Source organism: Sycon ciliatum, chromosome 1 (assembly GCF_964019385.1).
Source record: "Sycon ciliatum chromosome 1, ocSycCili1.1, whole genome shotgun sequence".
NCBI classification, from domain to species: domain Eukaryota; kingdom Metazoa; phylum Porifera; class Calcarea; order Leucosolenida; family Sycettidae; genus Sycon; species Sycon ciliatum.
Window position 1 is genome coordinate 96,929,110 of NC_088643.1, and position 72,089 is coordinate 97,001,198.

The following is a 72,089-nucleotide window of genomic DNA, read 5'->3' on the forward strand; positions in this document are numbered from 1 at the left end:
CCCTCTTCCCAAAGCAGTCGTCACCCTTCATCCATAATTCTTCCTAAAGCTGGCACCTTCTTTCGTAAATCAACCCTTTTTTCTTTGAGTGTTGCCTGGAATAAACTTCCTGAAGATATTCGTTCACTCTCTACAACAGCGAAATTTAGTATTGCTGTTCGTCGGTATCATTCGCAGTCTATGTTTTCTTTGAAAGGTATTCCTGACTTTTGTGTCTAGGCTAACCACATCTATGATAGTTTCAATAGTTTGTGTATATGTCAGTTATAGTAGTCCGCAATGCTGCTTTTCTAATTCTCATTATGATTAGCATGCAATGTACTACCCGAAGTACTGAATTTACTTCTTCTGTACTCTATATTCTAATGTATCTTCTACCTCTTCTCCCTTACGAACATACTTTCTCATTTTCCATACTTACTTAGGAGACTCCCTTCGATAGGCATCTATTTGCCTCTGGAGGATCCGTGAAATAAAAATCAATCAAAAATCAAAATGAGCAACCCCTTAGCAAAACTAAAACAGGAAACATTTGAGTATACTGAAAAGATAGCACGAGAGTATGAAGATGGAAAATATATTGTTGATGATGAGATGGAAAATGGGTATGAGTTACCGCTTGATGGTGGTGAATCCTCATCCAAAGCTGGACCACCCGAAGTTGGCTCAGAAACCGGCCCCACATCAGTCCTCGAAGTGAGCCAAGATGGGGTAAGTGAAAAAGCTCAAGTTGGCTCACTTCCGATTTTCTCGGAGACAGCAAGTTGACTCACTTTTCTGGGGCTGGGTTGAGCCAACATGGAATCAGTGGTTGGAGTGGTAAAATTAGTACTTGGAGGTGTAAAATTAGTACTTGGGGTGTTTATCCTTTAGTACAGTAGTATAGGATGAGGGGGAGACTTTGGAGAGCGGCCCTTTGGGCCGATCGAGAAAGTCGATTTTGGCTCACCTGGAAGGTGAGCCAGAACCCCCTCGTCCTATACTACTTGCGCAGCACATCATCTTGTCCAGCATGTCACCCAGCCAACCCGCGGCAACAATACTCTCGACCTTATCATCTCCGATTTCCCACACCCCGTATGCACCACAGCCTATGCACCACTTGGACGATCTGATCATGCCGTTATCATTGCCGAGTTTCTCCAACAGCATCCACGACGCGAAGATCCTGCTGTTCGACAGGTTTGGAAATACGCCCTTGCTGACTGGCACCGCCTGAGAGCCTACCTCCGCAACATAGACTGGCCCGCCAAGATCCATGGGTGTGCGGAGCAGTCCTGTCAGCGCGTAACTGATGTCATCATGCATGGAATGAAACAGTTCATGCCATCCAAAGAGCTTGTGGTACACCAATCCAACCCTGTATGGTGGACACCGGACTGTTCTAACGACAATCATGCCAAGGAGCGGGCATGGAAGCTGTGGCGACGCGATCCCCGCAACGATAACCACAAGGTCCAGTACATCACAACTGTTAACCACGAAGTGAAAGCGTGTCATGCAGCGCGATTAGCACATCAACGTAGAATTCGCAACAAGCTTACTGCAGGTTCCTTCCGGGACAAAGAGTGGTGGTCAACCATCAAGAGCGCAGCAGGCAAGGGACGTTGCTCTGACACTCCCCTGCTGACCAACCCTGCAGGACAAGAGTTCCACTCTTCTCGTGAGAAAGCCGAGTGCTTTGCAGCGCAATTTGCGAACAAGTGTAGCCTTGGCAATAACGACCTCTGTGCTGCTGGCCTGCCTGACCTGCAACGACCTGCCTATGCCACACTAAAGCACATTCACTTCTGCGCAACAACGGTCAAACGGCACTTGGGGAACTTGGCTGTATCAAAAGCAACTGGACCGGATGGCATCTCTGCTCGTGTGCTCAATATGTGCTCATCTGAACTTGCAGACCCACTGGCAAAGCTCTTCGCCCTCTGCTTCTTAGCCGGTGTGCAACCTGGGGCATGGAAACTTGCCCATGTAGTCCCTGTTCACAAGCGGTCCTCCAGATCTTCGGCATCTAACTACCGACCAATATCACTGCTAACGATCATGTCGAAAGTCATGGAGGGCATTGTAAACACGCAACTGGTCAACTACCTAGAGAAGCATGAGGTGTTGCCAAACAGCCAGTTTGGATTCCGACGTGGTAGAGGAACCACAGATATCTTAACGGCTCTCCAACATGAATGGGTCCACACCATAAGTACTGGCGGTTGTGTCCAGGTCCTCGCAGTGGATATTGCCGGTGCGTTTGACCGGGTGTCGCACACAGGTGTGCTGTACAAAGCAAAGCAGGCCGGCGTCGACGGACGCCTGCTTGTATGGCTACAGGACTACCTCACCAACCGAAACATCCGCGTTGTGGTTGGAGGCCAGACGTCAGATACTCAACCCATCCAGGCTGGTGTCCCCCAAGGCAGCATCCTAGGACCCAGCCTCTTCCTTCTATACACCTGTGACATTGAACAATGTTTAAAACTCCAGGAACGCAGTTGAGCAGCTTTGCAGACGACACCACACTCTACAGCTTAGTACAGCCAACTGACGATCTCCAACAGTCCACTGCCTCCCTCCAAGGGTCCCTCAACAGTCTTGAGGAGTGGGGCCGCAAGTGGCGTATCTGTTTCGAGCCAGCCAAGACACAGCGCATGACTCTACATCGCAAGCACGTTCCCCCTGCACTTCACCAGTCACCTTTGGGGGGGGGGGGGGGGAAGCACTCCAGGAGACAGATACCCTGAAGCTGCTTGGAGTCATGCTCGACCCTACTCTCTCCTACAGAGCGCACACTCGCAGTGTTGCAATGCGCACCTCCCAAAGGCTGGGTTTCCTACGAAAGGCAGCACCCATCCTGGACGACCATGGTCGAGTGACGGTCTACAAGCGATTCGTGCGACCCCTACTTGAATATGCCCCACTGGCCTGGTCGAGCGCAGCCGCAACTAACATGGCCCAGCTGGACAAGGTTCAGCAACGTGCCCTGCATTTCCTGGGACCTGGAACCATCCTCCAAAGTCTTCAGCTTCGTCGGATGGTGGCAGCCCTGTCATACTTGTTCAAGCTGTACTACATTCCAGGGCCTCCCCAGGTAAAGGCCATGCTGCCACCAACCAAGCCCCCTGCCGTAGCTAACATGTGCACACGGCAAAAACGTCAGACGCACCATGCCTTCCAGCTGAAGTGGACACCCCCTCGCACAGCCCCTGACTACCTCCTGCGATCCTTCCCATTCTTCGCCATCACACCCTGGAACAACCTGCCTGCGGACCTCCTGCTTCACGAACCTCATTCAAGACGCCTCCAAACCTTCAAGGTCAACGTATGTAAGGATCTAATCCGAGAGAGATGGCTGTGGTCCACAGAGTACCTGTGACTATGATATTGAGACCCATTTAGTATTTACCTTTCTACTAGTACTTGCTTGTTATGATTATTGTTCTCTTTCTTCTTTTTTCCCTTCTGGTTTAGTCATTACACGTATTTATATTATTATGTGCAATACTAGCGCCCCTTTCTCGCACCAAATTATTATTTTTGCTACTTGACCATGCAACCCCCCCTTTTTTTCGATGCCAGGTTGCAACGCTAACGCCGAGACCCCTGGTCGGTCGAGTTGCTCCCTGTACATCGGCACGTCGTCCCTACATCCCCTGTGTCTTGTCTTGTGTTTGTCTCCACATGTCACTTTGTAGGGCTGTGTTTCAAATAAAAAATAAATAAAAAATGCTAAAATCAGGTGTCTGCTAAATTTTTCTTTTACCGTATTTTCTCTAATAAGAGCCCGGGGTTCTTATTTTTTCAGTGACAGCTCTACCCGCGCTACTATTAGAGACCGGGCTATTTTTGGAGACTGGGCTCTTATTTTTCAATTGTCAACTATCAAGCCAACTCCAGTCTATACAGGCAAAAACTGACCATATCAAGACTGATTTTTCAACCCTAAACTCAGGAATATTGTCAAAACAGATGTTTCACGATAGCATTGGCGCCAGGAAGGAAGCAATAGACCGAAAACCTCCTTACAAATATGTTCTTGGTATGTTGTACTGCTGTTTTATATGCAGTCAATATACTTGTTGCATACTCCACGTGATTCCGCCAGACATGTTGTATGCATACTCTATTTTATTTTATACTTTGGAATGAGTTTGGATGAAGTTTTCCATTAGTCCTATTGGTGTTGTTACTAACTGCTTTTGTTGACGTCACTTCTGTCATTTCATTGTATCGTATTACTCTTCAGACATCGGTCCTGAATGGCATAAGCGAAAGTGGCACCTCCGCCACCTACGCGGACATGCTTTTAATAATAATAATGATACTCCAATTGTGACCCGCGCTACTATTAGAGACTGTGCTCTTATTATTTCAAACCAACCTCGCCCCGGGTCCTTATTGGAGACTGGGCTATTATTGGAGACCTGGGCTTTTATTAGAGAAAATACGGTAAGTGTGTTTGACCTCTACCAGGTAGTCGTCAAAGTACTGTGCCATTATTTGACGACTCCCTAATCTCAACAACAAGACTCCCTGGCAACAGCATTGTATTGTGTTGTGTTGTATTGATTTATTTGAATTCGCAGCATGAATCAATGGTTTGCTGGTCTTGACTCCACCATGCATAGTATTCACAATTACAAACAAGTACAAAAGAGCATGCATGTATCAAAACACCACATGCAAAACGGAGAAATTGCAAAATGAACAACCTGCAGTCTTGCACCATCCTGTAGCTAAAGTGAGCATGGATGGTTGAGGCGTAGACCTACTGCCTACGTCGCAGATGCAATGTATTTTTAAACAACATTATGTGATACAAGCAGCAATGGATTAAAATGCAGTGCAACATACACTGGAGAAGAAATCAGGAATTATTCTAATTGCCGAGGTTCTGCTATACGTGAAACGTAGAGAAATCACGTAGAGAGCAGGTGTCTGGGTTAGAGTCTACGGCTTCGCGTGTTTTGGCTCCAGATTTCTACGCGGAGATGGGGTTCTCAACGTAACGTCGTTGTGGCACACGCAGAGAAAATGCGTACGGATTTGCTGGGTATCGATCAACTGCATGCAGAAAACTGCCAAATATGAAAGGGAAAATTCCCAGTACACATTCCACGTGACTTCTCTAGATGAAACGTATAGCAGAACAGCATTTCTTTACGTTACGGGAACGCGAAGAGAGTTCGCGTGATTCTTTGCGTCGCGTTCCCAAAACGTAGAGCAGAACCTCCCTATTATTAAACTCAATCTCGTAGCATGTGCATGCATTGCTAATGTGGGGAGCAACCCCAGAGATGAGAGCGATAACTGGGTATCGATCAACTGCATGCAGAAAACTGCCAAATATGAAAGGGAAAATTCCCAGTACACATTCCACGTGACTTCTCTAGATGAAACGTATAGCAGAACAGCATTTCTTTACGTTACGGGAACGCGAAGAGAGTTCGCGTGATTCTTTGCGTCGCGTTCCCAAAACGTAGAGCAGAACCTCCCTATTATTAAACTCAATCTCGTAGCATGTGCATGCATTGCTAATGTGGGGAGCAACCCCAGAGATGAGAGCGATAACCAGCCATGGTAGGAAAATGCAATGTAAAATAAAGATTTTCAAACCGAAGCCGGAATACACTTTACATCAAAACTTTATAAAATAAAATAAAATTATCCTATGAACGTATCAATGTATCAATAGGCACAATGTTCTGCATATCAATTTGAAGAGACGTGGACTACCATTGATGAAGTACATGCGATATTTTAGCAACTTATCTTATCACTTTATACCATAATATGACAATCGCAATGAGACCAACTGAAACAACAAAAGATTTACGGAGTACTCTTACATTTGTGACTATTATGAAGTACTGTGCAAAAGGGGATATAAAGAAAAAGAGAACAAAAGTGCAGGAATTGCGACAGGAAAAAAGACCTAGCTTCTTGCCTGGTATGTTATGTATATCAGTGTGATGGCTGCAAAGATCTCCGTCATTAACAGTGCTGTTACGAGAGTGGAATAAATGATCGCCTTCTTCACCCGGGATGTAGTTATTGTAGAATCAGTACCATTCTCACAGCGGGCCGATGGCGTAGAGTTGATGGATGTACTTGTGTCTGTGATGCCACTACTACGATCTATGGCAAGATTCAAACAAATTTAAACAACGAGTGTTGTAAAACGGCCATAATTGTTCAAACTGTCACCAAACACATCAGTATCCTATGGCATGCATCAGTTTTATGTAGTAAGCGCTATTGGCACATCCATCGCACAACAACTGAATTCAATATAAAAATCATAAAAGTAAAAATGGCCGATGGCAACTCCTTCATGCAAGAGAGCATTGTTATTTTTCATGATGCATTGTCATTACAGAAGTAGAACAACACCTCCAAATTTCAAGTTGAGTCACCATCAGGTGACCTGCATGATGATTGATTACTGTGAAACTCGGAGTTGGAATAATAATAATATAATAATATTAATTTTGAAGAAGGGCTGAGGCTTCCTGTAGCTTCATCTGTGAAAAGAATTCGGTGGGAATGGGTGTGTCCACCCGAATTCTTTTCACATAATAATATTAATAAAGAGAAATGGAGTGAGAAGAAACAACACCTATGAAAATGATAATCCTAGCACTAAGGTAATAACAGGAAAAACTGCGAAAGCACTTAACGAACTTGTAAAATAAAATAGTGTCCTTTTTTGGTGTGGTAGTAGGTGGAAGCAAATTTTGTTGCTCCGCCAATCGGCTCCTTACTTTTGTTTTGTTTGTCGAGCACTGACCAAGGAAGCACAGCTATGGCGGACTCAACCCTAGACCTAGCCCTGATCGAGTTCAATGTGTTGCAGCAGGTAGCCAAGGACGCCCGAATTCCAGGATGGGACGACCTATCCAGGGCGGACCTCGTGTTCGCTCTCCGTAAGCAGGGCCAGGGAGCCAGCGCACCAGCCAGAGGAGCGCCATCTGAAACCGGTATGGTACCAATTGTATCAGAACTGTTAGACGTAGTCCGAGCACTTTCAAATGAGATTTCGCAACTACGAAATGTGATTGAAACAAGTAAGTCTTCGCAAGAAAACTTCGAAGCCCAATTGTCACGATTGCGGGAAGAGATGGGGAAGCTCAAAAGTCAGCAAGTGCGAGCCCCGGGAGTGCCACTAACCACTCGGTACCAACCGAATACGTACGCTGCCACCCTTTCACGTGCATCTACTACAGAGCCCAATGTACAAGTAGGTCCAAATATGTACACTTCTACCATTCCTGGCGCATCCTCTACAGAGCCCATTGTTCAAGTAGGTTCCCAGTACGCACCTCCCGCACCCAAACATGGCACGCGAATGACCAGCTCTGGCACTCCTGGTGACACTGACCGTAATGGTTGGCAGTATCCTCCACACCGACACATGGCTCGTGCTCCCGCACTGCAGCGTTCTATCACATCACAGTACAAAAAGCCGATGTCCAGTAAGCGAGGCAGCCTCTAGGGGGCAGAAAGGATCAAGCGGAAGTGCTTCTACCTCGGAAATGTCGATCCTGGGTGTGAGGCTGACTCTATCAGGGAGTGGTGAAAAAAGAAAGCAGTTGACATCCTCAGTTGCTCAATTTCGGAGTCCAAGTACTTTGGTACTGCTTATGCTCACCTTGTTGTTCCGGCTGAGCATACTGACCAGGTTCTCGAAGAAGATTTCTGGCCAAGCAAAGTTTCCATCAGGGAATGGAGATTTGCATCTGACAGCACAACCTTGGATCAGTCTGCTAGTAACTAAACCATGCAATTGGACCCACACCCACCTTCCTCACTGAACCCACACGCACACCCATTCTTTCCTACCAGACACTCCCTTCCCACTCACCAGCATTCTACACCACCCCAGCTCACACTCCTAACAACAAACTGTCGTTCTGTAGTAAATAAGTGTACAGAGCTTACTATTGTTGCTGAAGAGTGGCAGCCTGACATAATCTGCCTAACTGAAACCTGGCTCGACCCGAATATTGCACTTAATATTACGCGTTATGACACCTTCCGGAGGGACAGGCCCCCTGCAGAGAATAAGTCCGGGACAAGTGCAAGAGGTTATGGTGGTGTCTCTATCCTTGTTCGACAGAATAAGTTTAAGTCTGTTGCCATGCGTCCCGATCTAGCCCGCGATGGGTGCGAAGCCGTTTGGGTTCAACTCCAGCCGTACCCAGCTGCAGCTGAGCCGATCCTCCTCTGCTGCAGTTATCGTCCACCTTCTGCTAAGCCAACAGATATAGCAAGGTACTGCCAGACTCTCGAAGACGTACTCATTACTCTTCCTCTTTCATCTTCTCACGTTATCTTGACAGGTGATTTTAACAGCAAGCACACGTCATGGTGTTCAACAGATTCCACCAATACTGCCGGTGCTGAATTGTATCGCACGCTCAGTCCATTCGGTCTTCACCAACTCGTCAACACATGTACATACACGTCACCCTCTGGTGTCCAAGCCTGCTTGGATTTGGTATTTAGTAACCGTGCCAATCTCTCGTCTTGCGTCGAAACTGACTGCCCTTTGGGCGCCTCAGACCATGCCATTGTGTACTGCCAGTTCGACATCCCCTGCCTTAGTCTCCCCGCGAAATAACGTCTCAAGCTCAGGAGCCTAACCCTATGTCTTTCGATCTCCGACACGTCACACCTGCTGTGTGGGAGGCGGTCAATGCAGACTTAGACTCAGTACCTTGGAACTCATTAATATCCTCAGACGTGGACAGTGCACTTAGTAACCTGCACAGTGTCCTGCAGACTGTGCTGTCCAAGTATGTTCCCCTTCATAGCTCCCGCAAACCAAATCGAACTCCCTCAACCCCAGGGTGTACACGCAAATATCATCCATGGGTTTCCACTGAACTACGCAAGGCTATCAAGTTGAAGCGTGACCTATTCAGCCTCTCCAAGAAATTCCCTACGGACTACAACCTATCAGCATATAAGGCACAGCGGAACCAGGTGAGACATCTCTCCCGCTGGTGCCACCGCCAGTACATTCGTTCAATCAAAACAACACTTACCTCAGGCAGCACTACGCTTCACCAGTTTGTCCGCAGTCAGCGATCGCACAAAGTAAAACCTGGCATCCCTGACATTGCAAGCCCTGATGGGCTGCTGGTGTCTGACAGCTTCCAAAAAGCAACCATCCTCAACAAGCAGTTTACCTCTGTCGCGGTGCCTGATGACCCACGTTTAGTAATACCCCCTCTCCAATATGGCACTCGTCTTACTCGCCAATTCACCCGCGTTCATATCACTACAGCAGATGTTCGTAAAGCCATCTCAAACCTGAAATCTGGGAAAGCGCCAGGGCTAGACGGTATCACGAACAATATGATAAAGAAGCTAGCTCCTGCGATTTCTTTTCCACTTAGCCGCCTATTTAACCTCTCCTTTACCACAGGCAAGTTCCCTACTGACTGGAAACTGGCTAAAATTGTGCCTATTTACAAGTGCAAAGGCAGCAAATCTCAAGCTAGTAACTATCGCCCAATTTCCCTCCTGTCCTGTATTTCCAAACTTTGCGAACGGCTCTTCTTCAATCAATTGTATAATCATATTTCTCCTGCTCTGGATCCCGCGCAATCTGGGTTTCGTCGTGGTGACTCGACCGCTCTACAGCTCACCAAGCTGATCCAAAACATTGCCGACCATCGTCATATGGGGCGGAAAGTTGCCATGTGCTTTTTCGACCTCGAGAAAGCTTTCGACACCGTGTGGCACCGTGCATTACTTGCTAAACTTTCCAAAGTTTTCGGTGTGTGTGACTCAGCGCTGGAGTGGATTACAGACTACCTATCCGACAGAACGCAAGTTGTCTTTGTAGGTGGAACTCTCTCAGATGCTTCACCTGTTCTGTCCAGAGTGCCCCAGGGATCCATCCTAGGGCCCCTCCTTTTCCTAGTGTATATAAATGATCTTCCCAGTCATGTTGAAGGTGTGTCCTTATTTGCTGACGATACTGCACTGCTCCGGTTCAATGAGTGTCTAGACAGGCTGCGAGACAGTCTCCAGCGCGGTATCAACGAAGTCCATCAGTGGATGACTACCTGGAGACTAAGACCTAATATCGCCAAGACTGAGATATTATTCCTGCCGAACTCAGAGCCAACCAATGCATTCACTCTTCCCGGATCCCTCACAGACCTCACAGTGGTAAAACAACACAAACATCTTGGTTTGGTCATTGACTCAGACTTATCGTTTAGTAGACATGTCGACTATATCTGTAGCAAAGTCAGTAAAGCTGTTGGCTACCTCGTGTCTCACTGCTCCCACCTACCGCTTGAATGCATTCGCCTTTTTTATCATTGCTATATTCTCCCCATTTTTCTCTATTGCTCAACCCCTGGTCATCCCTACTTAGTAAATCGTTAATGAGTACCCTGGAAGTCCACAATAAGAGGATACTCAAAGTCCTTTTCCGCAAACCATCATACTTTCCTTCTGCCGAGCTGTATGATATGTTTAACACCTTCCCTATCTCTAGTCAAGCTGATCGAAAACTGTGTATTGTTGTTCATTCTATTCGTCTTGACAAAGCCCCGCCACACTTGCGTAAATATAACTGGTTTCTTCCCACTCGTCCTACGCGCAATCCCTGCACTTTACCTAAAGGCCGAACCTCAGCTTATACCAGATCTCCGTTTTTTGCTGCCTATTCTCTCTGGCTGGCCCTGCCTCTATCAGTAAAATCGTCTTGTACGCTAAAGGATTACAAGGCCAACATGAAGCTCGTGTTCTAATAACTGCTAGTTCTTCATCCACATTTGTTTCTCTTTGCCTCCAGTAATGTGTAATATTTATTTATTTTTGCTTTGTTTTTGTTTACTGCCATGGCTGGCTACCGCCCCCCTCCCTCCATATTGGCCTATATTCTCTGGCCACGGGAAGGTGAAATAAATAAAAAAAAGAAAAAAAGACATGTATACTGTGACACAAGATATGACACCATGGCCAACCAGGGCCAAACAGACAGAACAAGCTGCTACTAAAACAATTTCAAACGAGCTGTTTGTCAACGTATTCATAAGCCTAATCTGTGTGTCCAGAAGGACAGCATTATTCGTTTGAAATTGTTCTAGTAGCAGCTTGTTCTGTCTGTTTGGCCCTGGTTGGCCATGGTGTCATATCTTGTGTCACAGTATACTAGTAGTCTTTACAAGTTCGTTTTAAAGTGCTTTCGCAGTTTTTCCTGTTATTACCTTAGTGCTAGGATTATCATTTTCATATAATAATATTAATATGGCAATAAGTAGGACGAGCTGAAGTGACATTTGGATTACTTTATTAACAATGTAAGCGATGGAAACGATGCAAAAAACAATGTAAAGGGTAAGGAAGATACATGTATGAAGAAAAAAGCGATGGAAAGAAAGATGATTTGAACAAGTTTTCGTACAACACTCTTCAGGAATCACCGTTGTACTAAAGAACAAAATGAGAACAAAGGAAATAATATAGCAATCAAGGTAGGGTAGCAAAATACAATGACAGCACTGGAATATCGAGGTGTGATTTCTCACAAAAGCGTGCAGAAAACAAGGGTATACAAGTAGGAACTAAGCGTGACAAGTGTGTATCAGCAACAAACAGAACAAAAAGTGAGAACGAATGATAATAATAAAAATATAACAAACAAGAAGGTGACAAACCACATTTAGGCACAAGTGGCAACAACGTTGCCACACTACACAAACGAACATTATTTGAACAATTTTAGGGTAATACCACTTTCTTTCTGGACACACAAATTCGGCTTATGAATGCGCTGACAAACAGCTTCCAAAATTTGTAACTGCAACAGATAACCATGCCGAGCACGGCACAAAACAGAAAAACAGGAATCAGAATAAGTACGGCAACAGTCAGTACTAGAGACCAAATGATTGTATACTGAAGACTTGTTATTACGAGACGCACGCACACAATCTCGACTCACGCGCACAATTTCACACTCACTCTCACCCCCACTCAGCTCACCTTCTCCCTCACTGCTCAAACCAGAACCTGCTCCATCATCCACACTGGTTTGAATCTCCTCCTCACTTGCATCGTCCTGCGTCTCACCTTCACCATTAACGCCAGCCGCAAATGCCGTTGCCTTCATGTTAGTCGTCGTCCTCTCCGATTGTTTCCTTTGTACGTTTACCGTGAATTCATAGGTCCGGTGGTAATCTGCTGTAGATCTGCGTGGTCTGTCATTTGCTGCTTTGTTTTGTGGATCAGTTGCTGTTGTTGTTAGATGTGAAGCTGGTGTTGTTGTTGGATGTGAAGCTGGTGTTGTTGTTGCAGCCATGGTTGTTGATCTTTCTGTTGAATCCAGCTCTGGTTCCAGTGGGACAAATCGACCGCCACGAGTGCTCCCCACCACCACAGACCTCGAAGGAGGAGGGTCAGGGGGAGGCAGAGGTGCTGTCACCACTCGAGGCACAGCTCCAGGCACAGCACCCAGCGGCACAGACTTAGGCACACCTGAGGGCTGCACCAATGGCGGTTCCGCATGCACCTCTAAAGAGCTGCCAAGCTCAAGCCCGTCCAACACCGATGTCAGAGGCGGAACGGCAGAACGGCCTAAGTCTGTGCCGCTGGGTACTGTGCCTGGGGCTGTGCTTCGAGTGGTGACAGCACCTCTGCCTCCCCCTGACCCTCCTCCTTCGAGGTCTGTGGTGGTGGGGAGCACTCCTGGTGGTCGATTTGTCCCACTGGAACCAGAGCTGGATTCAACAGAAAGATCAACAACCATGGCTGCAACAACAACACCAGCTTCACATCCAACAACAACACCAGCTTCACATCTAACAACAACAGCAACTGATCCACAAAACAAAGCAGCAAATGACAGACCACGCAGATCTACAGCAGATTACAACCGGACCTATGAATTCACGGTAAACGTACAAAGGAAACAATCGGAGAGGACGACGACTAACATGAAGGCAACGGCATTTGCGGCTGGCGTTAATGGTGAAGGTGAGACGCAGGACGATGCAAGTGAGGAGGAGATTCAAACCGGTGTGGATGATGGAGCAGGTTCTGGTTTGAGCAGTGAGGGAGAAGGTGAGCTGAGTGGGGGTGAGAGTGAGTGTGAAATTGTGCGCGTGAGTCGAGATTGTGTGCGTGCGTCTCGTAATAACAAGTCTTCAGTATACAATCATTTGGTCTCTAGTACTGACTGTTGCCGTACTTATTCTGATTCCTGTTTTGTGCCGTGCTCGGCATGGTTATCTGTTGCAGTTACAAATTTTGGAAGCTGTTTGTCAGCGCATTCATAAGCCGAATTTGTGTGTCCAGAAAGAAAGTGGTATTACCCTAAAATTGTTCAAATAATGTTCGTTTGTGTAGTGTGGCAACGTTGTTGCCACTTGTGCCTAAATGTGGTTTGTCACCTTCTTGTTTGTTATATTTTTATTATTATCATTCATTCTCACTTTTTGTTCTGTTTGTTGCTGATACACACTTGTCACGCTTAGTTCCTACTTGTATACCCTTGTTTTCTGCACGCTTTTGTGAGAAATCACACCTCGATATTCCAGTGCTGTCATTGTATCTTGCTACCCTACCTTGATTGCTATATTATTTCCTTTGTTCTCATTTTGTTCTTTAGTACAACGGTGATTCCTGAAGAGTGTTGTACGAAAACTTGTTCAAATCATCTTTCTTTCCATCGCTTTTTTCTTCATACATGTATCTTCCTTACCCTTTACATTGTTTTTTGCATCGTTTCCATCGCTTACATTGTTAATAAAGTAATCCAAATGTCACTTCAGCTCGTCCTACTTATTGCCATATTAAAATTATTGTCTCCTCGTCGAATATTTAAATATAATAATAGTTACAGTTCGCATGTCACTCATGGAAGGATCCATGGGCTTAACGCATCTGTCAACGAAATCCAGGCAGAAGAGCCGAAAAAAGGCATCTCATTATTGTTAGAACTTATCGCAGTAAGAACAACTACGCATCCGCAGCACATTTTTCCACACGCATCAACCATTTTTTTCTTGTCTAGAGCCAGTTCAAAACAGTCAGAAATATCAATATTGGCGTGCTTTAGATCATTTTTAATATTGTCAATCCACTTGAGATGGGGTCGGCCACGCGGGCGCTTGATGTCCCGGTTATTAATTGCCATCTCCGGTGCTTGGTAGGACGTCGGAATGGATGACTTCAACTTCTGTGCTGGAGAAGTCTGCTTCTGTGAACTATTATTATTCACTATTATTCCCGTAGCTATGCAGAAGACGTTACTTTAGTAACGTCTGGCGCTAGCCAGGGTCCACACAACTTTAATTTGCTAATTAGAATAAGTTCTATCTCTCACGCTATGGCACTGGTGTAACTTTGTCACCTGCCGGCCACCACCAGGTACAGGGCTTGCCTGCCGTCACTGTAACTTGACTGTCAACTCTCCTTCTTTCCCTAATTCTCACCTCCTTGTAAAACTGACACCATCTGCACCATGTCTCACTAACTTCAAATGTCACACTAATATCGCGCTTTTCTACCTTCGCGCTTTGCTTTGCTACCTGCCTGCGTATGAAATTGGACCCAGATGATGTGCAGGTTATCATTTGTGTCTATTTCAAAAAGGACGATTACTCTCAAAGACATTATGGAAAACGGGAACTGGTAGATGGGACGACATTTCTTAGAGACAGAGACCAAGACGAACGAAACGACTACATTAGGGAAGAGAGAGAGAAGTGAGGGCGGCAAGATAAAGGGCCTGGGTAGCTATGGCAAATATGGGCGCGCAAGTAGCTACCCAGGCCAACGGAACAAAAGGTGACAAAAGGAGACAAAAGGTGAGTACGAGGGCGCATGCAGGCCAGCTTTGAAAAGGTTGTACAACGTACGGGAGGAGGTACCTAACAGTTGTCTGAGGATTGCCTTAGCTTTGCTATATGCAGGATGAACCCAGCGTTACAGCAATCAACTAGCCAGTTGTCTCTGTTTTCTTCTGCATTTGTGATAATGCTCCATCTTTGTGGTGTTGAGCACTCAAGGTAATCTGGGAACTCTCGCTACTTTGTACTCCATGTGTCATATATGTACTCTGTGCGTTGTATCTGTACTCCGAGGAGCATGTCCCTGTTATAGTAATATTTTTATTTTACCTCGCGTCCTCCGCCAATACTATGTTTGTTGTGTGCATATTGCATCCTCTCTGTTTTTATTCACGTCTATGGTCGGCATGTAGACCTCTCTCACATCCACTGGTAATGGCATGTGTGGAGATTCAGACAGAAAGACATGTTCGCTACACTTGAACACACAGATAACTTACCACTGTTACCTGGCATGCTGGGCATCAGAGTTACAATGGTAGTCTGTCTTGGGTGAACTCTGTATAGAACAGGTACTGTAGAGTTGTGTGGAGACAGGGCAAACTCGTATAGGCCATCCTTGAACAGGAGTGTCTCCACAAACAAACTGTAACTACAGGTGTCTGACTGGCTTGTACCAGGAATGTCAACGCATTCGACTTTGTACGGCCGAAACCAAACTCTTAAGTTGACCAGGTAGCTGCGCAGATGGGCTGTGGGCACCAGGATAACGTTATTATTCGAGCTGGCATTCACGGTGAGGAATTGGGAGGGATTCTTGGCCAGCTCTGCTGCAACAGTGTCAGCTATAGTACGAGAGAAAGAAGAGAGAGAGAGATACAGAGACAAAGAGAGAGAGAGAGAGACAGAGAGACAGAGAGAGACAGAGAGAGAGAGAGAGAGAGAGAGAGAGAGAGGCGAAGAGATAGACAGAGAGAGAGGCTGCTTTCATGAGGGGTTAGTTATTTAACATGGCTGGAGAGAAACCTTTAGCTCTCTGAATTGATTATTGGTTGCATCGAGAATCTTTGGGAATCGCACACACGCGTCAACATGAAGAAATACACACGCGCGTTATCTCACCTTCCTGAATAGATTCGGAAAACGTGTAGATGATCCGCTCAGCAGATCTGATAGCAAATCTCCCTTCAGGTAAGGAGAGATTAGCCAGCAGGTAAAGTGTATTCTGTGCGTACACACTGTGCACCCTCCACTCTGAATCAATCAAGCTGAAAACAGTGACGTTTGAACTCCCAAGCCCTTCGCCAGTAACGTTTATATTTAGTTTGTCGACAATGGATTCACCTGTACAAAGGGCAGTCCAGCACATTACAATCCGTCATGTGATTAGGTAGGTATTACCTGTACACAGTTGTGGTATTGAAAAGAATGATCAAATAATTTGATGGATTTGATTATTCGTGGAGTGAACGGATATTCGATTAATGGCAGGAACTGGCAGAAATCGAGAAATGATCACGGGGTATACATTTGCAGATTGTGCACTCAAAGTGCAGGCATGCTCCACATGCATATTCGCATGCAAACAGTTGCAGGGGGCATGGAATGAACAGCTACTGTCTGTACAAGATCTCCTTAGCATCTGATGAGTCTCTGCAGCATAGCGTAGTGCTGTTGATGCACTGCGCTATGCATATAGCAGTACTACACTCTTGACTCCCCCTCCCCCTGTCGCAAACGCGATCATACTTTCCGTTATTATCACTTAGACATAAATTTGTGGTGCTAGAGCCTACTTTTTCTGACCTTATTTATTTATTTTATTTATTTCACCTTCCCGTGGCCAGGGAATATAGGCCAATATGGAGGGAGGGGGGGGGGCGATAGCCAGCCATGGCAGTAAGCAAAACAATGCAAACAAATTACAAACTGCAGGAGGCAATAACCTACATGGGGCGAGGCAAAGATAAACAAATCTGAATGAAGAATTAGCAGTACGAAGTAAGAATTAGCAGTTATAAGAATTCAAGCTTCATGTTGACCTTGAAATCATTTAGCGTACAAGACGATTTTGCTGATAGAGGCAGGGACAGCCAGAGAGAATAGGCAGTGAAAAATTGAGATCTGGTATGAGCTGATGTTCGGGCTTTAGGCAAAGTGCAGGAAGTGCGTGTAGGATGAGTGGGAGTGTTAATTTGCCCGTAAAAGAGGCTTGAAAATGAGAAAAACATAAATAAATAAATGAGTGGGAAGAAACCAGTTATATTTACGCAAGTGTGGCGGGGCTTTGTCAAGACGAATAGAATGAACAACAATGCACAGTTTTCGATCCGCTTGACTAGAGATGGGGAAGGTGTTAACATATCATACAGCTCGACAGAAGGAAAGTATGATGGTTTGCGGAAAAGGACTTTCAGCATCCTCTTACTGCGGACTTCCAGGGTACTCATTAGCGATTTACTTAGTAGGGATGACCAGGCGGTTGAGCAATAGAGAAAAATGGGGGAGAATATAGCAATGATAAAAAGGCGAATTCAAGCGGTAGGTGGGAGCAGTGCGACATGAGGTAGCCAACAGCTTTACTGACTTTGTTACAGATATAGTCGACATGTCTACTAAACGATAAGTCTGAGTCAATGACCAAACCAAGATGCTTGTGTTGCTTTACCACTGGGAGGTCTGTGATGGATCCGGGAAGAGTGAATGCAGGGGTTGGCTCTGGTACGTGTTTTTGGCAGTGATGCCAAGACCTCAGGTCAGCAGAGCCATCAATGCCCCAGCATCACTGCTGCGTCTTGGTGCAGCCCCTACACCGTTGTTGTCACGTTTGTCATAGTACTATAGTCTCAGTTTTATGAAGAATTTGGTAGCTATCATATTGGAGAAGAATCATGATTTGCAGTATTCAGTAGTCATGGGCCAGTTAAGGTAGCAACCTGGTCGTAAATTTCATAATTATGGCATTCAATTGACCGTAACTTTGGTGTTTCTCAATGGATTTGAGTGAATTTTTCACCACACACTCCTGCCACTATGCTGGCCCTCTGGACATGATTTAAAAATTCTTGCGCCTCACTGACAGGCTTTCCAGGCCGGAAAAACTCAAAATTGCGGCATAGTGCCACGGTGTGCGAGCCACCTAGGAGCCAAAAAAAGCATTTACATTTTTTTCACATGCTCTTGCCCATTCTGTCCGTACGCGGGATCCCAACCTAACAAAAGTCCAGAAGCAGCCATGGGTGGTGGGATAGGGCCCCTCAACTTGGCCCTGGAGTGTAAAGTAACGATTTTCATCAGTACTTTCGTATCTCATAACTAACTAACATAACTTGCATCGTCCAAGTCATGAAATACTGACTCAAAGGCATGCATTACGCATGCATACCAGTGAACTAGCGGTACAACAAAAGATTTTTGAAAAATAGAATGCCAATACTAAAAAAACCCGATAAAGTACAAAATTTCGAATATACTCAATATATGTATTTTTTTATTTACTTAGTAAGACTATGCCTGTAGCTGCAGAAAAAGTGCTCAACATCCAATTTCTTGGGGGGAGCAATGACACATGTCAACAAACAATGGATCACTCGTAAAATTTCGCTACTCCGAGTTTCATGCACTGTGTGCAATCATCAGGCGAACAATATTCAACCGAATATTGTTCGCCTGATGATTGCACACAGTGCATGAAACTCGGAGTAGCGAAATATTACGAGTGATCCATTGTTTGTTGACATGTATTTTTTTTATTTATATCATTATCTCATGGCACATCATGATGACAGCCAGTAAAACTGAGACAAGGGTGAAAGCCAACCACAGCAGTAAAACAGATAAAATAATACAAATAAGAGGCAAAGAAGGCAAAGGAGGAGACAAACCAGCAGGATATACATGAAACCTATAATTGAGCAGAGATTTTAGCAACAAAATTATCCATCGACGTGCTGGTCTTGGCCTGCGTTGGCAATGTTGCCCAAAACACATAGCCAGCAAAGATCGGGGATCTAGTGAATAGGGTGGAGGCAGCGCGTGGCAGACTGAATGGGTTCCGGGTATTCCGTGTTTCGGAGAACCAATTATAAGCCTGCATATGCAAGGGTATTTTATTTTGTAATATGTTATGCATGAGAACACAGAGGTGGTACTTATGTCGAGTGGAAAGGGGACTGATCTTGGCAATTTCGTAAAGACTAGCGGAGGGAAAGCGACGATCTTTGCTAAATAAGATTTTAAGGAGCATGCGGTTATGGGTTTCTAGCTTGTTCAATACAGTAGTAGTTATGCCAGACCAAGCAGTATCACAGTAGTCAAGTAAGGGCAATATGTAGCAACGATAAAACAAGCGTTTGCAAGAAAGAGGAAGATGTCTACAGTGGGCTTGAAGAGCCCAAAGAATGGAGCTTGTGCGCTTGCAGACATACTGCACATGGGATGACCACGGCAATTTAGAGTCAATAATAACGCCAAGATGCTTATGCTCTTCAACAATACGAATAGCAACACTTGAAGAAGGAAAACAAAGTGGCAGGGAAGGGGGAGAAGGGGAAATATACATAGCTGCCGTTTTATCAACGTTTGGCTGCAACTTCCAATCATGCATCCAGGTTATAACCTTGCCAATGCTATCTTGCATGGCTTCGTGCAGTCGTATAGGGCAAGCATTGGAGCAAAGCAGAGCTGTGTCGTCAGCGAAAAGGCTGACACCAGGGGCAATATCGGGGAGGTCATTAATATACAGGAGAAATAGCGGTGGCCCGAGGATTGAACCCTGGGGGACTCCAGAAGTAACGGGTAAAGGCTCCGATAACACAGTTGAGAGGCGTACAAGCTGATGTCGGTTAGAGAGATACGATGAGACCCAGCCGATAGCCTTGCCATCAATGCAATATACTGTTCGCAGCTTAGCTAAGAGACCCCTGTGCCAAACAGTGTCGAAGGCCTTTGCGAGATCGAAGAAAACTAAACCAACATGGTTATGGGCGTTCCGGGTGGTGTGGATGTCTTGCACGAGGCGGGTAACCTGGTACCTGGTGGAGTCACCCCGACAAAAGCCCGACTGTGCTGGCGAAAGTGAAATGCGAACATGATCATAAATGATGTCATATACAACACGTCCGCACACTTTTGATAAAGTAGAGAGCAATGAGATAGGGCGATAGTTGCTGGGGGTGGTGCGTGGTCCTCTATTTTTGTAGGTGGCCACGACTACCGCAGTTTTCCACATGGCTGGGAATTTCCCTTCGCGAAATGACAGATTCAAGATAATTGACACAGGATAGGCAACAGACGGAGCAAGAGCTCTCCAAACTTCGTTGGTAATTCCGTCTTGACCAGGGGACTTGCCAGTTTTCAGATTACGGAGATATTTCCTCACTTGGGCTGTACCAGTCGACAATGATAGGAGGGACGCAGGTATTGAGGGTGAAGGGGTGAGTGGTGGTATAGGCCACGTAGGGTCGTCAGGAAGTCCAAACGACGTAAACTGCGTGTTCAATATGTCTGCTATGTCTGCGGGATCTGTTGCTACCGGGCCGTCTGAAGCTGTCATTGATCGGATCGGCTCCCGACCACAGTTCTTACGGAGATGGCGGAGAAATTGATGGAGACTAGGGCGATCATGGGAAGACAGGGTGGCATGAACCGACTGTACATCCTGACGATGGAGGGTACGTGACAAACAGTTCACTTTGTTTCGCTTGCGCTTAAAGGCAATGAAGTTTTCACTGGTTGGATACTTCCTATAAATGCTATACAAATCTCGCTTCAGTTTCACAGCCCACTTGAGGTCCGGAGTGATCCAGGGTCGGGATGCATCCCGCATAGTAGGACGAGGCCTAATGTAGTCTCCTGTCCGCGAAATAACTTTGTAAGGCAACAGATGACGATGGAATGCTGACTGTAGTAAAGCATCAAACAGGACAATGGCATCATCAACATCAGAATGCCGATGAAGTAATGACCAGTCCAACCTGGATAAGTCTTCATTCACAACCTGCCAGACACGGGTAGGCACTTGTTTATACCTGTACTGAGCCTGGGGATGGAGGGACGATTTAGCAGTCGCTTGTGGTGTCGAGCACGATGCATAGTTGAGCGTACAAACAACCTGCAGATGATCAGATGTGCCAAGAGGAGCTGCGTGGTCGACTGAGAGGACATGTCGGGGTTTGTTGGTTACCAACAAGTCAAGACACGAGTTGGCACCTGCTGATGAAGTGTATGTTGGGAAACTCACTAGTTGTTGGAGCCCAAGCATTGAAAAAACTGTCTGTAGGTTGGTACCGGCTGTAGAGGTGGAGTCAGAAGAGCACCAATCATTATATTTGGCATTAAAATCCCCCGTCAGGAAGAAGTCACACTCGTCATAGGAAGAGGACTGTATAGCATCGACCAGCATATCCGAGAAGAAGGACAATTGTTCCGCCGATTGGGAAGGGGGTCGATACATACAACATACAAGAATAGGGTTAGGGGTGCATTGAGACTTAACTTCCACCCAGGCAGATTCACAGCCCTGACGCTGCAGGTCGGGTCTGTGCAGAATATGTTGAAAAGCATCAGTCCGGACAAGCACGGCGACACCACCATATCCTCTAGTGAAAGAGTGTGCATTTCTGTTCTCGTGTGCTGGTCTGTCTCGTCTGAAACAGGAATAGCCCAGTACATGCACGGAAATAGATGGGCACAGCCAGGTCTCTGTGAGGCAACCAATACTTGGCTTAGTGCTCTCCAGAACAATCGAAAGTTCAGCTAATTTATTGACGAAAGACCGACAATTCATGGTTATCAGCTTTAGGTCGGATTCTGATCTGGGGTAGAATGGGGTAGCATGCAAGTTGAGGGAAGACATAGACAACATGATTATGATGGGGAACTATCACCACCACGTTCAGTCACGTTGGTACCGTCGACAAAGCGCCACTTACGGACGGTGTGGCTAATTGTTGCTGGCCAAAATCCTGTACTGAGTATTTTGCATTCATCCGTCGCTAGGACAGTCAGTCGTGCATATGCTGTGCCAAAGGTCCGGGATTCGCTAATACTGCAATTGAGCACCTCAGCCTCACGGTCCTTGCACCAGTCAGTGGTTGCGTTAGCGCTACACTCCATGTGGACATTGCCCACGTAGAACACAGATTTCGCGACTTTTTCTACGCCTGTGAGGATGTTGGGGTTAGCTGGGGCCACAGGCTTCACGTACCGGAACGTGACCCGACGCCGTACAACTTCGGCCCAGCCATCCGAACTGCTTCCCGTATATTCACCTGTACTAGTTGTAGCCAATGTTGATCTGGTTGGTGCAGCCGGTGGTGTTTCAGTGCGTGATGAGGTCTGGTGTACATGTGTCGATGTTTGGGAAGTGTGGGTACAGTTGGTAGAGTGTGCGTTGGGGGGAGTCCGAGTGACGGGGGTTTCCCTCACCCCAGCCCCTCTAGTACTAGTACCTGAACTACTCGCTCGTTCGAAATTTTCGTACGAATTACTCGAGCTAATCGTTTCACCCCTACAATCATAAGCAACAAACATCGCATTCCGCATTGTACGCTTTGCAAAACCTGTGTCCAGTATTTGTAAATTCTGTTAAATCTCCCACACTGTTAAGTGTTAGGAAACTAGAGGCCATATTCCCCGTACTGCTCCTTTTCTCTCCGAAACTCAACACTCGCAAGCCAGATATAAAAGAAAAAGAAAATCATCAGTCACACCACCGTGACTCGAACCAGGGACCTTGCTATTCGCGAGCAATGCTCTAACCAACTGAGCTACAGTATGACTCTTATCCACAGTGATGGTCAATCTATCCTTCTTCGATCAATCCATATCTGGCTTGCAACATACTGGCAACTCACACCAATCAAGAGGGCCCTCGGCCATTCGCTTGATATCATGGGGAGCGGATCAAGCTATGTCCACTGCGAGCAAATACAAAGTTGGTTAGCGCATTGCTCGCGAAGAGCAAGGTCCCTGGTTCGAGTGCCGGTGGTGTGACTGATGATTTTTCTTTCTTTCATATCTGGCTTGAGAGTGTTGAGTTTCGGAGAGAAAAAGAGCAATACGGGGCATGTGGCCTCTAATTTCCTAACAAAGTGAAATTCTCCGTGAAGTCCAAATTTGAAATCTTCCAAACTGTTCCGCCAGTGTTAACATCATGGCCACCTCGCGGTGACTACTCCCCAGGGCGCCTATTTTTCACGTCAGTCAGCACACACCCGGATCAAGCAATCAAGGTTTAGCATTCCGCGCACGCAGACGGCATGCAGGCAGGCATACATCATTAGCATTCCGCGCACACCGGCGGCATGCAGACAGGCATACACCACACGAATAAGGCTAGGTTGTGTTGGGTAAGTACTGGTGACGAGGAACTGGTTGGTCTTTGCCGCAAGGTAGGCACGAGCCCGTGAGGCTGCGAGTGCCGCAGAAAGGCAGAAGCCCGGAGGCTGTGATTGCCGCAGGAAGGCAGAAGCCCGGAGGCTGTGATTGCCGCAATGGAAAGGCAGGACCATAAGGCCATAATGCCGCAATAGAAAGGCAGACCAGTTATGAGTGACTCGCCACCAGGTTTATTGTACTTGAAGTAGGAATGATGCAATGTAGTATTAATGGTTAGTGGTGGGATGGTGGGTCAGCAAAAGACAAAGGCAGCAGGATGCAAGTCGGGCATGAGCCAAAGCAGAGAAGACTCAAAACTGAGAATGGCAAGGAGATGTGCCACGTTGCGGACTCGGACCCGATCAAAACTGAATTAATTATTGTGATGGCGTACGCATAAATTAATGTGATGCACAGCAGGCGGTCTTGCCGGTCGCGGCAAGGCGCGCTAAACAAGTGCCGCGGCCAGAACCGTAGAGGGCGCTGTAGCGCAGCAGATACGTAGTTGCGAGATGTGCGCCTACGCTAAACTGAATTCATTACATGAATACATCATTAGCATTCCGCGCACGCAGACGGCATGCAGGCAGGCATACATCATTAGCATTCCGCGCACACCGGCGGCATGCAGACAGGCATACACCACACGAATAAGGCTAGGTTGTGTTGGGTAAGTACTGGTGACGAGGAACTGGTTGGTCTTTGCCGCAAGGTAGGCACGAGCCCGTGAGGCTGCGAGTGCCGCAGAAAGGCAGAAGCCCGGAGGCTGTGATTGCCGCAGGAAGGCAGAAGCCCGGAGGCTGTGATTGCCGCAATGGAAAGGCAGGACCATAAGGCCATAATGCCGCAATAGAAAGGCAGACCAGTTATGAGTGACTCGCCATACCGCCAGTACATACCCATACACAACAGTATTGCAGTGCAGCATAGCATAGTTCATAATGAGGGAATTGTGTGAATTGAGAAATATCGGTGTCAGGGAGATGATCTTACTGAGGATAGTTTGCTGGCCAGCGTTCGGGCCGATGACGGTGGGGTCCGGATGTAGCGTAGGCATGCATCACTGCGCCACCGTCCCGCGGAGCGGATCTGGTGGTCGGGGACGCCAGCAAGGGCAGCAGTGGTAGCGGCCCCGATACGGAAGCTGTGGCCTGCATAGTCCTGCCAGTTTGCCACGCCGCTGGTGCTAAGCAGCGTGCGTACGTGGGCTGTAAAAGTGCTGCGGTTGAGGCGTTGCCCGTTGGCCAGGATGAACACAGCACTGCCTGGACGAGCAGAGGCGGTTGCAGTGAGGTAGGTGAGCATGGCTCTCACAGCGTAGTATGGCGGCACCGCTGGCCCGATCAGCACCGTCGTACCTTCCCCGGACGGGTCTGTCTTCGAGCGTGGTAGGTGCACATGGAGCATCCCTGACTCGAATGTCAAACAGCCGCGCGTGGTAGGTGCTTCTAGCAGTTCACCGCATCTGAAGAAACCAAAGAACACGGCAAGCATAGCGGCATGCAGGCAGCGCTTGTCGTGAGGGCACATGGTTGGAGCAGCTAGGCAGGTGTCAACCAGACTGCAGAGAATAGGAAACGTGATTGGCAGCCTGGGGCGGACAGCGGCTACTCCATGGCAACGGCAAATACCGCGTACCACTCGCTTGAGGAAGTGCGCACCCTCGGTCGGGTCGACATAACCGAGCTCCAGGTGCAGGTTCTTGATAGCACTGAGGTAAACCTTAATAGTCACTGGTCTGACCGACTGGGTTAGGGAGGCAGCAAAACTACTCAGCATTAGGTCTGAAGCGGGAAACGGGGACCATCTTTGAAGTTGGCAGAACTTGAGATACTTAGATTCGCCGGCGGAATACGTTCGTCTGGTGTTGTCGGATAGAGCGTGAGCAGCATATCGTGCTGCTAATTCGTCCGCGGCAGTTAGAATGACTGGAACAGGTCGGCTGTCGCCCGAGCTCCCGGAACCGCCTCGCGAAACGCCTGAATGTTAAAACGAGACAGAGCATCAGCGGCTTTGTTAGTGCATCCTGGAATATGCTTTGCTGACAGAATGAAGCCAAAGTTAGCGCACATGAAGAACAGCCGTCGTATCAGGTCCATGACTGGGGGGGAGCGGCTACAACCATTGGACAGGCATGCCACTACGGCTTCGTTATCGCAGTACACGAGTATGCGGAGCTTGCGCCATTCAAGGCCCCAGGAGGAGCAAGCTGCGGCAATGGCGAACATCTCCTTCCACTCGATGGTGTAGTCGGCTTGTTCCGGCAACCACTGTCCCTGGATCCAGCGATGGCCATAACATGCGCCCCAGCCGATCGAACCGCTGGCATCAGTAAACAATTGGATGTCGGGAGACGGGGTCCAATTTGGCATATGAAAGAAGGACTTTCCGTTCCATTGCGAGAGGAGGCGTTGCCACCACTTCAGGTCTTCCAGGGCCTCGACTGAGAGTTTGATCTTATAGTGTGGCTGACTGTAGCGGTGACAAATATCCCAGAGTCGGCGCATGAATGTCCGACCAGGTATAATTACCCGAGCTGCGAAGGAGAGTTTTCCCAGTAGTGAGTCGAGTTCGCGTTGGGTCATGTCGCCACGGTTGACATACTGGTCGAGCAAGGTGCGGAGATCTTGCAACTTGGTGTCTGGTAGCCGGGCCTCCAGTCTGCCACAGTCCAGCTCGATGCCCAGGAACGACAGCACTTGAGCTGGACCTTCCACTTTGTCAGGTGCCAAGGGGACTTGGACATAGTTAAAACAGCGAAGCAGGATTGAAGCACGTTGGTTCGCCACCAGCTCCGATGGAGAAATGCAAAGGAAATCATCTAGATAATGGAGCAGGTCAGTAATAGAAAACTCATAGCGAGCAATCCATTCAAGGCAGTCGGCAATAGAGTTAAAAATGGCAGGGCTGGAGCGTAAGCCAAAGGGGAGCACAGTGTCGAAATAATATTGGTTTTGCCAGTGAATACCTAGCAGAGGCCAGTCTTCCTGCCGCACAGGTACAATGCGGAAAGCACTCCGAATGTCAAGTTTGAAAAGATAAGCAGAACGACCGTACTGCATAATGGCATCGATCGCGTGATCAATAGTGATGTAATGCAAGCTGAAATCTTCACGTGAAATTCCATCGTTAACACTTTGACCCTCTGGGCTAGAGAGATGGTGGATTAAACGGAAGCGGCCGTTCTTTTTCGGAACGCAGCCAACACCGGAGCAATGAAAAAAAGGAAAAAGCGAGGAGGAAAAAGGACCTAGCAGTTCAAAGCGGGAGCAACATTCTTGCAGGTATTTGGTAATAAAATCGGGATGCATCCTCGCAGAAGGTAAGTTAGGGGAGAACATGCTGCTTTGGCGTGGGCCATTGAAGCCGATGTCAAAACCATACGTAAGGCCATGAAGTACATATTTAACAAAAGCTTGATTGGGGTGTGCACGCAGTAAGGAACGGAGGCGATTAACGTGAATAGGTGTGCGGCAAGTGTGAAAGAATGTAGGGTGTGTCCGGAGAATGCTACTATCGAGATGCAGTTCATTAAGCTTTGTTCTGCCGCTGGTTGCCAGTGGAGAAGCGACGCGGGCAGGAGGGGCGGGCATGTGCGCCCTCACATTGGGAGCAGACGTGGGCAAATTTACAGTCGGTGTTGGAGCATCGACCTTGCTGGAAATTCCGGCAGATCTCTTTGCCAGACTTGGTGTAGGCAGACCGTGGTGCAAACTGCTGGTTTGGTACTCGGGAGGCACGAAAAGGGCACTGGCTACCCGATGGAGGGTGAGTGATCCGGCATGTACTACACTGCGGGCGTGAGCGGCCTGTCATTTTCAGTTGCCAGAGGTTGCCGTCAATGGCGTCCCAACGCTTACTGGGGTCAAGAGAGATTGCCAGACGGAACTCCCGGTCATATTCGAGCCAGGCCTCCGGATAGTATGAGGAGTTGGCCGATACAATGGTGGCCTGATATGCCATCAGTTCGGAGAAACGGCTGGGTGCGTGCGAGCATAGTACGAACATATATCTGGACCAGGCTTCTAGCCATGTAACCAGGTCGTGAACATGCCTACGAACTTTCTCGACATGCCCGCCAGAGCTGGGATCCAGCAGCTCAACAGTCCTGGACCCACTGAAATTCAACTGAATCGTGTCACGCTTTGGTGCCCCAAGAGCTTCCGGTAACAGTGTATTCAAATCAACACACTCACCTCGCAAAATCCTCTCTCTCACGTGAGACGGCACGTTCAGTGGATGAGATAGAGAGCCAGCACCCGGACCAGTTGGCGCAGCATTTCCGGTGGGTACGGCCATGGCGGGGGAAGGCTGCGAGGATCCGATGGTGGCAAGCAGTGGGGAGACCGTTTCTGCCAGGGCGGCGGTGACGGCTTTCTGGACTTCGTCAGATATAAATTGCTTGAATTGTCCGCCGTCGAGTGGTGAGGCAGCGTTACTCGGCAGCAAAAGACAAAGGCAGCAGGATGCAAGTCGGGCATGAGCCAAAGCAGAGAAGACTCAAAACTGAGAATGGCAAGGAGATGTGCCACGTTGCGGACTCGGACCCGATCAAAACTGAATTAATTATTGTGATGGCGTACGCATAAATTAATGTGATGCACAGCAGGCGGTCTTGCCGGTCGCGGCAAGGCGCGCTAAACAAGTGCCGCGGCCAGAACCGTAGAGGGCGCTGTAGCGCAGCAGATACGTAGTTGCGAGATGTGCGCCTACGCTAAACTGAATTCATTACATGAATACATCAATACCAGTCAGGCACAAGTTTTCATATCCTTCGAAATTTTGAAAAATGGTTCAGTGAAATGAAATGAGTTGTGAATTTGCAGTGCCCAGGGAATGAGCATGTGTGCTCACCAATTCTCTTCGAAATTTGTCAGTCAAACAGAATGAGAATGTGTTAGGATGGGACCATATCACACGGGACCATATCACTTACATCTGTGTGCGGATGTCCTGATATAACCAGGTCTACACATACACCGGTCTTCATTACGTGCTGCTACCAAGTTGTTGCTGTCGTTGCAGTAGACTGTGATAATAAACACAGAAGCACATTAAACTGCAACAATGAACAGAGAAGCATATTACACTGCAGGAAAAACAAATATACTGCTGTCTGGGTTGACAACACTGGTAATGCCAATTGAGCAGTGCCCGTATTGACAGAATTTTAAAAACTTGCTCTACATATTACTATTGTGATTACACACGAAAATCCGGTGGAACAAAAAGTGATAAAATGTCTCTACTCACGAGTTTCATGCTGAAAAGCAATTATCAGGAGACTGGGGCTATAGTCGGGGTTGTATGGTCTTATTCACTATAGGTGTTGTCCCATGGCAGGTATGCAATGCTAGTGTTTCAGCGCGAAGGCAGTATAAGCGATCAGTATGGTGTTATACGGGTGGCATGGGAGTATTATGAAGGCAGTGTAAGTGATCAGTGCAGTACTATGCGGGTGGCGTGGGGATATTATGACACCGGCCATGGCGCTACCGGGCCGCGGGGCAAAGGAGAATACAGGCAAGATGCTTGTTGGGAAGGCCGTCGTGGCCATGTGTTTTTTATGAAGTATTTACTATTCAATATTTCTCTCAGGATGTGAAATATGAAATGTCTCAGAAATTCAGTTTATTTTGGAACGCAATTTCGCGTACATGTAGTGATTTAGCCTACAGTTAGTTCACGAGTTATTTCGTAGGTGTGTTTGTTTCTTGCGTTGCACAGTGCAAGACAAGAATTTGCACAACTGCACAAGAGTATTGACGTTGACTCTCAAAATGATTCTTGGTCGCATTTTGTTTGTTTCTTCTAAGTTTTGACAAAGCTAAAGGGACATTCTATTTTCGTTTTGTCTTTTCTCGCAGTGTTTCCTTTCATTTCTAAGCCGCGACGCCGTCGCGTACTGCGGTACGACGGGTCACGCGCTGCCAACCTACTGCATTCTTTATTCACCAGTTTTCACGGCTACACTGCATGCATTGTATAATGACTCATAATTATGTTTTGCGCTGCGCTGGCTTTTTCAGAGTTTGGTTTTTCGATGAGGCTCGGCAAGCAATGAGTTCGGTTCTTCGAAAGGAAGAGAAAGAGTTGTCTTTTTGTTGTTTGCGAAATATCTATTTTACTACCACGAAGTGTTCCCGTTGCGTGTGAGAACCTGCATGACAAATTGGTAGCAGAGGATGGTTGTCAAGTAGTGGTTCCTTCACCAAGCGCAGTGTGGTAGTGAGTAGCATTTCGGGTTTTCGCTGGACAACATGGATCTTGAGGAGTGCAAGAAAGCGAAGGCCAAGGCCAAGTTCCATGTCACACGAAATCGAAACTTGTTGCTCAGCAGGATCTACGAAGAGGATGCGACCTCGAAAGAGATCAAGAGGTTGTTGGATGACGTGACTGAGAGTGTTCACAACGCTGTGGATGTGTGTCTAAAACTGGTAACTCGGTACGCAGAATTAGGACTACCCACAGAAAAAGTGCACGAGGAGATAGAGGTCATCAACGTCGACTACAGCGATGCTGTCAGCAAGACCAGCGACGTGCTGGCAGAAATAAGCAAGAGGCCAAGTCGAGCCAGAACGGGTGAAAGTTCGCCAGCTTCCATCACCAGAGCCAAGAACATAAGATTAGTAAAGGCAATGTTGACGCAGAGCTTGGAGAATCCCAGAGCAAGTGGGAGGATGTTGACACCGCCACACTCTCCTAGCAAGGCCCTTGAGGAAAAACAGAACATGTGTGCTGAGAAGAGTCTCAGTCGTTTTGGGAATGTGTCTGCATCCAGTGTCAGCCAGAGTGCGACTGTTGAGAGGACTACCCAGCCGCCTGCCGTTTCCTCGGGAGCACCTCTGAGAGCAAATGCATCGGCACTCCCCCTGGGAACTCCAAGTGGTGACCATCGTGATAGACAGGACGAACCGCCTGGGGCTGACATGGCAAGCGTCAGTGACAGCCAGCCAATTATGTCGTCATCAAGTGCAACCATGGCAACCAATGTGAGTACAGACAAGTCACGCACAATCAAGGTGTCCTTTCCGGTCTCTTTGTCGTCTGTACCTACGTTACCGTTTACGGCGGAGCTCTTGTCAAAAGTTCACCCGGTTGCCATGGCAACCGCCGAAACCATGGCAACACCGCGGAACATTGGTCATCAGTCTGCAGGGAGTAACCAGGCAAGTGGCATTGCTCAGTCTGGCGTGCAGCAGGCACCGGTATCTACGTCGGCAGCTTCGGCAAGAAACGTAATCACTGCCCCTAACCGTAGTTCAAGTGGGGTCAGTGTACCACCCAGAGCATTGTCGGCCACGACCATACTCGTGCAGTCAGCCCAGACGCAACCAACTCCTGCAGTGCAGCCTCCTCGTGGGATGCAACCAACTCCAGCTGTGCAGCCTCGTGCAGTTGCAAGTCATACTCTCTCGGCTTCTACACCTGCATTTGTGCCGGGATCAGGAAATTTGTACGTTCCACCGCCGACCCATTCTGGACATCCATTCTCATTTGGAACACCACCGGGTTTCTTGTCGGCACCCGACTTCCCGACGCACGTCTTGCCGAATCAGTCTGGAGTAATGTCTACACCACCAGCGACCCAACCGGTCATGCAACAAATACCAGTTGGTCAGCCGGGTCACGCATCACACAGTGAAGATTATGGTCTTGTGCAGCCGAGCAGTCTTCCAGTTGCCATGACTTCGCCGAGTGGTCTGCCAGTGCAAGCGAGTGGTTCTGGTAGAATCGAATTGTACCGACATTTAGAGAAAGTGTCAATTCCAACGTTCAAGGGCGACAAGCGGCAATATGAGACGTGGAAGGCGGCGTTTGAGATGTGCATTGGCTGCGCTAACATTCCGGATGGGCTGAAGTTATTGCAGCTCCGAAAATACCTCGCGGGCAATGCACTACGGTCTATCGACACTCTTGGCTACTCGGCCGAGGCGTATGAGGCAGCACGACGTAGGCTGGAACGCAAGTTCGGTGGTCAGCGACGTCTAGTTGCAGTGCATCTAGAAGCCCTTGAGAAGTTCCCAGCGATGAGATCTGCAAACGCCCAGGAGTTGGAGCGTTTTGCGGAGCTACTCGATGTCGCTGTGGTGAATTTGAAGGCGAGTGGTCAGACACAGGAGTTGGCTAACGGGACATTTTATGTCCGGCTAACACAGAAGCTGGGGGTGTCTCTTCTGCTGAGCTACCAGAAGTGGATACACCAGACAAGCACCTCTGAATCTGTCGAAGCGCTTCTGCAATGGGTGGAGCTGGAAAGCGAGTTCCAAGTACGAGCCCAGGAGACGATCCAAGGTATCTCCACGGCAACTCCAGTAGGGTCCACTCAAACAGCAAAGAGTCACCCGCTGAAGGGTCAGGCCAGTCATGGTGGAGTGAAGCATCAGGCATTCTTCGCTGACAAGCCCAAGAAGGCCCAGAGCAGCAGCAGTTGCCCGATCTGCACGAAGATCCATCCCGTTTGGAAATGCCTAGAGTATCGGAAGCTGTCAATTGCAGAGCGTTGGCAGAAGGCCCGGACGCTCAAGCTTTGCTACCGTTGCCTTAACTCTGGTCATTTGGGAAATAACTGTCCCAGGTCGCAGCCCTGTGGTGCCGACGGTTGTACAGAGACCCACAACGCGTTGCTGCACGGAAAGTCTAGTGCTACTACAGACTCGAATGGAGCCTCACAGAAGCCAGTGCTCCAGTCTAGCGCCTCCACGGAGGGGGGTGACACCAGTTCCATGGCCACTCATATGAGTAGTGTCGGCGTTAGAGCTGTCGCACTGCGAACCGTTCCCGTCATACTTCGCCACGGCGACAAGAATGTCACGGTCAACGCGCTGCTGGACGACGGCAGCACGCAGTCTTACCTTAATTGCGACGTTGCGGCACAGCTAGAGCTTAGCGCTCCCACACAAGAAGTGTCAGTGAGCACGCTGAACGGCCGCATCGAGACCCTAGAGACCATGCCAGTCGACTGCCACATCGAGAGTCTGGATGGCAGATTTATCACACAGTTCTCTGCTCTGACTGCCAAGAATGTCACCGGTGACCTTACACCTCATGATTGGTCGGTAGATCAGACACGGTATCCGCACCTCAACGGCATCGAGTTTCCGCAATGCCAGAAGAAGCGAGTAGAGGCGCTGATCGGCCTTGACCACGCTAGTCTCCACAGGTGTATGGAGGAAGTCTATGGTGAGGCTCATGAGCCATTCGCACGCAGAACGCCACTCGGGTGGACATGCGTTGGCAGGAGCACCAGACCGCAACAGACGACAAATTTTACCCGCACGTACTTCGGAAAGGACGTCGACCTGAATGCACTGGTGAGAAGGATGTGGGAGGTGGAAGAACTTTCCCAGTCGTACAAATTCTGTGCAGATGATCAAGCCGTTTTTGATCAGACGGTCCAGTCGATGACCTACAAGAACGGAAGATACCAGGTTTCGGAGCCGTGGATCAAGAGACCACCTCCGGACAACTACAGTCGAGAAACTGCAATGAAGCGGCTCATCGCAGCAGAGAGACGCCTGGCGAAGGAGCCAGACGTCGCTGAGGAATACCGAACCGTGATTCGCCGTCACTTAGAACAAGGGTATATCAGCAAGATCAGCAACGCAAGTGATGGCGACGGCTGGTATCTGCCGCACTTTGCTGTTGTACGACCTGGGGCTACATCCACAAAGGTGCGTGTGGTCTTTGATGCAGCAGCAAAGACAAAAGGCAAGTGTCTGAATGACTACATCAGCACTGGGCCCAAACTACAACGGGACCTCACCGACGTTCTCCTGCGGTTTCGGCGACACCCAAACGCACTGGTAGCCGACGTTGCAGAGATGTATCTACAAATCGAGTTGGAAGAGGATGACCGACAGTTCCATCGATTTCTTTGGCGAGAAGATACGGAGGACCAACCGGCCGTTTACCAGTACAATAGAGTGGTGTTCGGGATCAATGCATCTCCATTCTTAGCTCAACTGGTCTCGCAAGAGCATGCGCGGCGGAACCAGGAGGAGTTTCCTATGGCAGCAGAAACCGTGTTGAAGTCCACGTACATGGACGATTCAATGGACTCGACAAAGTCAACAGAGCTAGCGATTCAGCTGTACCACGAGCTTACGGCGCTGTGGGGTCTCGCTGGAATGCATGTGCGAAAATGGATTTCCAACAATGTTGAGGTGCTCGCCGAAGTCCCCGAGGAGGACCGAGCCAAGGAAGTGGACCTCGCTAATGGAATCCTGCCGACGACCAAGACTCTCGGAGTTAAGTGGCGAGCAGAGGAAGACGAGTTCCTGATTCATGTCAAGCCGCCATCAGACATTGTCACCAAGAGAGCGTTCTTGAAGAACCTAGCCACTTTGTTTGATCCGATCGGATTCGTACTGCCATTCACCATAGTTGGTCGGATGTTGTTCCAGAAGATGTGGCTAGCAGGTGCTGACTGGGACGACTCTCTGCCGCCAGAGCTAGGCGCAGAGGCGCAAAAGTGGTGTGCCGACATGGATGCACTCCAGGATGTCCGAGTTCACCGGTGTCTTCAACGCGATGAAGAGGTGGTGGAGACTAAGCTACATGTATTCTGCGATGCCTCGCAAGATGCATATGGAGCAGTCGCTTATCTCTGTCATGTGTACCAGGATGGTACGAGGTCCAGTCGATTCGTCATGGCTCGAGCCAAAGTGGCGCCGTTATCAGCTGTTAGCATCCCCCGACTCGAGCTAATGGGAGCAGTCATCGGATGTCGTCTTGGTGTGTCCGTAGCCAAGACACTCGCCATCGCAATGGAGAATGTCGTGTTCTGGAGTGACAGCATGGATGTCCTGTGGTGGATAAGGAACAGCAGCCGGGTCTTCAAGCCATTCGTGGCCAACCGCGTCGGTGAGATCCAGGCTTCTTCCTCGCCTAGTCAGTGGTTCTACGTTCCGACGGCGTTGAATCCAGCTGACATCCTGTCACGAGGAACATCAAGCGCTACTATCGCGATGAATGTGCTGTGGTGGAACGGTCCGTCATATCTCGTTCAGAGCATCGAAGAACGGCCACAGCAGCCCGAGGGATTCAAAGTTCCAGCTGCACCAGAGGTCCGCACGAAAGCCAAACCACCCGAAGAAGGTCAGCAACACCACCAAGTGACATGTGTGTCTTTTCTCTCAACGAGCGAGTGGGTTCTGGCGCCTGAACGATTCTCTTCGCTTCAGCGGCTGGTCCGCTTGACGGCGTGGGTGCTGCGCTTTTCCTCAAACTGCCGAATCCCAGCCACGCAGAGACAGTATGGTCAGCTGACGGTCGAGGAAGTCGAAGACAGCCTCCAGGCCATTATTCGGTCAAGCCAGAAGGACGCCTTTGCTGAATATTCGTCACTGCAGAAGGGCAAACCATTACCGGCAACCAGTCCACTGAGCAGCCTGACCCCGTTCTTGGATGAAGTTGGTGTGATGAGAATGACAGGACGGCTCCAAGAGGCACAGTATCTCAGTCAAGACGCCAAGCACCCGATCATCTTGCCGCGGTCTTGCTGGATAACACAGCTAGTGATCAGAGACCAGCATGAGGCAGACCATCACGTCGCAGGTACAGCTCACACTATGGCAGTCCTCATGAGGAAATATTGGATCGTGGCGATTCGAGAAGCCATCCGGGAGTACGAACGTTCCTGTGTGAAATGTCAATTTCGTAAAGCACAACCAGCCACGCAGATCATGGCACCATTGCCCAAGATCCGGTTGAAGGAGCCTCTCCACGCTTTCAGTCGCGTGGCCGTCGACTTTGCTGGACCATTCGCAACAGTACAGGGTCGAGGGCAACGACGAGCTAAGCGGTACTTGTGCGTCTTCACCTGCTGTCTTTGTCGTGCTGTGCATCTGGAAATGGCCACAGGTTTGGATACCGACAGCTTTCTGAACGCCTTTCAACGAATGTGCAACCGCCGAGGTGTTCCTGCTGAAGTGCTCTCGGACAATGGTACGAACTTCGTCGGGGCTAATCGTGAGCTATCGGAGATCTTCACCGAGCAGGAGCAACACGTCCTGGAGCACAGCGCTACCATGAAGAGGATCAAGTGGCATTTCATCCCTGCCCAGACACCACACTTTGGAGGCGTTCACGAAAGTATGGTAAAAGCAGCAAAGAAGGCTATTTACCATGTTCTACAGCAGGCATCAATCACCGATGAGGAGCTGCGAACAGCATTCTGCAGCGCAGAGGCGCTACTCAACTCTCGTCCAATTGTTCCTCCCTCTAGTGACAGCCGCGACGACTTGCCACTCACACCGAATCACTTCCTGGTTGGACGCATTGAGCACTATCATCTTGCCGTCGAGTCACCGTGTCTTCGGCGCCGCTGGCAACACGTCCAAATGCTTGTATCCCATGTCTGGCGAAGGTGGATGCAGGAGTGGATACCAGCCCTGAATCGTCGCTCCAAGTGGTGGAAAGAGTACCCGGATCTCAGTGTCGGTGACATCGTCCTCGTTGTGTCAGCTGATACCCCCCGTGGCAGGTGGCCTCTTGGACGGGTGTTGGAGGTCTACCCTGGTTCTGACGGCAGAGTGCGTGTCGCTAAGCTCCAGGTCGGAGGCAAGCAGGTAACCAGGTCAGTTGTACGGCTATGTCCGGTTGTGAAAGGCTGACAGTCCGTACGCACGTTTTAGATGGACTTATCGCCATCTTTAGTCAGTTCGATCTCTTTTCTCATTTTACTCATTCTTTGATACGGATGTATCAAGGAGGGGGGTATGTTGGGAAGGCCGTCGTGGCCATGTGTTTTTTATGAAGTATTTACTATTCAATATTTCTCTCAGGATGTGAAATATGAAATGTCTCAGAAATTCAGTTTATTTTGGAACGCAATTTCGCGTACATGTAGTGATTTAGCCTACAGTTAGTTCACGAGTTATTTCGTAGGTGTGTTTGTTTCTTGCGTTGCACAGTGCAAGACAAGAATTTGCACAACTGCACAAGAGTATTGACGTTGACTCTCAAAATGATTCTTGGTCGCATTTTGTTTGTTTCTTCTAAGTTTTGACAAAGCTAAAGGGACATTCTATTTTCGTTTTGTCTTTTCTCGCAGTGTTTCCTTTCATTTCTAAGCCGCGACGCCGTCGCGTACTGCGGTACGACGGGTCACGCGCTGCCAACCTACTGCATTCTTTATTCACCAGTTTTCACGGCTACACTGCATGCATTGTATAATGACTCATAATTATGTTTTGCGCTGCGCTGGCTTTTTCAGAGTTTGGTTTTTCGATGAGGCTCGGCAAGCAATGAGTTCGGTTCTTCGAAAGGAAGAGAAAGAGTTGTCTTTTTGTTGTTTGCGAAATATCTATTTTACTACCACGAAGTGTTCCCGTTGCGTGTGAGAACCTGCATGACAATGCTACTCATGCCATTTTGGCTTGGTGAGAGTTGGCACCAACTCGGGGTGCTACTGACTCGGGGAGGGCGCTAAGTTATAAAATTGCAGAGGTAGAACTTTGATTCGTGTCGGAACTTTGACACCAGCTCTGTGCGCTTGTTGAGGGACGTTTCCTTGTCTGCATTGCTGATGTATAGCTTCTCTGTTAGGCACAGGTCGCACCGCTATGTGGTGTTGGTGTCGGGACGCGCCCTGCATCGGATCGACCAGTCGACTATTGTCATTACATGTCTCCCCTCGTCAGTACGACATCAACTACTAGACAAACCTCATTAGTAGACAACAATCAAAAATCCCCAGACTCCTGAAGTGTGTACATTCACGACAGGATAGTAGATAATACTGGTTATAAGACAAGAATTTGAAACTAGCGGGGTTATTTACTAACGACGGTAGACCTGTATATGTACTAAGATGAGCCATACCAAGGCAAGCATGTTGGCTTTAGCCTACTCTAGATTACCTGATCTCTTGTCAAATAATAACAAGCATACTCAGGGCCTGCTGGAGAGCCGGGTCAGCCGGGTCACGCGCCCGGCTGGGGAACTGCACGACCTGGCTGAACAGATACCACCGGGTCCAGTCTGACCTGGCTGAAAAATGTCCCAAACTGACAATGGATTCCTAAAATACCGGTATTTTACGACTCGCGGACCCCATCTGTTGCAAATCTAGCGCAATCGTACACACTACAGTCTACAAGCGACAGAAACTCGGCTAGGGTCAACTGGTTCGAGCGCGATCTGGCCAGCGGCAAGCAGGAAGTCAGGACATTCAAAGTCGATGGGGACAGGCAGTCAAAAGCGGCGCGAAGAGAAAAAGAACTCACGCTTTGTCGTTTACCTTCAACGTTTGCGGACGTTGATAGTTCGCCTTGTTCTCTAAAATTTCCGATTTCCGGTAATAAATTCGCCTTTCTGTTTTCCTGCGTTTTAGGTAGGTAGGTACATGTTTATTTGAATTCGCAGAACCAAACGGGCGGTGTCGCCCAATTACATGGAAGCGAATGGAAACAGTAAAATATTGTAGGAAATGGCCTAACATGATAGCAGGGTGTAGTACAAAGCAAAGAACGCTCAGTCAATGAATAACGTTAAAGGGGAAGTATACCCTAAAATCAAATTTTCACCAGTTGTAGTCTTCTGGGTGCTGAGTCGAATGGTCTTGGTCCGAGGAAGCTGCGACGCTCCCTTCCTACTTGAATCCCAATCGAACTCGCGCACTTCCACCGAAACTGGGTGACTGCGCCCTACGAGATGGGGATTTGTATGCAAAATGTCACTAAAAGCGCCATTTCGTTCTTATAAAAGCACGGATCACCGCGATTGGCCCATATGTTGTAGTCTTTTGGACGCTGAGTCGACTGGTTTTGGTCCGAAAAGGCTGCGATGCAGCGTTCCTCCTTTATTCCCAATCGAACATGGTTGAACAAGCGGTCACGTGCTCCTGGGTGCCCAAATCACCTGGTCACCGCGCCAGCAGGCGACAACTTTCACACCAAGGTTCAACTCGGGTTCAACTCGAGTGACAGGACTGTACCCAAAAAAGGTCAAACAGGCTAGTAAGTTGTACCCTGCAGGCACGGTGACCAGCTGACTGGTGTACGCAGGAGCACGTGACCGCTTGTTCAACCATGTTCGATTGGGAATAAAGGAGGAACGCTGCATCGCAGCCTTTTCGGACCAAAACCAGTCGACTCAGCGTCCAAAAGACTACAACATATGGGCCAATCGCGGTGATCCGTGCTTTTATAAGAACGAAATGGCGCTTTTAGTGACATTTTGCATACAAATCCCCATCTAGTAGGGCGCAGTCACCCAGTTTTGGTGGAAGTGCGCGAGTTCGATTGGGATTCAAGTAGGAAGGGAGCGTCGCAGCTTCCTCGGACCAAGACCATTCGACTCAGCACCCAGAAGACTACAACTGGTGAAAATTTGATTTTAGGGTATACTTCCCCTTTAACGTTTTAATACAACAACGGGCAGGCGGTAAACAGCACATGACTGGTACTGTGGAGTACCGCAAACGTTCAAAGATTCCTGTAGTGTTCAGTAGTGGGTGCTACTGCTAGCAAGACAGAACGGGAGGCAGGCTTGTTTGAACTGGTGGTACTGGGTAATACCACGCATGTCGGATGGCAGGGTTTTGAGCAGGCTTTTTGGTTGTTTTTCTGCTGGATGATCTGACCCGGCTTGACCCGGCTGGCCTGCATGCGCCAGGTACACTCTGACCGGGCTGTGTTGAATGTTTAGAGCAGGCTCTGCATACATGTACAATTTCATGCCTTTGTGCTATAAAAGGCCATGTCCATGATTAGGCCCATCACTGCCCTAGCCAGATAAGCCCACGCTTCTATCGACGAATTCTACAGTCAGTGATGTTGTTGCAAAGCAGCCCACGATATCTGTTTGAGTACACACACAGAATCAATAGTATTGTCTTTGGGGTTGGTAAAATAGTCTTTTGGCATCCCTGAAACGAAGATCGTTCATTTGAGGGCAAGTGGTTTCAGCTAAAATCTCAAGTCGACTGACAATGTTCATACATATTAATTAACATGCAATTTTCGTCGTCCAGCATAGCAAGCTGCGTTCATTTCAGAGGGTGGGGAGGGGATCCGAGTACAAAATGAACCATGTTCGTTTAAAGGACGACTAAAAACTATTACTCTGATCAATGTGATAGAAAACAACTGCTGAGATTGCTCAGTCCATTGTGTGTGGAAATCCTGAGCAGAATTTATCACACGCATACATAGAGTACGTCACTTGATGCTAGCAGAGAGGGGCACTTACAAGACACACAGATTGTGGGACGTGCTGTGGTGCAGGAGCCTTGACCTACTGTGTTGGTTGATGGTTGGTAGGTAGTGCAAAGAGACCCACTCATGACATTGGTGTATACCGGTATGTAGCTGAGGTTGTTGTCATTCAAGACTTGCGATGTGTTCAGCAGTTTTGAGGCACAGCTGAGTTGCTGTATGTCTGTAGACAATGGACGACCACCATATTGTTGATAGCACGTCTGGTTTGCATGATCTGCTGAGAATGAGATGCTATGGTATGTATACATGTGTGAGTCACACACTATAGAAGCTGCTTGTGTATCTACAGCCACAAACAACAGTAGAACGGATATACAATCATGTCGTCTCAGACACTGCCATACTTTACGCAGAGTTAGGGTTTCTGCCAAGAGCTTTGTATAACACTTGTTTATACCTGAGACACTTTATAAAACCCGCTATACCTACTTAAGTACAGAACTGGGGAAGCCAAGCAAAAACGAACTGTCGCAAACCGAAAGTCATTATCCTCCAGCTGAGTCTAACGCGAGCCGTGACCTTTTTTTGGTGGACTGTTCTTTCATAACTCATAACTTACTGGTTCTTTCTCTTTACTTACAATATTGGCTTAACATTCGAGTCTTGGCTTAATGTTTCATAGTGTCTGTCAATTTCAGAGTGACTTTCACTGTGTTGGCCATTCTACAATATCTACCTTCACTGACGAGAGTTTTGTAATCAAAACAGCTGAATGAAGAAATGCAGTACCAACAGATGTGTCGCTTTGCTGGTGGTGTGCTGTGGCAACGTCGTGTCGAGGTCGGCTGGCGAGTGCAGTTATGCTGTGGTGGTTGATGAAAATTACTTCCCCTTTACACAATTAACCCTTTCTATGTGAGCCATATTCCCCAGCAAGTTATCTGCGATTTTAGAGCAATTGTACACTTGAACTAGTTTTGCATGCACTGCCGCAACCAGCTCAATCCCGATTTCACTTCACCTTGGTGGATTTTCATGATCCATGGCTCGTTTGAAAGATCAGGATCAAATGAAGCTATCCGTAACGTTTTCAGCACAATAAGCATGTCAGGGTTACTTCCATGTCCTCTCCAAGCTGCCCTACGATGCCTCAGATTCCCACAACTTAATCTCACCCTTTCACTCACCTCCTTTCTCAAACTCAATGGATTTTCACCATTCAAAGTGCATTGGAAAGTAGAGATGCAAGCTCTCATTTCCCCACCCATCACACATATACTGGGACCATGGGAGATCAAAAGGCACCTGAAGAGCCTCCCGGTTACTTGTTGATCGCCAGGGAACACATTTTCTTGGTTCCTCTTGTTGCGGCTCGTTCAAACTTTGCCCTATTGCAAAAAAACTTGGCACTTGGCCCCTCTAAAGCCTTACTAATCTGTAGAAAGGTCATGTTCACCCGCCGCTGAAACATGCCACCTCAGCCTGGTCCTACATGTATATCCTTACCAAAGCTGAACTGGAGTGTTTAGATTATTTTATCTTGAAAGGTAGCAGGGATGTTTTTGATGAGTAAGAAAGTAACGTTAAATAGGTATGAAACAAAGTCACAATCAAATGCCCTCTGCGACCTTGAGTCCTTACATTTTTGTAGACAAATCCCCTCTTTAGTTACATTACATTGAACCTTTGCCATGTGTCTGTCTGTCTTGGAGTCCCAGAAGACCGAACAAACTGAATGTTAACCCTTTCAGGGTCACAGTGCATTTACTACGTCTGGGCAATGAGATTCAGTGCATCAGTACAATTGTGGAGATAGCAACAAACAAATTGTCACAACATTTTTGTTTCTCAACGGATTTTCACAACTTATGGCTTACTGGAAAGCTCCTTTCCTGCTCCTCATCTTCCACGTCCTTTCAGAGCATACAGCACCTCGAGGATGCCCCTAGCCTCTCCAACAGTGTTACTACCGTGCGCCAGTTTGGCATCAAGACCACGCTCAACTATTTCCTTCGGTTTGGGGCTCATACTAAACGTAGAACTACGATTACACTTCGGAGCTTCGGCTTCGAATGTGACAGTGTGTTTGGCCTCAAATCGCTCTAGTTTTCCACAAATTTCCAGCGGTTTAAAGATAAAAATGAAAATGCACACCTTGATTGCACCTAGCACCTCTTGCTTTCTTTGGCCTTTTCTTTCGCTTCTTTGCTGATAGGTTACCTTTTTCCTTTGTCTAGTATCCTCGAGACTTCAGTCTTCTACTGTCGCTATGGCAGTGTCTATTGTCTAATGATGACTCCAAAGCTGAAGCTCGCAGTCCAGGCCTAGGACTAGTAAGAGTTCCTACCGGATCGTCGAGCTGTCCGTGTAGGTAAGTGCTGCAGTAACTAGTTTGTGCCGATATGGAAATTTCGGCCTTTTCGGCGGCCAATGCTGATGTGATGCTGCGATGGTTCCGTGGGTTCGCAAGCGCCGACGAGTGCCTTGTTTCATGCCCCGAGTCACGGTTTCCCTGTTTTGGTCAGGGCGGCCTTCACGAGTTCAGCAGGCTCTGTCGAGTGCCTTGCCAACCTCTGCACCTAGCGCGTAACAACATCAACAGACGGCTTCCGACGAGTGCCTTTCCAACCTCTGTACCTACAAATAACTGGCATCCAACCCCATCGATGGACGACGCGGACATGGCGGATATGCGGCGGCTTCTGTTCGGCTTCTGTCACGCCAGTGGGCAGGCCCTGTCGCGTGCCTTGCCACACTCAAACCATCCGTCCACTGTCGATGGACGAAGGTCTCACCCGTGGGCAGGCCCTGTCGCGTGCCTTGCCACACTCAAACCATCCGTGCACTGTCGATGGACGAAGGTCTCACCCATGGGCAGGCCCTGTCGAGTGCCTTGCCAGACTCTAGCCACTTTAACCATCCATCCACTACGGATGGACGATGGTCGAACCAGTGGGCAGGCCCTGTCGCGTGCCTTGCTACACTCTAACCATCCGTCCACTGTCGATGGACGATGGTCTCTACAGTGGGCAGGCCCTGTCGCGTGCCTTGCCGCACTCTAACCACTCTATCCATCCATCAACTATCCATGGACGATGGTCTCGTGGGATTGCAAGCACCAGCGAGTGCTTTGTTTCTTGCTCCAAGTTGTGCCTTCCTTGTGTGGTCAGGCCAATTTCACGAAAAGCAGGCCCGGCCGAGTGCCTTGCCAATGTCTGTGCCTAACTCGCATCCACCCATGTTGGTGGACTGTGCGGTCATTTTAGATATGGTGGCTTCTAGTGGGCAGGCCCTGTCGAGGGCCTTGCCACACTCTAACCATTAGTCCATTGGTGATGAACGATGGTCTCCTGGGTTGGTAAGCACAGGCGAGTGCTTTGTTTCATGCCCAGAGCCACGCCCATAACGTAATGCCGTTCAACCATACTCAAAGTGTTGTTTCGCAAATACAGTTCTACCTGTGTTTGCTGGCCCTTGTACCAAGCAGAATCCCGTATTGACCGGGAAATGTTTCTGCACCAAAGGGCTGTGGATCGAATGTGCATCCCTGTGTCAAGCGGAAGAATGTCATATCAGAACAGTTTCCGCTGCGCCATGGGCGTCCGGTTAATTTACTGTATGTAGATACACGGTTCTCGAAGCATGATCACGGTGTCAGAGGTGGCTGATGCACCTCTGTGAGCATTGAAAAATAAGCATAAAATGGTTGCCATTTGTGCAGTGCCAACAATGTACTGTCACTCCTATTGCTCAAGCACCTTTTGTGATAGCAACCTCGAAGTGGTGAAGCACATAACACTTCACTGTTGCCATACCTCAGTCTGACCTTCGGTAGCTGGAGCAAGTACGGACGCGGGCACTCCAGCTATCTGCTGAGCGTAGTGCCAAGAGTGCCATGTCATGTACACTTGCCTTCATGTACGTTATGACTTGTGGTATACTGCCTTCCACTACTCAAGTTAGTGCCCACCTCGGGGACCGCGAAGGACCACCCCCCTTCTTGGTCTGGTCAGTCAATGCCTTGCACGGTTACTGCCGCATCCATAACTGGGATCAATGCATTGCCCATATAATATGTGCATATCAGCGTGGCCCTTTCCGTACAACGGCCGGTCCAAGTAACCATAATATCTGTGTTGTACTACTGTGGGTAGCATTTCATCGTACATAACGTGGAATATCTACGCACCCAGAATGGATCCACTTATATTATAGCTAGCAACCATAGCTAGCCACCAGATCAGTCTCGTACTGTTTAGTACTGATATGGCAGATACGCCGGCACTGCATGCACGTGTGCCTTGTGCCAGACCCACCGTGTACCAGGCTTTCATTACCAACAAGGGTTTGGCAGACGAGCTGAAGCAGCACCCATGCCCTGCCGTGCCAATCCCGTGATGGTGCAGCCAATGGTGCACACTACCAGCCTGCTCAGCTGTCGGTGACCTTTCACGGTTTGCCTTACTTGGTATGCTTACCAGTACATTTGCGTAAATGTACATGTATAAACTATATACAGAACAGATATACGAAGTATACACAACGCGTACAAGGAGGTCTTAGAGTTTGTTGCAACTCTGAGTTCCTTACTCAATGAAATATAGTGCTTCACATCGTGTTGAGCCCTCTACCCTGGCGAAAAGACACCTCTTTGTACACAAATGTACAGTTATATATATTATTGTACAACATGCGTAAATCATAGTCGCAATACAATTTCGTAACACTGCTTTCCTAGCGCAGAAGGAAATCAGTGAATACGTGATGTCTTCGTGTTTGCGCCGTGTAGGAAGAACTTGATGACCTACATGTACATTATTCACCCTTGTCTTGCCGTAGACGTCCTGCGCACTCCCAAGGTCCATGACCATGTTGTGCAATAGCTGAGGCAGACATACACATACCTGAGATCTACGGATATAAACTATGTCCAGTTCAAATGACCATCCAAGCAGCCATTGGCTTCGCATCCTGCGTCATCTCTACCATCGCTGAGCACCCGAATATGACGATTATGTCACCACAGGTCCCTTCAAGCTGGAGACCCGGTACGGCCACTGACGATGTGGCCAGATGGAGCCAATGTGCTATTTAACCATGAAGGACATGTGTCACTCGACCGGCATCCATCCGGTCATCCGGAAGTGGCTGGCGGTACACATGTCTATCGTTCGGCATGTGTTCTACAATTCCACACATGCACCAAGTGTCTGCATCGATCGTCTGCATTCTCCAGACATGGGCTGTGAAGGTGGTAATGTGCATTGACCACTGCCTCATTTTTGTGTGCAGTCTGGTTGCGGCACACCATAGTGCAAGCAACGATCCGCCTCCTGGAGCATCTCGGGCTCCACGTGAACCTGCACAAGTCCGGCTTGTAGCTGGTGCAGTTCCTGGAATGTATGAGGCTCACCATCTCTTCCATCACCAAGCCACTTGAGGCGCCTGCACGCAAAGCGCCGGGACGTGGGGAAGGCGTTCCCGCTAGCACAGCTTCACAGTCGATCATTACAGATTATAGTGGTTCAAGGATAGAGCTCCACAGCCTCGGCTGTGCAGCCTCGATATATGGACTGACGATTCAATTGGCACATCTCCATTACTGGGTCCGTCACTTTTCAGTCGGGGATGGCCAGCCAATCACCTCACAGGTGCCATCGCCCGTCAGTTCAGGACCCATGCACAGCAGCCAACCATAGCCACATGACTCTGCAGGAGTTAAACTCCATTCATCTACTGCTTGTGGTCTGCAAGCCCAAGTGCATGGCATAACGGGAGTACATTTGCATGTCGAGATCGATAATGTGATGGCTGTTGCTTACGTATCCAAGGAAGGAAACATTGGCTAACTATGTGTCTGTTGGCGCTACCAAGAGTACATAACTATTACTATTGGCGCGACCGCGCTGGCTCCACCTAGTCGCCGTCAATGTTCGGGACATCGCCCACGACCCGAACGACCGTCACTGTCTGCAGACAGCAGCAACTGCTTGTTGGACAGGCAGGTCCTTACACAGTTACATCATTGGTACAGCCCACTTGACCTATTTGTGGCCAGCCATAATCGCTAACTGGATCCGTATGTGAGTTAGCGCTCAGATCCTGAGGCTGAGGGCCAGGCTTCCTTGGTCCTTCCGGCAGACCAGAGCAGTGGGAGAATCCACTTCTGCACCCTCCATTCTGCCTCATCAATTGATGCCTGGTGAGCAGGGAGTGGTGCTTTCTTGCAGGTTTGCCGAGTCGAAGGTTCGATGGACTTCTCGTGTCCTCTGGATGGCAGTCGTGAGTCAGTCAAGTGTCAAGTAAAGTCGGCGGAATAGCGCGAGCTCCGGTGTGGGGAGCAAACCCTTTCTGTTCTTTTTGTTATTCTTATGATTTGTGCTCTCACATTTTAGAATTTTTGCGAGATCGTGAGGTGGTGTGTTGAGTGAAGTAGTTTAGAGTTTTTGAGGTTATCAGTTCCGACACGTGTGACAGCGATCGTGGCTGGTGTTCTGGGTGGGCGGACAGAGTTTTTTTTATATTCTGCAGTGCAGGCAGAGAGGTATTTTATTTCTGGGTGTGAATGGTGTGGTATGATGGAGTAATTGGTGTGATCTTTTCCTCTTTTTACTCTGTTTTATTATTAGAATCGAGGGCAATTCTACTCTTGGGAGGGAGTTATGTTGTAGTACGGTATTTTGTATACGTCGTGTGTACGTCATGTTGGTGCATGCGCGTGTTGCTGTGGTGTGAAAAGCAGTCTTCGTCTTGAGTTCGTCATGTCTAGTTGTGTTTCGTCGTCGTGTCAATAAACAGTCTTCTAAATATAGTTATCGTCGTCCCTTTGTATAAGTGTGGAGATGGCACGGGACTGGGAGCAGGTGGAGAAAAGGCAGATACAACCATTCGAAATACCGCTGCTTTCCTAGCTATGCAGATGCAAAATGACTCACCCACTACGCCATGCCATAAAAGTCAAAGTCCACACAGAAATTTCAAACTAAATCCACCTGTTCACCCTTCCTCCTGGGCTGTAAGTTTGTTAGCATAGTACTTATTCCTACATTTTTTCAAAACATACGTCAAATGCCATTTCATTTATGAAGCCCATGGCTTTATACCTGAGACTGGCTTTATAATCGAATATAAGTCCAAGGGTTTTTGAAAAAGGTGCGGACATACGGTAGTAGTATCTTTCTCACAACACCAATTGTTAGTATCTTACTGGTATTCCTGCCACAAACGATAGGACGCATTGACGTGCATTGGGCGTCCTGTGGCTGTGAATCATCCCCAAGATATTGACTGGAACAATCATCCAAGCGTTGATGGATAGTAACGATGTTGTCAGAAACTTTTAAATTTTTCCCAACATCGCGAAAGTGAAGTTTATCGAGCAATCTTGTGTAGCTGATATGGACTTCCTCCTCTCCAAGTAGTCCCACTAGCATAGCTTTGCAGGCTGTAACTTGAGGAGAACTGACCAGGTGGCTGCCGAGTGTCTGACAGAACTCTTCACCTGCAACCCAGGTTTTGTAGGTATTTGTAACGAACACTTCACCTTTGTCGCCACAATCCACCCACGTGTTCACTGTATTAACACATAGAAAATGTATGAACAGCAATGAACAGAACAGCAATGAATAACAAGGTATGCACACTCCTGTAACAAAACAAAGTAGCAAAGGTTTGGTTCCAGAACGTTTTCTTCCACAAAATAAATGGTACACTCTTGCTAATTGCAAAGGTTTGGTTCCAGAACGTTTTCTTCCACAAAATAAAATGGTATACTCTTGCTACTTTGTTTTGTTACACGAGTGTGTGTGTGTGTGCATGTGTCTGTGTATGTGTGTGTGTATGTGTGTGTGTGTGTGTGTGTCTGCACGTGTGCGTGTGTGTGTGTGTGCGTGCGCGCGCGTGTGTGTGTGTGTGTGCATGTGTGTGTGTGTGTGTGTGCGTGTGTGTGTGTGTATGCGTGTGTGTGTTTGTGTGTGCATGTGTGTGTGTGTGTGTGTGTGTGTGCGCGCGTGCGTGTGTACGTGCGTGCGTGCGTGCGCGCACATGGGTGCACGGCTGTGCATGTGTGCACGTGTGTGCATGTATGTGTGCGTACGTGTGTGCATGTGCTCATTGGGGGTGGTTGTGATTTTTAGCCCCCGTTTTTTGGAACTTGCAGATACATGTACTTGTACATTTCGTGAAGGCCTGAGGTATCCCTCCTTGGGCCGCCTCTAGGCCAGGGGAAGCGCTTGACGGAGGGGCTCACACAGCTGAGCGCCAGGACAGTGTTTTTGTGCCGTCACTTTCAGTTATGACTGACGTCGCTGTTCGCGAAGGTTTGTCAAAGTTTTAAGCTTAACCCTTTGAGGACCGAGGACGAGATAACTCGTCCAAGGAATGGGCGCTGTGTTCCCGAAGATGAGTATACTCGCTCCTCCTGCCAGTGCATACATTTGTACAGTGCATATACACCAGTAAGATTGAAATGAAGAATTTAAACGCGCATTGCCGACGCATCAAAACGCAATCATTGTGGCCACTAGCCACACGTACAACTGTCAGCATGGGCCCTTCCACTTCACCACCAGTACTTCGTAGCCTGAAGTGGCTTAAGTTCTAGCTCTCAGCAAGGCTGCCTATGAGTAAATGGACTAGAACATGTTCGATTTGGTGGACGGATCCAAAACTACCCGATACGATATACACTGACTCTGGCACAACATAGCCCCTACTGTAGGCGACAACCACCTCCGTTGTTTGGAAAAGAAAACGATTTTGCCGGATCAGATTTTACTGAAATGGTGACCAAATAGCTGTCTCGCAAGTTGTAATAAAACTCATGAAGTAGTGGACTCTACAGTGATGAGTCTATCCTGTATGCTGCAAAAGACACAGGAAACGTGACTGTTGTCTGTACACTGGACGCCAACATCCCAGTCTTCTCCTGCACGATCTGTTTGACATTGACATTAGTCCGCGGTCACAACGAGCTCGATTCAGCCGAAAATGTCCTGCAAGCGACTTTCAGGCACGTGGCTGACTCTCAGCCGTTTTTCCGCTTGTTTCAGCCACAGCTTATACAAGCAGCTGAAAGCCAAAATTCAAAGACAAATTTGAGTGTGCTTGCAAGCTTGGAACACACCGCGTAGCGGACATGAGGAACTGATATCGATGCTCTTTCTTGTTTCCGCGCTATGCCTTTGCCTTTGGTTTTGACCGCATGTCGGTCTATGCAACAGTTTAGTTAGATTTTCTCCGATGACCATTGTTAGAAAATTACCCCCACACCGGTCTCAGGCATACCACGGCCAAAACACCACACAGGTCTGGACAAGTAATTATACTAACTGGAAGGTTATTGTTTGTGCTAATACATACGACAGTACAACAAGAGAGAGAACTTTGTTCACAAAACCATCGCCATCGGAACACACCAGAACTACTGTAAAAAAGAGCCAAGAGCAGCATGTATCAGAAAGGAACTGGAGCATGCATGCGTACGACAGCAAGCGCAAACAGCTGCAGAAAAGATGAAACATGACACTACTATTATGACAGCATACATGCATGCGTACAAGAAAGCCGCAACCACAGGATGAATCACGCACATGAATCACATGACAGGCAACAAGAGGTAAGAAGTAATGTCAACTACACAAGACAGAGTCATACAAGAGAAAGTCATAGTTCGATTACACGTTCCCACCAGTTGGCATTACTGGCGGAACCTAGCCGGGGCATTCAGGCCATCACGGCGTCGAAGACGCAGTACTTCCTCAGGCTCTACTGGCTGGTCTTCCGTTGTATCATCGGCACTCACACCATCTGTCGGGTCCGAGACATCAGGCTTGATAAGTGACACGTTGACCGTCTTCATTTGCAGCAAGCCTCCTGCATCTCTCTGAATTCTCACGGTGACAGGGGTCACAGTCTCAGTGACGACCCATCCATCCTCGTATGGCGGGAGCCTCTTCTGCTGGCGCTGTGGGCGTAGCATCATCATACGGTCTCCATGGCTGTACGGGTTCTCGGCCTCGGGGCTGCATGCGTCAGGCCGTGACAGCTCCTCTTCCACCAAGTCGCCTATCTGGTCAAGCACCTTCCGTATCATCGTCAGGAGCGTACGGTTCATCCGCTCTGCTGATCCACGGGAAATAGCACTCAGCTCTCAGCATGTCATGCATAGCCTGCCAGTTGGCATGACCAGAGTTGGCGTGCACAGCACTGACAAGCTGACCTTGTAGCGACTCTGGTTTCACTGGCACAGCAACGCCACCTTCCACAGGCAGCTTCACACTCCGGTACAACATGCCTTTGTCAACCAGTAGCTGTCCGCCGATCTTCTTGTAACACTCCACCGTCACAGGCTCTCCCTTCTCCACTTGGGCAATGGCTTGACGGACATCAGCGCACTGCTGTTGCGCAACACTGACTTGCTCCAAAGTTACAGGTCCAATCACCGTCAGGGCCATGGCAGCTACATCATCCTTCAGCAGGGTCTTAGCATAGTGCGTCCACTTCTGAGGAACGCGAGTTAGCCGGTCGGCCTTGTTGTTAGCTGTCGGAACCCAGATGACTTCCACTTCCGGACCCAATTGTGCCACGGTCTCTTCGATAACCTGCAGATGACGTTGGATAAGCACGCTATGCAACCCACTGGTCTTCACGCGCTTGGAGTCGGTCAGAAGCTGTTGGATCCAACTAGCAACGGTTTTGGAGTCGGTCATCAGCTGGATTCGCCGCGCACCCCACTGGACTGCGAGGTTGAGTCCCTCAGCAGCTGCATCCAGTTCAGACAAGTTGATGTGGCGCTTGTCGTCCATCTTTCTCAGCCAACTGCAATCCTCGATGATACAGCCATTGAACTCCAAGGCCGCGCCATACGCGATATCAGAAGCATCGCACCAGACTTTGCATGGTTCCTCTGCACTTCCGGGACCTTGCCACACACCGCCGACTGGGTCATCGCTGCTGAGGCGCTGGGCTAAATCAATGCAAAACTTCTTGAGCTGGTCAGGCAACGGATCGTCATACTTCAAGCCGAGAAGGCTAGTTAGACGCTTCAACCAGCTACAGTGCACTCGAAGCCAGCTCGCAACTGGGTAGTGGCCCACCAATGCTCCACACCACTTGTACACTGCACGACGTGTCAACACGTCCGGCAACGCGGTTCGGGGCCCATCTCGCCTAGCCCACTTGACCTCACCGCTGTCATCCTTGCTCAACTGCAGGCCAAGAACGCGCGCGGTCGCCGGGTCTTCCGCCGGCTTTGTCGGGAGTCCATACTCTGCCAGCTGCTTGACGACGGCATCCGTCTGCTCCTTACGTACGTATAGATCGTCGATATAGTTGTCGACAGCCGGAAACTGGCGAGTTGAGTACCGAACAATCAAATCCATCAGCTTAGGTGCTACTGACAGACCAAAGCCCATTCTTGTTAGGACATACGTCTGACCTTTCCACTTCACCACCTGGTAGCGCCATAGGTCAGGGCACACACGGACTTGCAAATATGCCTTCCGTATATCAATCAGAGCATATGAATCGGGATCTCCTGCACCGCGCAGGTGCTTCAGCACCAGGGTTGGATACCAGCTCTTTGTTCAAAGCAGTGTAGTCCAAACACGGTCTCACAGGCGTCGTCAACTTGTGCTCTTGTTTGACTGCTAGCAGGGGAAGTACTGCAGCCGGTTCTCCGTGGACCGCTGGATCATGAGGTATGAGCCACCCCTTCTCAATCCATCCGTCTACTACATCACAGAAGGTATTCTCTTGCGATTCCGACAGACCGCTCCGCGAATACTGAGCCACACCGGAGCCAATGAAACCCTCAGGCTCATTTTTGCTTGACCACTTCCACGATATCTCCCAGTGTCGCTCTTCAGCGTTCCAGCACACCGTGCCATCACTGGTGGTAAGCACGACATTGCCTGTGTCGGCGTCCTCTGTGACTTGCACATGCCGAGGGAGCTTAGTCGGTGTAGGTACAGCTCCGACAACGTCAGGTGCGCGTTTACCCGACTTCTCCTGGGCCGGGCCGATCACCACACCAGCTAGCCTTCCGTCATCATATTCCATATGCAGACCCCCACACATTGTCACGAAGTCTGAGCCGATCAGCACGTCAGCCGACACAACGTTCAGGTCAGGAAGCACAACAGCGGACATAGTTGACTCAGGAATTGACACAGGACCATCATCGCACTTGAACTGCAGTTCCACCACGCCACGTGTAGTCAGCTGCTCTCCGTCCAAGGCAACAATTCCTTTGCCCAGACTCTCAGTAACAGGGACACCCAAACTGTCAACAAGTGCTTCGCTAATGAGCGTGCGACAGGAGCCAGTATCGATGATGGCTTGCACGCGCCTCCACACATCCCTGTCAGGTACAGCCACGTCTACAAACACACGAGGCAAACCAGGTCGCGTGGTAGTTACCGTAGCTAGGAGACATGGATCGGCGATCTCCACAGCCGCTCCGGCCACGCCTTTGCCTCTCTTCTGGTCTCGGAGCCATTGCTTTTTGAGCTCACAGTCCTGTTGATAATGACCCGGTTGCTCACAGAAGAAAAATGTAACATTTCGTGGCCCTGATGATTTCTGCTGGCCACCACCGCTGCCTCCACTGCTCTTCATAGCACTGCTGCCGCCACCACGTCCTTCCGGGCAATGTTTCCGTATATGCCCAGGTTCACCACATAATTATATGACAGACAATATGGGACTTCTTCCCACCGGAAGGGCCAGACACCACTGCACCAGCAATACCTGGCCTTGCTGACACAACCTTGCGCAGTGCTCTCAACTTCTCCACACAGTCGGACACGCGTAAGTCTTTCCCAGCACTTGACAGGCGGATCTCCTTGGCAAAATCAAAAGGGAGACCAGCCAGCAGCTGCTCAATAACGACAGAATCGTCATCACCTGTCAGCTTGTGACCTGATGCAGCCAGCAGCCGCTGCAAATCAGACACGTACGCGTCAGGACTTTCATCAGAAAGGAACCGGCGGGACGTAAATTTGTCGTACGCATCACTTCCTGTCACGCCGAACGACTTTTGCAGCAAAGCGGACACCTTATCCTCGTCCTTCTTATCCGCAGCCTCCATTCTACTAAACACGAGCAGCGCATCTCCTTCCAAAAACAGAGGAAGTCTCTGCATGCGCTTATCAGCCGTGTCCCAACCGTTCACCTCCGACAGCACAGAGCACTTCAACCAAAAGTCATCAAAGCTGTCACCTGCCTTCCCACCGAAGGACTTCATCAAGCCGTCCAGCTTCAGGCCAGACATGGCTTCAGGTTCAGAAGCAACGCCAACTGCTTCACTGTCCGATACAGGCAAGGCCTCAACCTCTCCTTGTCTCGCTCTCTGTCTCGTACGACGACGACGAGGCATACACTAAAACTGACGTCTACGCACAAACAATTCCCGGGTTTCGGCACCACGCTGTTAGAAAATTACCCCCACAACCGGTCTCAGGCATACCACATCCAAAACACCACACAGGTCTGGACAAGTAATTATACTAACTGGAAGGTTATTGTTTGTGCTAATACATACGACAGTACAACAAGAGAGAGAACTTTGTTCACAAAACCATCGCCATCGGAACACACCAGAACTACTGTAAAAAAGAGCCAAGAGCAGCATGTATCAGAAAGGAACTGGAGCATGCATGCGTACGACAGCAAGCGCAAACAGCTGCAGAAAAGATGAAACATGACACTACTATTATGACAGCATACATGCATGCGTACAAGAAAGCCGCAACCACAGGATGAATCACGCACATGAATCACATGACAGGCAACAAGAGGTAAGAAGTAATGTCAACTACACAAGACAGAGTCATACAAGAGAAAGTCATAGTTCGATTACACCATGGATTCCTGGACTGTGCCTCTAGAGCGTAGCGTTTTACAAGACAAGGCACCAAACTCACGACTGAATTCATGAAGAACTTGAGCCGGGTACGAAGAAAAGAGTGGATTGCGACGGAGTTGAAGAACAGCAACCGTCGGAGCAGAAAGCTCAACATCAGGAAACAGCACTCTGATCATCGCGCCCATGTACATGCACGCAGGAAAAATAAAAAGAGCAAGACTTTACAATTCAGGATCCGGGCTTACTTTGCTTCTTCCTCAAAATTGAACACTACAACAAGTACAGTTGTAATTGTAGATCGCCACGGTTCTGCTTCCCGGTTTTTTTCCAAACTGTTTTTCGAGATATTCAAAATTTGGCGGGCAAGAAAAATAAGCCATTCGAGCTTTGCACTAAGTAAAAGTCTGGTGTGACCGCGCGGCAGGGAGCAAACCAGCTGAGCGCCAGCGATAACAAGCCCAAAGTGGCTTGTTTCGGATAATGTCCACCCACTGCATACTGTCAATGTGAAACAGATCCTGCAGGAGAAGATTGGGATGTTGGCGTCCAGTGTACAGACACCAGTCACGTTTCCTGCGTCTTTTGCAGCATACAGGATAGACTCATCACTGTAGAGTCCACTACTTCATGAGTTTTATTTGTACAATACATGACAGGCATACACGGTGTGCCTCGTAGGACTGCGAGATGCAGCAAAAAAAAGACCAGGTTCAACCTTTCTGGACAGCCATTCACCGACGGTGGGCTACACGATGCTGGAGGAACTAGATTCCAGTGAAAACCCAAGATTCCTTTGCTCCTGGACGCTCCGACGTGTTGTGATATCTGCCAGGTGCGCAGTAATAAGTTTTTCATCATTATCGAAGACCATGCCGATCGGCAAAATCTTGCTCACAGCCATCACCAGCCTACCAAAACCATCACTTGGCATCCCCCAGAGGTATCAGAGAAAGCCACAACAGCTCACAACAAACAAAAGCTAAGGACGATGGAAAGAGAGCATGTCAAAAAGAAGACGAACACATAGTATGAGCACGAATGATTTCGAACACTCGTACCACCAACTATACCACTTTCAATAAACTGTGGCGCCATTTTGTTTTAACATTATTCCCAATCAAACATGGTTGAATAAGCGGTCACATGCTCATGAGTACACTGTGCCTGCAGGGTACAACTTACAGTCTGTGAAGCCTAGTTCACATTCGACGCAACGCCGACGGTACGGGACGTAAGGGCCTGTCGGGAAGCCTGGGGTGAGCTGCAAAACCGTGTACGATTTGTACGACACAACATGCTGCAGTTGTTGCGTCGTTCAACAGCGAACGGCGACAGTCATAAGGCACGGTCCGTGACGGGGTGACTTTCGGACCTAATTTCTTGTTTTTCGGATCTTCTTTTCAATTATTTCTCCTTCAATGAAGCGGAATCAAGTTCACAATACCAGGTTTTCATGAAGACCAAAAAGTAGCTTCGAAAGGTGTGCCATTCAAATAATAGCTCCAGGAAATGATGAAAAAATTCGTCTGTCACGCTCCTGAACTATCTCTAAATTCCATAAGTGACATCAGACCTTACCTTGCTAAAATTCAACTCAAGTCGTGTTAGCCATTCTGCGAGTTATCATGGGAAGCGCAGTGTTCGAAATGCTAAATGTCCAAGTACAAATCGGGAGTAGTCGGCGCACGCCGCCGTCTCCTGTTCACACTCAAAATGCAACTGTTTTGTACGCTTGCATCCCCGTCTACGCCCGTCTAAGGTATAAAAAGTTCGATCGATCAACTCTTCCCGTCGCTTCCCGATCCGTACGGCAGTACGGTTGCGTTCCCGTTCCTGGCGTTCACATTGGACGCCGTCAGACTGTCCCGTCGCTTCCCGTTGCGCCCCGTCGAATGTGAACTAGGCTTTAGAGCGCGTTCCTGTCACTCGAGTTGAACCTTTGAACCCTTGAACCTTTGAACCCTTGAACCTTTGAGTTGAACCTTGGTGTGAAAGTTGTAGCCTGCATGTACAGTGATCAGATGACTGGGGTACGCATGAGCATGTGACTGCTTATTCTACCATGTTCGATTGGGAATAAGGGCCAAACGCTGCATCGTAGCCTTCTCAGACCAAAACCAGTCGACTCAGCGTGCAAAAGACTACAACATATGGGCCAATCGCGGCCATCCGTGCTTTCGTAAGAACGAAATGACCGCTTTTAGTGACATTTTGCATACAAATCCCCATCTACAGTGCTGGCAACTGAAACCCGACCCCCTAGCGTCTCCTACAAATCGCTAACGCGGCTAGCGCACCGCCCGGGGGTTCGGATTTCAGTTGCCAGCACTGTAGTAGGGCGCAGTCAGCCAGTTTCAGTGGGAGTGGCGAGTTCGATTGGGAACAAAGGAGGAAGGGCGCGTCTCAGCTTCCTCGGACCAAGACCATTCGACTCAGCACCCCGAACTGCGGAGACTCCCTCGATTTCGCTATTATAAGGCCTGTGGAGAATCCATAAAAAAATTAATACAAATACAAAACTGATGAAAATTAGATTTTAGGCTTCCCCTTTAATACCAGATATTTTCTTACCATTCGTGGCCGTACACGTCCCAGCATATAACACGAACAACAGCAGCTGAATCAGAACTTTTGCCGACGTGTCGAAACGCCATCGTTGCTGGCCACTAGTGACACTTAGCATTCTGACTTTTCCACGTCACCACCAATACTTCGTAGCCTGAAGTGGCTGTAGTTCTAGCTCTCAGCAAGGCTGCCTATGAGTCAATCGACTAGAACATGTTCGATTTGGTGGACGGATCCAAAACTACCTGATACGATTATACACTCACTCTTGCACTACATAGCCCCTACTGTAGGCGACAACCACCTCAGTGGTTTGGAAAAGAAAAATATTTTGCCGGATCAGATTTTACTCAAAGGGTGACCAAATAGCTGTGTCACTAGTAACTGTTGTTCGTCTTGGCCCTGTCACTGTGTCAGGCCTTCTCCTCTACACTACTCTGTAGAGACTGTACTCTCTATCGTTCAGGATGAGAAAATGCTCACTGGTCCTGCCAAACAATCCACACGAAGTGTAACATTTATTTTGTTGTGTCTGAACGTGGTCTACATGACAGTACAAACAGCTAAAGCAGAACAAACTTGCAGTCCACTGTTTGAGAGTTGCTTGTGGTTCGCCCAACTCAGTCACTGTTCGCCCCTCTCAGTCTCAGTCCCAGTGTTGCATGCAGTCACGCATTCAACAGAACAGTAGCCTGTGTAGACTTTACGTGTACTGGTGTAGACATGGTGCCAGTGGCAGTTGTGGGCTAGACTGCATGCAGTTCTGTCTCTGGAGTAGATCATAGAGCTACGGGCCACAGCTGCTTGTGAGTCGTCGACACATCAGGAGCAATCTGTGACGCGCATATGCCGTTCCTTTGATCCTCTGTTTTAGTCCATCGGCCAAATCTCAGAAAAGCCCTCTTTCGGAGAAGGTGGTGCACTGAAGCTCCAAGTAAACGCCCTTTGGCACACTAGCTCATGAGACCCCATAGAATACGAATCCGATAGTTGGACGTTGCCAATCCAGTCCAGGATAGTCGAACTGGGTCGAATACCTTCTTCCGGTTTTCGTAATTTCGTCCACCATTACATCTTTCTCATCGACTTTTTGGCGTGGCGAATGTTCTTGACCCGCTGAGCAAAATCTGCGCACACTCGAACACTTGAAATGCCTGCATGTTGACGGTTCGCAAGATTCGAGCGAGCTTGGTGGAATCTATTATTTATTTGGTCATTTTGGGAAATCTGAATTAGAACGGTAGAAGCTCATTCGGAGAAGACGGCGTGTCGCCGCTGTCGGATTGTCGATACTGTGTTTCAGACGTATTTGCTTGAACGTGCTATTGAGGATGGACAGAAGATGAATTGACGGCATTCTTGAACACCGACGTTTTGTCTACATTGTAGGTGAAACATCTCATCTGGCGTCTAGAACGCAATTATTATGAGTTGTGAGTGCCAGCTGTACACCATTCGTCAGCTGGGAATTTGCATCGAAGCTCTTGATAGCCACTGTGACATATTCCACCAGCATTGAGTAAGTGCTTATACTCACATTTCCATTCACACCTTATTCCCACACTTACATCATCTACATTTGCATTGTGTTACTTATCACCTATGCTCTCCCCCTATATATACCATGCTATCTACTCCCATTGAGTATCTATTCCTCAGCTCAAAAAGCTGTTAAAGGGGAAGTTAAGGCAAAAATTAAAATTTCACCAGTTGTAGTCTTCGGGGTGCGGAGTCGAATGGTCGTGGTCCGAGGAAGCTGAGACGCTCCCTTCCTACTTGAATCCCAATCGAACTCGCGCACTTCCACCGAAACTGGGTGACTGCGCCCTACTAGATGGGGATTTGTATGCAAAATGTCACTAAAAGCGCCATTTCGTTCTTATAAAAGTATGGATGACCGCGATTGGCCCATATGTTGTAGTCTTTTGGACGCTGAGTCGATTGGTTTTGGTCCGAAAAGGTTACGATGCAGCGTTCCTCCTTTATTCCCAATCGAACATGGTTGAAGAAGCGGTCACGTGCTCCTGCGTACACCAGTCACCTGGTCACCGTGCCTGCAGGGTACAACTTACTAGCCTGTTTGACCTTTTTTGGGTGCAATCCTGTCACTCGAGTTGAACTCGAGTTGAACCTTGGTGTGAAAGTTCTCGCCTGCTGGCGTGGTGATCAGGTGATTTGGGCACCCAGGAGCACGTGACCGCTTGTTCAACCATGTTCGATTGGGAATAAAGGAGGAACGCTGCATCGCAGCCTTTTCGGACCAAAACCAGTCGACTCAGCGTCCAAAAGACTACAACACATGGGCCAATCGCGGTCATCCGTGCTTTTATAAGAACGAAATGGCGCTTTTAGTGACATTTTGCATACAAATCCCCATCTAGTAGGGCGCAGTCACCCAGTTTCGGTGGAAGTGCGCGAGTTCGATTGGGATTCAAGTAGGAAGGGAGCGTCTCAGCTTCCTCGGACCAAGACCATTCGACTCAGCACCCCGAAGACTACAACTGGTGAAATTTTAATTTTTGCCTTAACTTCCCCTTTAAATGGTGTCAGAAGTGGGATTCGAACCCACGCCTACATAAGTAGAAATGTGTTTCGCTCCTGCTCTTGTAGCACTTGAGCACTCTTGCGTGGGGTAGTGCCTTTGCTGTTTGCGTTATGCAGAGCTCACTGACTTGTCAGTTTGAGCACTCTGGCAAGGTACGTTCGGGCCTGATTGGAAATTTTTATTTCCATTGCTATCAGGTTCGGCCTCATTTCTCTGTGCTGCGCTGATGAGTTCAAAAAGAACGAAACAGCATGCTGTCCGCAGATTGAGTAAGTAGAAATGTGAGTACATGTATATGCACTAACTCAATGCTGGTGGAATATGTCACATCTTTCCTTTCCCTAATGATTAGTAGTGTTACATGGTGTCAGAAGTCGGATGCTGCAGATTCTGCAAATTCAAGGACCATGGAGCAGCTCAAGCCGCCAGAACAGCTCCTGATCAACAGTCCCAACAAGGCGGACGCGTGGAGGCGGTTCAAAAAGGCGTTTGAATTTTATTCAATTGCCTCTGGACTCAAGGACAAGGATGGCGCTATCCAAGCCGCGGTATTCCTCCATATCATGGGAGAAGATAGTCAGAAAGTGTACCAAACATTGCAGTTTGACACAGAGGAGGACAAGAAGGACATCGACAAGCTGAAGGAGAAATTCGAAGAGTTCTGCGTCCCGAAAGCAAATGCAACAATGGAACGATACTTATTGTTCACCCGGAAACAGCAAGAAAATGAAGTAATTGACTCGTATACCATGGAGCTCCGTAGAATAGCGGAGAGGTGCGAGTTTCCAGGTACGAAGGACAGCATCTTACGGGATTGCATCATTCTGGGTGTGCGGGATGACGGACTCCGCAAGGAACTTCTTCGACGAGACGAGAGTCTAGAGAAAGTGCTGTCCTCCTGCAGATGCAGAGAAGCTGCTCAACGACATATTATACATTTGACCCACAAAAGAGGTTGGTTTAAAAACAGACAAACGTGACATTGACACTGAATGGTCACAGAAGAAAATACAAGCTAGACCTTCAGTGAAATTCTGCGGATACTGTGGGGGAACACATCCTCCAAGGCAGTGTCCGGCGTACGGTAAAACATGCACAAAGTGTAGCAAGGTCGGTCACTTTGCTAAGGTGTGCAGAAGTCAGCAAAAATCACCAGCAGTCACAGCAATGGAGCAGACAGCAGTGCAAGCGGAAGACGTTCAGACCCGGTCGTTTGGAACGATCCTGGTCAGTGAACTATCAGCAGACAGATGGAAGGAGACCATTCTCCTCGATCAACGACCAACGTTGTTCAAGCTAGACACCGGTGCAGTGGCATCCGTATTGCCATTTTCAGTCTTCAGGAGAATAGGGCCAGACCAGCAGCTTGACACAACTACTACCATTCTCTCTGGTTTTGATCAGAGCACGGTTCGACCAGAGGGAACGGCCACTATCAAGACAACTTACCAAGACAAAAGCATACCAGTTACGAATTATGTCAGCCGGAAAGTACCCTGCCCGATTCTTGGGCAGAATGAATGTGAAGCTCTACACCTCGTTCAACGCATAATATTCCAATCAAGCTCGAAAGCTGTGAGAAAGTCATCGAGCAATACCAGGACGTAGAGGCCGTAGTTGGAGAGTTTGAAGTGAGGTACCCTGTAAAATGATTCCTAGTTGATTCTGGCGCGTTTGTTCGGTCACGTGATTCCTGCCGATTCCCATTCCAGAATGGTTGTCATTTATATTCTGAAAATGCCCAACCAAACGCAACCTACCTGGTAAGTGTCGAGCAGAAGGTGTACTGGCAGTTTATGCCTGTCTTATTAGTCTAGACATACTGATATGGTATGTTGACGGTGTCCAAAACAGCTCTTCCCAGCTATGCGTCGACCACGCTGCACGGTGCACTGGTGTGGGAGAGTGAGCAAGCCTGGTCAGCTGCTCCCTTCAAATAAGAGAAGTACAAGCGCAGTATACAACATGTATATTGAGAAATTATTTCAATAGCGGAACTTGCCATGTACATGTACATGTCATGTACATATCTGCTGTCTGAGAATTTAAAATAAGTCCATGACAGAAGACAGTCTCTTGTACTGCGGGAATAACGTCGTCTCCTGTGAGTGCGTCCATTGCCTTTGACTCTAGGGCTCTGAATCCGACACTGTGAACACTCTATTTCAGGTGACCGAACTGCATGGCCATGAGGCTGCATGACTCTGCCCCGCTGTACATGGCATTGCATACATGTACATTTGTGTACACAGTCTACCCAATGCTGTAGACAGCAATCTGATTCGGCCATAAACTAAAGCCAGTAAAGGCCTCATCACCGACATCAGTACAGCTACGAGGGTTTGTGAGCATAAACAAAGCAGGGCTCCATTTGAGCCATCCTGACTGCACCGCTAGCTGTATACATATACAATGTATTCTGAATAACAATCCATTTGACTCGTTTTGAGATGTCCTGTCTTCCTCTTATTGCCCGCGTGTGCCGTTATGTAAAAAGGTATGCAAACAATACTGCAATGGCAATGATCTAAACAACAGACTGCTGTCTGCCACTCTATTACTATATTGGTATTAGTACTTTACACTACATGTACAAGTTGATGTATGTGAATGCCTGCCGGCAAAGGACGGAAGCCATGGAGACACACGTGCCCTACAGCAGGATGCTGTTCTCTGTAATTACTACCGGTATGTGTACGTGCACATGTACATCTATGTGGTCTGTAGTTAGGTACGATGCCAGGAAATACATCCGGTCATCGTCCAAATCATGTCAATACACTGACTCAGGCCTGCACCTCAGCCCCTCACTCTCAGGCTCGGGCTAGTCTTGCCTGTGAGCAGGCATCCCCCTTCATTTGCACGAGCCTGCCAGCGTACGTGTCTATTCTCGGAAGTGAAACACAATCGGAAAAGTAACTGGTTTTTTTAGGAAACAATGGGGATAATTATTATAATGTGGCCACAGAAACCTAGCCTGGGTTTTTTTCTCAAGTATGACAATTTGTATTCCGTTCCCCAACTCACCCACAGGCTCCACGGAACGATACAGTTCCCTCGCAGGGGTGACAATTGTGGCAGTCATGGAAGCTCTCTGCTCGATCCGGATGCTTGTTGACCCATTGCGGAGGCAGCGATACAGCACTGACCCACCAGGCTCAAATTACTAACACAGTAAACCCAGTATTACTAATACACACAGTCGTCTTAGCATTTTTTTGCGTTTTGAAATTTTTTATTTTACCCATGTATTATTTCCTGATTTCTTCTCTAGTTTTGTATTGCATTTTAATGCATTGGACTCAGATGGCGAGCCAAGGAAAATACTGTAAATATACAAATTTTCGGCAGCTATTTAATTTCGGCTATATTCAGCACCGACCCAAAACGCCTAAATTAAAACGCCGATGAAATTTTTCACTGCATCTGTCGCACTATACCATGCCCTCTACCCCACGCCGAAAATAAATCGCCGCCGAAATGTCAAAAATCGTGAAGTGCCGAAATTTTGCAGCGCCGAAATTTTGTATATTTACAGTATTAATTAAATGGAAGAATAAAAGAGGAACACGGTGTGGCACAAGTTATCTCCTTGTTTCCATATATTAATCCATTGTGGGTATTTTGCCAGCTTTTGACATTGTCTAGAAAACGAAGAAAAAGAGTCATACAAATACCGGTAACCTACAAGGAGATACATGTACATGCTACTAGTATGAATAAAAGAATCTGCGCACTGAGTGTGTGTGTGTGTGTGTGTGTGTGTGTGTGTGTGTGTGTGTGTGTGTGTGTGTGTGTGTGACGCATACTTCAAACACAAAAGGCAAGGTAGGTAGGTCTCAAGGTTCCAAGAACATTTGCTTGTGACGATCATCAGCCCAGGAGAATGAAAGGAAAGTCAGGAAGAGTCTGAGAAAGAGAAGAAAGATGTGTGAGACCATAATCGTCGGGAATCGAACCCGCAACCTATCGATTGGAAATCGCTGCACATACCACTGCACCATATGGGACACACACACACACGCACACACACACACACACACACACACACACACACACACACACACACACACACACACACACACACACACACACACACACACACCTCTTGCCAATTATACCCACCACATACACCAGCGCCTATTGCTGATCCACACCCTACCTAGACTCTCTCCCACATTTATCAACCCGACGCTTCCATTACGCCACTCCACCTTGTACGCACACCAACACCTTCTACGAACCTACACTTCTACCCGAAGGGTGTACTCCTTCCCAACTGTATCGACCCGCACCTAACCTTCACCATCAACTTAGATACATGTATTTCCCACCTTCTCACCTCATCTCACCACCATCACTCCCTATTAACCCGTGCCACCCCCCAAAGCCCTCCATTCTTTATCCACTGACGATGTTGTTCAGAACAACGAAACGTCTGGAGAAGTATCGTGAATATTTCTATCTTTATCAAATATACCACTCTTTGGTCTAGAAAGAATACTTTTTGATATTACAATGAGAGTGGATAATCAACGGCTTGTCCACCAACTCTTTGACTTTGGAATAGATGATGTCGTTGATGAACTATCCTCACAAAACCGGCGGTTCGGCAATTTAAAAAAGAAAGACGCCTCAAAACCACCAGCAGCCCTTCCAATCCTGTCGAACAGTGTCGTGACGGAGCACGAAACCTCGCCGCGGTGGGAGGCCGAGCCGTTCAAGCAACTCCGTAACCCGTGCTTTCGTGAAGCGATATCTGCGAGAACATGTCTCCTCGTCAATTTTTTCAATGTCTAATCGATCACCCACATGCTGAGGGAGATTCGCACAGGTATCTTTAGTTATGCAATGGATGAGAAGTAGGAGCTCCTCTTCATCCAACATTCCATTCCGGTGCTCAAGAAGGAACAGAGATAAAAGCATTTTGAATTTTTAATGATTGAGTTCTCAAAGGTGAAATTTTAAATTTGAACAAGAAGAAAACACAAAAGGTAAAAAAAAAATTGTTTTCAATCTCCCGCCGGTGACAAATATGTTGCTACGACAACAACGCAACGAAATGTGGACATGCCGAGCGAAACGAACAATTTACGAAACTTCGGTACGTAATCCAGACCTAAGGAAAATAACGAAAATCGTTAGCGAAAGGTCCGTAATATGGCGAATGGATGGAGATGGAGCGAATTGGTTTAGCATGTCAGAGGGTGCTTGCGCCCATCGTTAGGGTAGTAGTAGTAGTAGTAGTTTTGATTATTTTACTAGGGGAGTCCCTACAGTCTACTCCCTTTTTACTGGGAACCCTAGGTGAAGTTTAACCACATTAATGAACAGAGCAAGAGTGTGGGCCTGCCGACAGTCAGCTGGAAGAGAGTTCCACCTGCCTGCCGCCAGAAAAGAAATAGAGCGCATGCCATACTGCGTATAAACGAGTGGAAGAACTAAGGCTCTTTGTGCCTTGCCCCGGGTGCATGCCTGGTGACCAGGTGCAGTTGCCCGAAGCTGGTACAAAGACTGAAGAAGAGGACTAGCAAGATGCTGGGCCAAGCAGCGGTACACAAAAACATAGAGCTTGAGGCTAATACGCTGTTCCAAAGAATAGAGGTGATATAAGCGAAGAACTAGTTCAGTGGGCGTGGTACGATCGAGTCCAAACACTCTCTTCATTGCTATGTGACTAACGGTCACAATCCTATTGTACAGAGTTGTGCTTAAACAATGTAGGTAAGCATTACTGGCATAGTCTAGGGTAGACTGAATAATTATCGTTGTCAAGTAGAATGTTCGCTTTGCATCAGTTGTGTAATGTCTACGGCCATGTCGGAAAACAGCAACTTTAGCAAAAACCGAGTTACACAATTGGACCTGTGGCTGGAAGGTGAGATGCTCGTCTATCAATAAACCAAGGTATTTGGCAGTGCTCGTAGGGGTAAGAGCCTTTCCTTTACAGGTCAAGGGTTGTGGCAACTGCGCTGCTGGCAGGCGTGACCGCTGCAGGATTAGAAATTGCGTCTTGTCGGGGTTCATGATGAGCCCCTTCAGATCTAAATGGACCTCCAGGGCAATTGGATCGTCCTGAATGTCCTGTACCATAGCAGAAAGGTCCAGTCCGATGATGAAGAAGGCAATGTCATCAGCATAGAGTTGTGACATGCTGTGCGAATATAAATGCAAAAGAGCAGGGGACCGAGGACCGACCCTTGCGGGACGCCCCTGGTACAAGGCGCAGTCTCACCATGCTCGCCATTGACTATGACTTGTTGACTGCGGCATGACAGATAATCTGCAAACCACTGCAATACAGTGCCCCGTAACCCAACATCAGCCAGCTCATGGAATAACTGCTGATGTTGAACGCGGTCAAATGCCTTACTCATGTCTGCAAACACTATTGCGCATCGTTGACCATCGTCCAATGCTCGGTTCCATCTATCAATGTAGAGAGCAAGGGCATCCTCACAGCTGTGGTTGGAGCGATATGCAAACTGTTCCGGTGGAAGGGCAGAAAGCTCATTGTTATCACTAAAGAACTCCACAACCTGTCGATGAACGATTTTCTCCAATACATTGGAGGCAAGTGGCAACAGTGAAATGGGACGGTAGTTTGTAGCTGACAGTTTGTCTCCGGATTTGAATAGAGGACACACATGTGCGTGCTTGTACGCTGTAGGAAACACACCCGAGAGGAGAGACTGGTTGATAGTTGACGCTAGCGGGGCTGCAATGGGCGCCTTACATGACTTAAACATGCATGGAGGAATGCCATCCGAACCAGCAGACTTGTAGGAGTTAAGATTGGTCAGTATGTCCATAACTGTCTTTGCATTTACTAAGGTGAAATCAGTCAGGGTGCTCGTTGTGGTAGCCGTATCTGCAGTGGTTGTGGCCGGGTTGGGTCATGAACAACTGCTGCAAACGTATCTGTGTGTTCTGGAAGTGGTGCGGCGGGAGTACACTTTACAATGGCTCAGCCAGATAACTTGTTTAGGAGGGACCAATGTCCACGGGGATCACGCTTCATATTTCTAAATTGATGCTTGAGGTACTCTTACTGCAGGCGCCTGTTGAGGAGTGTCCCTGCCCTTCTCACGGCTCGATACTGTTGCACTAGCTGTTGATCCGAGGGATGTAACCGGACCTTTCTGTGGAAATGCTTGCGCTGCTGCAGAAGGTATCGCAGGTGAGGGGTTAACCAGGGTAACAGCAAACCCTGTCAGAGGGACAGTCAGTGTACGACGTAGAAATACGTAGAACGCAGTGGAGTTGCTGCGGAGAGCGAGAATGAGAGAAAGCAAGTAACTACTTATACTTATAGTATGCAATTAATTTATATCATGGTATTCGACAAACATGCATAACAAGCACTGTATCGTACCTTGTTGTTGTTGTTGTTGTTGTTGCTGTTGTTGTTGTGAGGCTCTCAGGAGAGCTGACCATCCACCATGACGCCCAGGGACCGCGCTTGTTTCACAACTGCAAGGGCTGCATTCCCACAGCAACTTCATGTGTCATCTGTGGCAGGGGCTGGGTCTCTTGGGGTAATCAACAGCGCCTGCGTTTTCTTGTGGTCCAGCATTAGTCCGCGGTCCTCCAACCACTGTGACAGGCCAGTGATGGCTGTGCTTAGTGAGGAGCACACTTGCTGGCAGCTGCACCAGGCGTTGATGGCAATATCGTCTGCAAATTCCTAGTTTGTGGTCTGCTGGGGCAGGAAGCACGGAAGGTTTCGGATGTACAGTGTGAACAGGAGGGGGCCTAGGACGGATCCTTGTGGCACCCCTCGACTGCATGCGACGTATTCTGAGCAATTTCCGCCCACAACTACGCGTTGAAGCCGCTCACTCAGGTGACTAGTGAACCATAGCTGGACAGTACCGCTGACCCCAATGTAGGATAGCTCCTGTGCCAAGATGATGTGTTTGACACAGTCGAAAGCCTTCGACATAATCAACGAATATCACACCTGTGAGTTTGCGCTCATGCTTTGCTCTGAGCCAGTGATTGACAGGTATTGCTAGCACAAGAGCGTCCTCGGTACTGTGGTTCTTCCTGTACGCGAACTGGGAGTCAGGGAGAATGCTGTGATCGGCCAGAAAGGATGTGAGCTGGGCTTTGACGATATTCTCCAGGAGACGAGAAACGACTGGTGGTAGAGAAATAGGTCGATACGCAGACAAGGTTCAAGACTACCACCTTTGAATAGCGGCGACACATAAGCAATTTTAAACTGATGGCGAACACACCCCTGACATAGCGAAGTATTATCATGCTGAGCGAGGGAGCCAGTATTGGTGCCGATTTTCTAAGGACAATACCTGACAAGTCATCACGTACAGCATCAGCATCAGCATCTCTTTTTCCGAAATCATTTTGCACATTTTCTCTTTTTCCCAACTCCAATGTTCATTGTATATACACAAATAGGAGATAGGCGTAAGGCTTTGGGTAATCCTGAAATAAAGATTATTATTATTATTATTATTATCATGTCCAGTCGACTTTGACGCGTCAATGGAGTGGAGAAGGGCCATAGCGTCCCCCGTCGACACAGGCGCAAATTCCGTGAACACTGGTGCTTCACGTTCGGCTGGTGCGTTGGCGCACAGCCTGGCTGCTCGTCCAGGGTCATGCATAACTTTACCAAAAGTTCGGGACAGGATTTTAACTGGTACTTGTGGGGGGGGGGCTTGAACTTTTCGCTCATCCAGTCACCACGTTTATCGTATTCCAGAGCTTCCGTCCGTCCTTTCCGGCCAGATTGCAGGCGAGCTTGGAAATACTGATCCTTTAGCCTCCGATCCAGCTTGCGCGTGGCTACGCGGAGAGTGCGGTGTTGCTCTCGCAGGCGGACATCGTTTGGAGAGCGTTAAAGAAGTCGGCGGGCCTTGTTTCGTTGCCGCACAGCAGATACAAGTTCAGGACACAACCCTGGACAGGTCGGCGCCTCGGCTTTCAAGGAGGTTTTAATGGGGCGTTACGATCTAGAGCAGTAAATACCCTTGAGTACCATTCGGCGCCAGGGGCGTAGGAACAGGTCCGGCAGGTCTGGCGGCCGCCGGACCAATGTTTCGCCACAAAAAAAAAGGAAGAGCAAGCTCGTTTTCAACCATGCGGAAGGTCAAGTCCTACTTACGCAGTACAACTCTCGAGGAGAGGCTCAATCACCTGATGTTCCAGAATATCCACAAGAACCTGCTGGACGGCTGGTGCTAGACTTTCCCCAAATCGGCCCGTTTTTCGCCTATTGGACTCGCTTATCATTACATCAACATCATTCGACTCGCTGAAGATCTCAAGATTGCAGTCCTGCAAGTCTTAAAGTGCTCGCAGTGTTTCCTCCCCACTCGCCTCTTTCGAGATGCAACTCTTCGGACTGCCGGGTGGCGACAATAATGTTGGCCACAAATGCGTAGTGATCGCTGATGTCACACTGGATGACGTTCCAACTAGAGACTGAGGGTCGATGTAACAGTTCCCTGTTAGCGCTAACCTTATCTGCCCTCTAGCTCTGTATCTTACCTTTCCCTATCCTGTCAGCACTCGCGTTATCACCTTAGGGCACGAAGTGCCCTATATCAGTTGTGTTGCCTTGAGCAAGCATTGTCTTTTCCAAGAATACCTTCAAACGGTTACACTGGTAGCAGGGGATGGTTTCGATCCATCGACCTCTGGGTTATGGGCCCAGCACGCTTCCGCTGCGCTGGTACGCAGAGGATGGTTAACATGGTGTTCTTGGAGCTCGCCATTGTCGTGGCGATCCTTGTTCTTTCTGTGTTGCTATTCAGGTTGGCCAGCGAGGTCCGTGAAACCAGTCGCCAAGTCAGCGCCCGTCTGAGCGACCGACAACAACCGCTCCCTGTGCCGCCCGCTCATTCGTCCGGGAAGCCTCGGCACGCTAAGGAGCCGCCGATCTTCGATGGCAAGCCCTCGCAGTTCAAGGAGTGGGCTTTCTCCATTGAGCTGGCGATTCGGTCACTGGGAATCACCGACTCATCGGTGATGGTGGATTACGCAGCGGGCTTCCTGAGCGGCAACGCCAAGCCAGGGGCGTCGGAAGCAGTTTAACATTGGTGCGGCCGAAGTGTGAGAGGGGGTCCGGGGGCCCTCCCGCTGGAAATGTTTTTGAAAATTGGGCCTAAGGCCATGGTAAAAAATGAAGTTGATTCTCAAGTCATGAGCCTGTGAAAATCGGTGCAAGCGAGCAATTTTTTATTTTATTTCCCACAATTTTTTATTTCCAAAGATAGGGTCACATATGTACATGGTCACACGTTCATAATATATTCAGGCCAGGGAGTAGAAAAATACCGGTATTTTACTACTCCCTGATTCATGCCTTTCGCATTGACCGTTTTCATGCGCGCATACCGGTATGCATGCATAGAATTTAAAAAATCGTCGGTGCTCCGCCAAAAATCGGTGCGCGCGTACTTGAGAATCAAAGATAATTTTTACCATGGCCTAAAAGGCCATATCTTAATGCTACAGAATAATATGGGAAATAAGAGAAAGAGGCCGGTTCCCGAACCTTCGAAAATTATTGGTGCGGGTTTGGCCGCACCTGCCGCACCGGTTCCGACGCCCCTGCAAGCTATGGCTCATCGCATCGTTGGATACGGGTGTGGAGCTCTCGACGTGGCCAGCGCTGCGTGAAGCCCTCGCCAAGGTGTACGGTCCGTTGCATCATCAAGAGCGGGTGCGACTGGATCTCTTCGCTGTCAGGCAGCACTCAAGCTTGGAGAGCTATGTCACCGAGTTCTCACGCCTAAGCCTACAAGTGCCTGAGATCGACGAGCTGACCCGAGGACTGCTGTTCGTAAATGGACTGCACCCATCTGTCAAGACCCGGGTGCTGCGAGAGCACCCCACTGATCTGAGCCCAGCGATCAGGTCAGCGCAAACGGCGGACCAACAGCCGAACCCGATTCAGCACCGAAGGCTAACACCGGAGGAGAGGCGTCACCTGAGTCGGCAGGGTGGATGCTTCGCTTGTCGGAAGCCAGGTCACCTAGCTCGGGATTGTCCCAGCAATCAACACCCAAACGCTGGTCGCCAGTGAAGAATGGCGTGCGCTCGCTGGCGACCAAGCGGAAAGCACCGAACGGTTACCCGGTTGACATACGCAACCGTTACAGCGTACTAGAGCGGGAAGAACCGACGCTGCAAGCTGATTCGGAAGATGTTGCCAAACAGGAATCCCATGTCAGCAACGTTGATCTCGCAGTACAGGACACGGAGCTTCCTTTGGAGCATCTCCGTGTTGAGGGCAGGATCAACAACAAAAAAAAAAAAACGGCCGCCGGGCAATTATGCTTATTGACTCGGGATCGACGCACGACTTCATATTGGAAGCTTTCGTGCAAAGAAACGGCCTTGTTACGGAGAGCAAGGACGAAACACTGAAGGTAACCCTGGCTGATGGCTCATCGACATCATCGGGACTGCAGAGGACCGGTCCGGTAAAGGTTATCGTGAAGGACTTCAGCGACACCCAATCTTTCACAGTTTTTCCGTTGAGCCGCTATGATGCTATCCTGGGCAAGCCATGGCTGACCAGACACAATCCGGATATCAACTTTCAGACCAACGAAGTCAAACTGAACGGAGAGCCGCTCGTTGCTAAACCCCCTTCCGGCCAAAATAGTGATACGGAGCATCAGGAGTCGCCGCCAATTGAGAGCATGCTCATATCTGGTTCCCAGGCTCGCCGCGAGTTGAGGAAAGGCGCGCAGGGAATCCTGGCGTGGGTCAACGCTACTGACGACGAGGAGGAGGACAGCAAGCCATCAGCCGCCAGACAACACCCAGATCATCAAGAGCAGCTGGCTAACCTTCTGCGGCGGTACTCGGACATCTTTCCAGACGACCTGCCGACCGAGCTTCCGCCAGAGAGGGATGTCGACCATGAGATTGTGACTGAGGAGGGTGCTGTTCCTCCATCACGGGCTGCCTACCGTCTCCCCAGACCCGAGATGGACGAATTGCAAGCCCAGCTCACGGAACTCCTCCGCAAGGGCTTCATCGAACCCAGCAAGTCACCATACGGTGCCCCAGTCTTTTTCGTTAAAAAGTCTGATGGCTCATTGCGCATGGTTTGTGATTGGCGGAATTTGAACAGGATCACCATCAAAAACAAAGCTTGCCTCCCAAACATTGATGACCTGTTTGATACCATTCAAGGTAGCTCATACTTCAGTAAGCTGGATTTACGCTCGGGATACAATCAGCTTAGGATCCGTCAGGAAGATGTACCTTAGACGGCTATCAATACTCCCTTCGGTCATTTCCAGTTCCGGGTCATGGGCTTTGGATTAACTAACACCCCTGCCACGTTTCAGTCACTGATGAACAGTATTCTCCAACCGTACTTACGGCGGTTTGTGGTAGTGTTTCTGGATGATATTCTTATCTTCAGCAAATCCTGGCAAGATCATCTTGAACATATCCAGACAGTTCTTGAGACGCTCCGGAAAAATAGGCTATTCTGCAAGCAGTCGAAATGTGAGTTTGGTGTCAAGGATGTTCTGTTTCTAGGGCATCGCATCGACGGTGAATGTATCGCTCCAGATCCAAAGAAGCTTAAAGCAGTGAGGGAATGGCAGCCACCAACGACAGTTACGGAGGTGAGACAGTTCCTTGGTTTTGCGAACTACTTTAGAAGATTTATTGAGCACTACTCTACTATATCGCGGCCATTAGAGGAGATCACTGGCAAACATGCCAGGTTCGACAGGAGTGACCCCCGTCAGCATGCATTCGAATCCCTGAGACATGCCTTGTTGAGTGCACCGCTGTTGAAACTAGCAAGCGTGCAGAAGCCTTTCAGAGTTGCAACAGACGCAAGTGATTTTGCAATAGCAGACGTCCTTCTCCAACGGGGGGAAAGCGATAGTGCTTGGCATCCTGTGGCATATGCCAGTCGTAAGCTGTCACAAGCGGAACGAAATTACACTGCTGCAGAACGCGAAACCCTGGCGGCGGTGTTTGCACTGCGATCCTGGAGAATTTATCTATTCCAGCATTTTGAAGTGTTCAGTGACAGCATGGCCGTAGTCTACTTGAGCACAAAAGCCAATCTCACTAAGCGCGAAGCTAGACGGGTTGAATTTCTTGCAGACTATGACTTCACGGTTAATCACAAACCCGGCAAGGAAAATATGGCTGATGCGTTATCCCGCCGCCCTGATCTGCGCGGGTCAGCAATTGGCAATGTAGTTGAGGAAAAGGATTGCCCACCCATCCTACCAGCACCCCATTTGAATACGATTGAGTTTGCTTTGGAACTGAGTGATAGTGTTGCTGAGATGATTTCGGAAGCATATCAGAATGACGAGCAGCTTTCCCCAATAATTCAGCGGCTGCGCGGCGATTCCTCTGATAATCTACACGAGCGGTACTATTGGGATGAAGAGTCCAGGTACCTATACCTCCGTGCAGCCCCAAACAATCGCTTGTGTGTACCCAAGTGTGCAGTTAGGCTTCAGCTCCTGCAGGAGTACATCGACTGTGTTACGGCAGGCCATCAGGGACGGGATCGTACATATTTCCGGCTTCGTCAATTCTTCTATTGGCCCAAGATGGGCCTTGACGTGAAGAAATTTGTTAAATCTTGCGGCATATGTCAGCGCACTAAGGGTGGGTTGCCTAGATCCGGTTTGCTGCAATCGCTCCCAGTACCAGACACCCCCTGGAAAGATATTTCCATGGACTTTATCGTTGGCTTACCCCAGACCCCTCAGGGCTTTGATGCAATTTAT

General features: G+C 48.6%; 1 protein-coding gene across 1 annotated transcript; it reads right to left on the minus strand.

Moving 5' to 3' along the window:
- Positions 1–5,580: 5,580 nt before the first annotated feature.
- LOC135807194 (uncharacterized) lies at positions 5,581–56,331 on the minus strand. Its single transcript, XM_065321208.1, has 7 exons — positions 55,794–56,331; positions 46,563–46,928; positions 39,387–39,698; positions 28,126–28,218; positions 15,933–16,154; positions 15,311–15,655; positions 5,581–6,129 (listed from the first exon to the last, which is right to left on the minus strand). The coding sequence occupies exons 1-7, from the start codon at positions 55,903–55,905 to the stop codon at positions 5,927–5,929; spliced, it is 1,653 nt and encodes a 550-aa protein (XP_065177280.1). The 5' UTR covers positions 55,906–56,331; the 3' UTR covers positions 5,581–5,926.
- Between the last annotated feature and the right edge of the window lie 15,758 nt (positions 56,332–72,089).

Excerpts from the sequence above, each read along its gene's own strand:
- LOC135807194 (XM_065321208.1), bottom strand. The coding sequence starts at position 55,905 with ATGCTAAGTGTCACTAGTGGCCAGCAACGATGGCGTTTCGACACGTCG. Across the intron at positions 16,155-28,125 it reads CAGGACATCCGCACACAGAT|GTGAATCCATTGTCGACAAA; the intron begins GTAAGTGATATG and ends CCCTTTGTACAG. Across the intron at positions 6,130-15,310 it reads CAGCATGCCAGGTAACAGTG|ATCGTAGTAGTGGCATCACA; the intron begins GTAAGTTATCTG and ends ATCTTGCCATAG.